The 60986-nt window shown below is 37.5% G+C and overlaps 3 protein-coding genes across 3 annotated transcripts in view; 1 reads left to right on the forward strand and 2 right to left on the reverse strand.

Moving 5' to 3' along the window:
* The window catches only part of pqlc3 (PQ loop repeat containing 3), a 16149-nt gene extending 15705 nt beyond the window's left edge, over positions 1-444 (reverse strand). The window contains exon 1 of the mRNA XM_015390534.1: positions 196-444. Coding sequence (XP_015246020.1) covers positions 196-341 — 146 coding nt within the window. The 5' untranslated portion in view covers positions 342-444. The remainder of the gene's footprint in view (positions 1-195) is intronic.
* Positions 445-3111: 2667 nt separating this feature from the next.
* LOC107094589 (chromosome unknown open reading frame, human C2orf50) lies at positions 3112-3944 on the reverse strand. The gene is made up of 3 exons (XM_015390303.1): positions 3613-3944; positions 3472-3511; positions 3112-3369 (listed from the first exon to the last, which is right to left on the reverse strand). The coding sequence occupies exons 1-3, from the start codon at positions 3822-3824 to the stop codon at positions 3169-3171; spliced, it is 453 nt and encodes a 150-aa protein (XP_015245789.1). The 5' UTR covers positions 3825-3944; the 3' UTR covers positions 3112-3168.
* Positions 3945-4444: 500 nt separating this feature from the next.
* On the forward strand, positions 4445-47688 carry clip4 (CAP-Gly domain containing linker protein family member 4). Its single transcript, XM_015389961.1, has 15 exons — positions 4445-4542; positions 8588-8728; positions 9925-10064; positions 11692-11785; positions 11931-12092; positions 15993-16111; positions 25154-25399; positions 28379-28514; positions 28608-28733; positions 37907-38098; positions 38193-38324; positions 41468-41591; positions 43885-43949; positions 44699-44777; positions 45043-47688. Exons 2-15 carry the CDS (start codon positions 8602-8604, stop codon positions 45407-45409), a joined length of 2109 nt encoding a protein of 702 aa, XP_015245447.1. The 5' UTR covers positions 4445-4542; positions 8588-8601; the 3' UTR covers positions 45410-47688.
* The last annotated feature ends 13298 nt before the right edge of the window (positions 47689-60986 follow it).

Genomic DNA, 60986 nt, shown 5'->3' on the forward strand with positions numbered 1-60986 from the left:
AACAGTGTTTGTATGACTCCTGATAAAGTTGCATCAGCTTATAAACTACCTGGAAGATTATAAAACAACCTTTGTGCGCAGTTAGAAACAGAAAGACTTTCCTCACATCTGTCAAAGTTCCTCTTTTCTCCGCCTGCAATCAAGTCTCCAGCCCCACTAGAAGTGGACCAGAGCCTCCTACAGAGCAGCACCTACCCGATGAGCTCCAGCAGCAGACTGTTGAGGCTGACCCCCGTTGAGCTCTTCGCTCTCATCAGCACGAAGATCTGCGGAAACTTCAGCACCATGCACATAAACAGCGTGCTGAAGTTGGCGATGTGCAGCAACAGGTCGGACTCCATGCTTCCGAAATATAGGAACTTTCTATCTCTTTTAAATCTTTCTTTATTCTGCTTTAACTACTGTAATACTAGCTTCCAGATGCTGCCGTGATGCAAACACTGTGAAGGTACTTATGCTGTAACAGGAAGTTAGGTGTAAATGTTTCAAAATAAAGTTGGTAATTAACCTTCTATGCTCGCTAAGATGCTGTTATCAGGAATTGTATGACTCTCTAAATAAAATAGAAGTTTTCAAAATATTTAATTAACCACAAAAACAGTGTTATTCGTAATATAATAAAATAATCAAAGAAAATATGCTTTTAATGTGAAATAAATGTGGCTTACTTCCGGTGATGTAATGTAAAATTGACAGCTTCCTGTCGACACCGGCATCATTTTTTCATTTCCGCGTATATCCTCTGAAAGCTGATTGGTTCTGGGTCAACCATAGGGTTTGAAACCTGGTTTGGAAAAGTAACGCAGCTTTACTTTCGATTCTACTGAAGAGTTTATGATGGAAGAGAAAAAAAAAAGATTTCCTGGATTATGTTTGCACTTATAGGTTAAAAATAAATTTAAAGCTAAGTCTGCTAAAACTCAGAAATATATATATATTTTTGATATTTGCTCTAGTTATGATGTTAACTAATTTCATTTAGGGTTTAAAACATATTTTCTTCACTGTCTTATTTTTTATTTTACTTTGAGAAATATTTTTTTTTCACAATAGTTAAGCAGTATTGTACTTTTATTTATTATTAATTTTGTTGTAGATACAACTCCAGGAAGAAATATAAGCAATTAATACACCTTCCCTAATGTTTTAATTGTTTTGATACAGCTTTTAATTACGTTTCTGCACAGTACCTTACTATTTGTTTGTTTTTCTGTTTGATTTAAAGAACAAATTATTATGATTTTTAAGTTTCCTAATTAATGATCTTTTAGCATTTTCTGTACAGATTCAATATTTTATTTATTTCTATCTGATCTTGTATTAAAACGTATTGCCTTTTACATCTTGGTAACAAGTTTGATTCCAACCAATCATTATAAGAGTCCTCTTTTCAGCATTGGATGGGATCAAACTGGAATATGAAACATAAACCCAACAAAAAGTTTCCCAAACAGCTTTAGGTTTAAAACGTGGCATGCAGCGAATGATCAATGAACAGTGATGCCAATCCAGTTACAGGTCTTTGGAGAGACTTCCAATTTTCTTTAAATGATTGTCTTTTAAATGTTGTTTTCACTACTTTTACACCCTCCCTCCAACTTTTAAAACCATGGTGCAGGAACATCCAAATAAGTCAGAAATGTAGGAGTTTGCTTTACCTAAATATTCACAGACCATGTCAAATAAAATAATATTTTTCATAATATGAGGTATATTAGAGAGTTATATAGAGAGAATATGATACAGGGCTCAAGGTTTTTAAAAAACACCCTTTGATGTCTCTAGTTGAACCAGTTTACCAGGTAAATTATACCCATATGCATGTAGTTGAGAAGAAGGACTAAAGAGGCTTAGTTTATTAAACTACATCCTGGTTTTCATACGGAACTCTGTTCTAATTTGGAAAAGGTTTAGTATGCTAAAACTACAAAACCATAAAGCTGTGGCAGGCCAAGTAAACCGAGGATGGTGCAGATGGAGTAATAGATCAGCAAAGCAGCCAAAATGCCCATAGGAAGTGCATGGATCCACATTTAAGTTGAAGTATCTGTTAATAGAACGCTGATTAGTTTTTTGCTTCCTAATTCTGAAATTTACGGAAGAGTGATGGAAGGAAATTCATTTTTTAAATGAGGCATTTGGAGAGGCTCTAGCTTTTATTTGGCTACATTCCAGAGGATATGTAGATATTTAGAGGAAGACAAAATATCTGGTCTGATGAAACTAAAAATCCAATTTTCTGAGAAAGGCTACATACAAAATCCCCCAGAGTGTCCAATCCCTACAAGTAGAAGCAAAAGCTTTCATGTCAGTATCAGCATTGCAGTGGAAATGTTATTTAAACAAAGACAAGCTGGTGAGAGCTAATGGGAATAGGGATGGAGCTAATCACTCCTTTGAAGCTAAAAATTTAAAGCGAAATTGAACATTCTAATAAGACAACCAAAAATATTCACCTAAAGTCATAATGGAATAACTTAAAATATTATTAACAATTGGTGATAATAATTGAAACATGAAATCCAAAGCTGATCTCTTTACGTTATCATTTAATTAAAATTATTCTGGTCAGAAGAAAATGTTGATCAAGGTTTAGATAGACTTTCAGATGGATTGCAAGTTTTTTTTCTCTAGTAATGACTCTGGGGATGGATCCACACCCACACTGCAGTTTTTAAAAATAAAAAAATTTGAAAATTTGTACCATTTTTTCTTCAGTTTCAAGTTTACCTTTTGATTCCTGCCGGTTTATCACATAATCGTTCAATAAAAACTGTTAAAGATAGTTTCTGTGTTGTTAAAATGTGCAACAGCAAAGTTTTATTTGCCTTACAGTTATACAGCTACCTTGCAGTTAATGTTTGCTAATTTTCTTGCATTCCTATGAATCTGCATACTTTCAACAGTGAGCGGATGAGGTGATACAACCTTTCAGTTGTCCAAATAAGCTCAGGTGTCTGTTTAACCACTCGACAGAGCTCAGATTACATGAAACTGATCTGTCTGGATCCTATTTTCTGAGGATGCAGTGGCATACTTTTTTAAATTCCTGTGGTTAATGTCAAATGATAATCAAGAAATAATAGAATGCAAAAATGATTTTGGACCATTTATTGGCTTTATAAGATATCCAGGTGCAGACCCCTGCTTTGGTGACACATCCTGGCTTTAACAAGGCTGCAGCTCCAGGTCTGGCTTCATCCTGCGTCTGTGGCTTCCAGACCAGAGAATCAACCTGTCCCGTCTGACCATCTCCCTCCCCAGAGGTGTGAACTGTCTGTTCCCGTAAATCTGATTGGTGGTGTTGGGTGAGCTATCAGAGAAGACTGAGATGTTGTTGGGTAAAGATATCTCTTCCCTTGGCCCACCCTGCAAACATCCATATGGGGAGTGGAAAAGATAGTCATGCATTAATAGAAAACATCATTGTGGATTTAAGTGTTGAGGAAAGCAATATTTGTTTTTGCTTACCAGAGTATCAGATTTTAAAAGAAAGTCCCAGGTCTTCTCCCTGTGGACCACAGCTTCTTGATTAAAGTGATAACTTGTTTTTTAAAATAGAGTGATCTAAGTTGGTTAATCTTTTTTTTGCCTTTCCACACATCAGCTCACCATTGCTGTGCTTGTCTCCTCTCTCTGCACACTAAATCTTTCCACAGTTCGTCCTGTTTTACCGCATTTTTCCTGGACCTATCATGTTCCGCTGGATCCTGCTGCGTCCTGCGGTCTCCTGCTGCGGGGCTCGATGCGGGCCTGATCTCCTTTGGTCGCTGCGAGACCCGGCGGCCTGCTGAGGACACCTGTCTGACGCCGGTCAGGTCCATTGCTACGGACACGCGACTGTTTAGAATGGAAGTGGACACAAATCACGGACGGGTTTTTGTTTACGTTTCCATGGAAACCTTTGAAAAAAGAAGCTGACGTAGGCTACTTCATCAGACGTAGCTGGCAGATGCGTTACCAGCCTATGTAGGAGGCCTGTTTGTTTGTTGATTCTTCATTAGCTCTAATAGAACTACTACTACTACTATTACTACTACTAATAACAAATACTTTTGTGTAGGCTTAAAAATGTAACTTATCGATTTTAGGGCGTCAGTGACTACAGTAAAATATGCAGACAATAAAATAACTTTTTTGAATTATTATTATACTGTGCTTACATTTCAAAAAAACATAAATATTAGGGGGTTATTTCACAATTTTTTAAATACCGTAACTCGATTAACTGATTAATTTAGTAAATGGATGGAAGTACCTGTATGTATTTAATCCAATTAGTTTTTTTTTTTTGTTTTATTTGGTGTAATTATAGAGTTAAATTAAACTTGTAGGATCTTTGTGCTTGTCTTTAGTTAAGTCTGTATTTATTATTTTCGGAATTCTGTGCTTTTATTTCGGCACCGGAAGTCATCAATGCGAGCTTTTATTCTGAAGGGTAAATGCCAAAACAGGAAGCATTGGGAGTGAGGGAAACATAATCCGCTAGTCCTAGCTCTGTGGGCATTTTACTGATGAACTGAAACCAACCACTGAAACCAGGTAAGGTTAATATTTATCCACTATATTTGTTCTACACATATCCGTTATTTACCCCACATTTGAATTAGCTGCTGCTCGAGCTGGGAGTTAGTATTTTCCAGGGTAAAAGACCATCCTTGGTTCGCTGTGTGTTCCTCTAATTTAAGGATACAACTGAGGAGTGTGGAAAAGGACTTGACCAACTTCTTTCCTGCATATTTTCAGTAGAAGCACAGAGTCCTGAATGCTAACTCTAACTAGGTATATATGATGCAGCATTAGCATAAAGTTCAGCTTTTATAGTTGAAGGTGAGCAGCTAACCTAACGGCTAACCGGCTAACCTACAGAGAAACTTGAATCCTTGACCTGCAGGAGAACAGGCAATGAGAGGCCACTTTTAATTCAATTAGAGACAGAGACAGACAGACAGATTTGTCATTTTGTTACACAAGTGTAACACAAAAAGAAATTTCGTTTGGAAATAGCTCACTGGACAATTTCATTTTTTTAAAAGTGCAGCCTTGAAAAATGGTAAAAATGACTGTAAATTTACAGTTCTAACATTTTTCAATTTATTTCTATAGCACCATTTCACAACACATGTCATCTCAATGCCCTTTACAGTTCACCAGATCATCCAATCAAATTGATTTAAAGTTTTCTATCTAAGGAAAACCAGTTAATTGCATCTAGTCATTGACTTGAATGCAATCCCTCACACTAAGCATGCATGTTGTGACAGTGGAGAGGAAAAACTCCCTCTTAACAGCAAGAAACCTCCAGCAGAACCAGACTAAGTGTAAGCAGCCATCTGCCGAGGCCGACTGGGGTTCAAGGAGACAGAAGCAGAGATACTAATGAGGCAACACCTTCAGTTCCTGCTGCTGTGTTGGCAACTTCGAGTTCATGAAAAAGAATAATATAAAAATGAGATAATAATCTCAATCCAATGCCTTATTCTAAGCTGATTGAGTATAGCATGAATTATTTTGACCAATGTTTTTTTTTTACAGGTGTTGTCAATTATCCCTGTTAGAGCAGATAGTATTATGATGGGGGAGTAAAAATAGGGGTGCACCGTGCAGGTTTCTGGCCAATCACCATTTCCCAATCTTTTTTAATATGAGAATCAGAAGTTTATTGCCAAGTAAGTTTGCACTTACAAGAAATTTGACTTGTGTTGGTGCAGACAAATTAGATATATATAAAGAATACAGAATCCATAACTATATCCAATATAAAACATACAATATACTATATGCAATATATAGTATATAGCTTTATACTATATACACAGTAGGCTCTGCCTTAATTTAAAGCAGAAGATCTGGAGATGCCACGATGGTGTAGCTCCTAGGTCCTGAATGGGGAGGGAGAGAGGCAGTGTCAGGTGTCACCGGGGTCTCTGGGCCTTGTTGGTTTTGGTCCTGCCAGAGTGAAGTGTCTGAAATAGTTTGTTGCTGGGGTGGCGAGGGATCAGCCATAATCTTCCATGCACACCTCAGAGTCCTGCAGGCATACAGGTCCTGGAGAGATGGAAGATTGCAGCCAATCACCTTCTCTGCAGACCGGATGACATGCTGCAGTCTGCCTCTGTCATTGCTGGTGGCATCAGCTTAGCGGATTGTGATGGAGGAGGTGAGGACGGACTCAGTGATGGAGGAGTAGAAGTGCACCATCATTGTTCTTGGCAGGTTGAATTTTTTCGCCACTGTCAGTTTTTATAAGATTACAAAACTTACCATCTTACTGTGGGACACTAATCAGTTCCTGTAAAACAATAAAAACGTCTAAAATAACTGCTCTCAAATATAAATAAATGTTTAGAGCATTGATTTTCAGACCTTTGCAGAGGTAGATAAGATCTGTGGAAATTGTTGGTTTCAAACCTAAATATCGGCCTATCACCGATAACCGAAAATTACGGAAATCTAGGTGGATAAATCGGCTGTCCGATCAATCAGTGCACCCCTACAAAAAAACCACCCGCATCAAACCTGTCTTATCGCATGTTCATTTATACTAAAGGTGACCTGAATGAAATTGAAGCTTTATTACCAGGCCTGTACAGATCCTGTGGAATATGTTATTCAGACGTGTCGGAGCGGTGATTAGCTTAAAACTTACAAATCAGAGTCTAGGTTCACCTCACACATTCCTGAAGGGGTCAAGCTGATGTGTTTAAGAATGATTTAAAGACATCAGAGATGTTCACCCATCATGCTGTTCAGTACACGTTGTCCGTTTTAGATGAACACACTTATGTGTAAATGTGCATTTTAATCCTAAAAGCCTCAAAAATGGGATCATGTAAATATAACCTTTTAAACTGTTGTTCCTTAATACCAGGAAATGGCAGATTTCTATTCTACAGATGGAGACCCTGTTGGACACCAAAACCTGGTCAGAGGTCATAGTTCAGCTAGCTTTAGCTAACTGGTACCCCAGTGACTCTGTTCTAGATATTCTGTTGACAAAAGTTAGAGATGCACTGATTGGAATACATCCATTTGTTCTCTTTACTGCTCTTGTTAGTGATTAAAAAAAATAAAAAAATACCACAATCTTATGGCTATAAATGCAACAACTAAGAGTTTATACTTTTTATCAAGTTTGAGTTAATGTAATTCAGTAAATTTCATTTATAGAAATACCATTTTAAGATGAGAGTTTTCTTTAAAAATGGTTTTCCCAGTCCGATATTGATATTGGAAATAATCCGTATTGAAATATATCGAACTTCATCTAAAATCTCTGCTATAAAGCTGATAGAAAAACTCTGTTAATTAAGGTTGGTTAATGAGAAAGGAATCATGACTATTGTTTACTGTTGTTTTCAGAGTAAAAACACTCGATCAAGCCTTTTATAACATTCTTTCTACAAAATGAGTAATAAAAGTATTTAAAATATCATGTCAGATTCATATTGGTCAATAGTCATAGCTGTAATAGCTGAATGGTGTTAGAAATATTTTATCAGGAGACCTAATATTTAACTTATCTGGTCAAATAAATATGATATAAAGGTGTTGAATATTTTATTAATATTATGATAATTATTATTAATTCAAACCCAGCATGCTAAAAGCTGCATTAACTCTGATTTAAAAAGAAAACATTTGGGGTTTGGTTCAGAAGGCAAGCAGATGCAACACAAGACATAGAAAAAATGTATTCAAGAAAAAAAACATGTAAAAGATCACAAAGGGACAGACGCTGAGTATATATAGATGGGGAGGCTGACAATAAAATACTGGAAACAAATTTAATAGAACCTATCATTGATTCCCCAATGTTGACAATAGACTGGTTTGAAAATGTGCTAATCTGATTATTTTTCTTGTGGATTTACCAACTAAAAAAAAAACCCTTCAGCATTCTGCTTACAGCCTCTAACTAGAAAGGGCGGTATTGTGAAAGACAACCCTAACCGCGTCCCGTGCCCTTCTGCACGGTGTTTATTTGCACTGTCACCCTACAGTCAAATTCTCTGCATTGTGGATCCTATGTCTGGTAAATCAGATGAGTTGGCAGCGAGGTCAGTGGTTCACATGTGAGAGTGAAACTCCATCCTGGGAGATCAGAGCTGAGACCACCGTGGCTTTAAAGTCTGCAGACCATAAATAGAAACTGGATCGACCTCATAGTCAGAGGATAAACGGGGTGTAAAAGGAAAGGGTGAGTTTGGAGACTGAAGTAATAGAAGTCAGTTTACCTGTGAGGTTATTTTGGATGTTTTCCTCATCTATTGGACCCAGTCTGTGTCTTTTGATTGTTTTTTTCATAGCTTAGATCAGCTGAAGGTTTCTAATGGAGTTCATCAAGAAAGGGGCTAATGGAGAGGAAAACAGTAAGTGTCAGGCTGTGTGTGAATCTGTGCTTATAGTTGATTTATAGTCTTCAGTGCTCCTTCTGCAGCCCATGTGTTTGAACCTTAGGCCACTATAGTTTAAAAATCTTCAAGTGGATCAGGTGAAGTCTTCAATGTGCTAAAGCTGCTTTTATTGAGAGTGAAGACCTACTTGTGTTCTCAGAATAGACTTTCTAATATTGTTTCTGCCGCAGGCCCTGAAGGGGAGATGACAAAAGAGGATATTTCAGAGCCCGCTGAAGGAGACAGAGTCCTCGGCTGCTACGCCAGAAATGCTCCCCATCAGCGGGCGGTTATCCACCAGGTGGCCTCTGCACCCATGCCCAGTGACAGTGGTGAGGATCTAACTCTGCACGTGATTGAAGGGGGAAATGTTGAGGTGTTAACTTAGGTCACATTTTAAGTCTGGGTGGTTTAACGGGTAAGTTTAGATGAATTATGAGAAAAGTCTTTCAAAGCAAAAACAAGCAAAGGAGTAGTTTTTAAAGTACATAACTAGTTATTGCTTCCAGTGGCTCTTAAAAGTATGGAAGAGGATTAGGGTCAATGGGGGAAAAAAAACAAAATAGCAACAAAAAAAAAAGGCCATTCAATAAAACTCAATGGCTAGTAATTCTGACATTAATCTCAGATTTATGACTTTATTCTTCAGATTCTACTTGAATCTATATTCCAACTTTGTCAAAGTGATAATCTTGAGCTTTGGTGATAGAGGCCTAAATAACTATACTTTATTTTTAAGTTTAAAATTTTGAATTCTGAGATTAAAGTCAGAATTCAAAAGCATTTGTTTCTTTTATCCTCTTTTTTTTGTAAAAATTTGAATATTTCTTGTAAAAGAGAAAAGGGATTGACACATTGTTCTCCTCAGTTTGAATAGATGTGAAAACTTATAGGTTAATGTTTTGTTGAAGCATCATCAGTTTGAGCATTTCCTTCTTGTGATCAGAGTCTGTCCTGATCACCCCAGAGCACTGTGCTTCTACAGCACGTTAGAAAGGGGGATTGCTGTGCTTTTGAACCTACCTTTTTGTTTTAAGATCGGTTTCATCAGATAATGACAACATTGCCCATGAACTTTGAGATTAAATTCAGGCCAGAATGTTTTTCATTGGAAGAAAATGTTTCTGTGAAATATTGCATTTATTGTAGCGTATTATTGAAATATTGCGATTAGGTTTGTGCATCCTTCTCCTGTCTCATAACTTTTTAGAAATCTCTTTGCTCTGTTGTAACCTCTGTGCAAGCTTTTCCCTTAGCTGAAGCCCTTTAATTGTCAGTAAATCTAAGCTGGAAAGCCATTTTCTAGTTCTTTTTTTGGATTAATAAAGTTTTTTTCTTTTTTACTCAACTGAAGTTGAGTTTAGATCAGTTGTAACTGAAGGCTGTTCACACTTATTCAATCATCTTAGACTTAGACTCAGTTTAGATGTCAGATATTCTGGTTTTGGGACATCTGGGGATTATTTGTTTTATGGTTTAGTTAAAACTGCTGATAATCTCATTTCTGTTTTCTCTCTCTCTCTACCAGAGTTTTCCTTCTTTGATCCTTCTGAGCCGCAGTGTAGAGAAATTCTTCAGGATCCAAACACCACCATCCCTGAGCTGTTTGCTGTTCTCAGGCAGTGGGTTCCACAGGTCCAGAAAAACATTGACGTCATTGGAATTGAGGTGACGGTTGTTGTTTTTTTTTTTTTGTTTTTTTTAAGCTGTCTTTCTCTGTTACTGCTTTAGCTGCTGTTACAACCAACATCTAAACAAAAACTCTTAAAAAGATTGAGGTTAAACTCAGATCCTACGGCCGGAGCGATCTGCATCTGGTCCTTTAAACTGGTTTTGCTGGAAAGCCTGTTCAGTGTTATCTGCTTTGAAAGCACTTCAGTTATCCCTTGCAGTGAATGCTTAATCCTCTCTGTGGTGCCTTTGACTTTCTGTGTATTATAACGTTACAGGAAGGAAGATGGTTAAACTACAGAAACCAAACTTTAGACTTATCAAGAAAATATAAAAATGTAAAAGAAATAGAGATAGGCTTAGCTGCTGGTTTAAACACTGGTTTTATTGTTGATTCCACGAGGTTCTGTTGAATGCAATTATTGCATCCTGTTTATACATGCAACAAAACTATTTAAAGGGAGTGGTGTGTGAAATAAGCCATTTGATCATGGATCACTTCCATTTAGACCAGTTTTTGTGTCTCTGGGCTTTAAACAAATGCAGTGGTAGTTTAATAAACTAAAATACTTTAAAATCTTTTTATATCATCACTTTAACTGTTAGCATGATAAATGCATGGAAATTCTGTAATATTCCTCATCTTTAGTTCAGCTTCACGAAATACTGAAGTGACTGGGTTTCTTTCTGGTTGTAATACACCAAAAATAGCTGTGCACTGCCGGCCAGCTGGCTGACAGAGGGCTACAACGCATTTCCTTCTCTTACTTGAATGTTTGTTATTTCTAGACATTGAATAGAAGCTAACAGAAACCCGTCCTTTCTATGTTTATGAGGTACATCTAACTGAAGCAGCTATCTGCTCAGGCAGCCAACCTAAGGGTACCTGAGCAGATAACCTGATTATTGAAAGATACTAGCTAAGTATGTTGTTTTGTTTAATCTTTTAAGAGCAGAAGTGCTAATGAGGTATTCATAAGTATGTTTACCTAGCAACAGTGTTATTTAGCAGGTGGTTTTCCTGATTTTTGCTAAAAGTTTGTATTTAAAAAAATGCATATAAAATGTTAAAGGAAATTTATTAATATATTTTTTTGTGTTGAACCATGAATTTTTGCAGCAGTGACAATAGTTATCAGTTTTATTGAAGGCAGTACAGTCATTCAAATAAGCCAATCAGGTTTGATCTTATATTAATATATGTAATGGTCCCGATATTAAAGAAATTAGTATATTATCAGTAAAAATTGCCCTTTGGGAAACAGGTCTCAGTTTTCACTTGATTTGGTTTAATAAAATATTCCAGTTGTTTTTAGAGAGTGAGGACTCATCATCAGTAATAAGCTCTCTGAGGTGAGTGATGTTTCTGGTTCCTCTGTGGATTTCTCCCTCAGTCACCCACAAACATTTTCTATAACTTGTTTTCCTGTTGGGGATTTAATTAAACAGTTTTTCCTGTGTACCTTCTTTTTTTCTGTCTCTGGAGAAACAAATATCTATTTTTTTATGCTCCTGTTGCTTGAATATAAAAAAAAATTGTCCCATTATTCTTCAGTTCAGCCTGAGTTCCACTGTTATTTTACAGTGAGAAGGCCTCTCTGTGACTCATTGTGTCTTTGCACAGATCCTGAAGAGAGGTTGCGGTGTGAATGATCGAGATGGTTTGACAGATATGAGCCTTCTGCACTACTGCTGTAAGGCCGGGGCCCCTGGAATCGGTTAGTACTTCCTTTCAGCTGTTTAAACATGATTTCTTTGATTAATCTGGCTGGTGGAAAAAAAACTCTAGAGCTTAAAAGTACTCTTGTCCATCAACATATTGTTTAAAAAAAAAAAAAAAGTGTATAAATGGTCTCTCCTCAGGCGATGCAGAAATTGCAGCCGGTTTTGCACGGCAGCTGCTAGCCTTGGGTGCCGACCCCAACCTTCGCTCACGATGGACCAACATGAGGGCGCTGCATTATGCTGCCTACTTCGACGTGCCCCAGCTCCTTGGTGTGGTGCTACAGGCGTCTCAGCCTGGAGGTAAGAGGAGAGAGATGCTGCCATGCAATAGAGGGGAGGGCCGTGGCAACAGTCGGTGCAGGTCAGGCGTTTCTATTTTAAGCACCAACTGCCACTGGGATTAAAACCGTAGCAGTGAGTTTATCTTCTTGCTGTGGTAAACATTCTGGGTGGTACGTTTATTAGCTGCTTCCACGGATGAACGGAGGCAGCAGATGGTGGTGCTGTTGTATTTAATGGAAAAGCTTTTTTCTGTTTACTGAAGTTTTTTTTTTTCTGGTTTGATTGATTGAAAAACCAATTATCTGACATTTGCTACAAGCTATGCAGGAGGAAAAGCAAAACAGTGTACAAAGGTTCCTTTTTCAAGTTGGAGCAAAATGCAAGTTTTTAGCCTACATGCATACCTGCCGTGTGTGAGTAAAATTACTGTACCACATTCAGTGAAAAACATCTATCATCTGTGAAACATGGTAGAGATGGCATCATGCTGTGGGAATGCTTTTCATCAGCAGGGGAAGCTGGACAGAACTTTTGATGAGATATGCTTCTTTTTTACCAGCTCCATTGTTTGGTAAATGTATTGGGTTTTTTTGTTTTGTTTTTTTACCATCCCCACTCTTTTTGTTTGAACAGAGCATCTATGTGACAGGACAGACTGCCATTTACTGGTTGGCCATGAGCGTAATCAGCTGCATGCTGGCAGTGGGATGGGGAGAACTAAAAGAAGGAAGAAAAGAGAATAACCACAGGGTTTTCCCTACATTGGTTGAATTTTGCACAACGTCACGCCAAAATAAAAGCTCCCAGCATTAGGAAAAAAAAGTTAAAATAATTTAAAAACATGATGTATCTTTCTATTTGCACACGTATTCTAATCATAATCAGAGTTTGAAATCATTGAAATCTCATTAAAAATTTTTTTTCTGTTTGGAGAAAGCAACACTGTCTGTCTGGCTGTCTAAAAAGCCATCATTGGTGGCTGCAGTGCACTGCACTGCTATCAGTAATGAATAAACAAGGTTTAAATACTTTAGACATTTTCATTGGTCTTTATTTTTAGTTTTCGACATGTCAGTACCTTGTGAAGGTGATGCTTGGTGACTTTGTCGCAGTCGTTGGGGACTTCCAAATCCTCTAAGAATTAAAAAATTTTTGGGGGGAATTGGAGACAAATGTAGTGATTTTTCTGTGTTTTTGGTGAGTTTAGAAACTTCACTTCTGTTGCTGCTTCAGCACAGCAGTAAAAGCTTCTGTTAATCTCTCCCTGAGCGCTGTCTCACAGGCACAGGCCGCTGCAACGTCCTGAAAGCCCTGCATGCAGGAAGAACAGAGAGGAAACCTGCTCTGTTTTCCCACAGCTAATGTATAACACATGCGAAAAGCTACTAGTTATTTCAGCCTAGATTAAAAAGTAGGATAAAAGTATAATATATGTTTTTTAATCCCGTCTCTCTTTTTTCCCCCTTGAAACAGTTGCACTAAAACAATTACCACACAACTTAAATCCCTTATTCACCTCACAAAGCATTTGCCACTGGCACTGATTCAGGCAATGTATAAAAATTAAAGCACCGTTCCATACATTAAGGTTAACGTATGTTGCTTTTCAGTGATACTTTAATTAATCCATTTACTTTTTATAATGATAAAACGTGCCTCACGGTTAAAGGAAAAATGATTTCAGCTTTCTGAGTTACTGTACACACAAACTTGGCGCAGTTCATCACAACTTAAATCAACCAGTCACAGACGTACACATGTTATCCCTAAAACACCATGAAATGGCAAATGGAATAATTTAAATCAGGGGTGCTCAAATCCAGTCAACAGCTACAACTTTTTGATGCACCCTATTTTTAACACACCTGAATCAAATAAGTGGCTCGTTACCATGCCTCTGCTGAGCTAAATGAGGGGATCGAGCCTTTAGATTCAGGTGTGTTGGAGAAGAGATGCATCTAAAAGTTACAGGACGGTAGCTCTTAAGGACTGGATTGAACACCCCTGATCTAAATGGAAATAGAAAGTGTGTGTGAATTCAGGAGAACAGGGAACACCAACAGGTTCTGTACGGAGTGGAGTCGTGTGGACCTGGATCCTTCAAAGGAAAAGGGGAAGAAGAGAGGGAGAGGTTTAAGGAGAAAACTATGGAAGTAAATCTGTGTCGCTGGGATTCGAATTAAAAAATGCCACCGAAATTTAAATGTTGTATGTTTGTACTTACTGTTTCAGTGTTAAAATATATTCAGAACACATTTTGACCTAAAAAAAAATTCATTGTCATTATCTCTACACAGTTGAAATTTCATTTGTTATTTTCTCTTCCGGCTAAAAATTCACTTTATTATTTCAAAGTGATTACATTTTCAATACTTATTTTTCAGTTTAATTTTTGAGTGTTAAAAATCTGCATGTAAAAAAAATTCAACCTTTCAAAATTCAAACTCAATATTTTCAGCCTCCTGAGATTCAATTGGGTGGCTCAACGGTGAGTTTATTACTTTCATTTTTCTGTAGTTGAGTTAGCGTTAGCTTGCATGACCGGCTCCGTGATGCTGGTTTTCCTTCAGTATGGGCGCACAAGCGTCACGTGACTAAGAAAACGTAACGGGATTGGCTGGGTGTTGGACACCACAATCCATTGCTAATGTCTGTGACCTGAAGTAACCCTTCCCTTTTTACACTGAATTTAGACGCCGAATTTAAGACAGTGAAATAGAGTTGAATCTCAGGAGGTTGAAAATATTGAGTTTGAATTTCGAAAGGTTGATTATTTATTTTTTTTTTTTTTTTAAATGCAGATTTTTTTAACACTCAAAAATTTAACTGAAAAATAAGTATTGAAAATGTAATCACTTTGAAAAAGTAATGTGAATTTTTAGCCTGAAGAGAAAATAACAAATGAAATTTCAACTGTGTAGAAATAATGACAATGAACTTCTTTTTAGGTCAAAAATGTGTTCTGAATATATTTTAACACTGAAACAGTAAGTACAAACATGCAACATTTAAATTTCCGTGCCATTTTTTTATTCGAATCCCAGCGACACAGATTTACTTCCATAGGAAACATGTTGGTAGCCTTGTTTCCATTAAAATGAAATTCAAATTTTAAACAAACTTTTAGAAAAAAAGGAAATACGAATTTGTGGCGTTTCCATTTGGTTTGAAGCAAATTAGTTAAGGACTGCAAAGGCATGGTACGTCGTCGTCCATATTACGTCGTCACGCTGATGTAGTAAACAGGAAGTAGAGACTGTAATCTGACCACAGATCAGTAATAAAGGACAGTTTTAATGAATGTGTTGCTATCAGTTAAGTTTGCTGACATTAACATGTCAGTTAGTAATGGCGATGCTGTTTCCAGTCATGTCTAGGAGCATTATAGGAACATCCAGGAAGACGGCGACGGCTGAAAGATCTGATCAGTCATGTGAGAAAAGTTTTCCGCGTCAGATCAGGATTTTGCGCATCAACCCTTTTTCGCAAAAGCCAAAAACTAACGTAAGCAGGCGCAAAAAACTTTTTTGCAAATTCTAGGGAGTTTATTGGAATTCTGCTGTTTCCATCAAACCTTGCTGATGCATTAGAAGAAGCTGAAGAAATCTGTAAAGACTTAGCTGCTCGATTTTGTTTATTTTTCTTCAGGAATATCAGCCTAGAGGCTTCTGATCATAAATACATCCCCATGTTTCACATTTCTTTTTGTAAAAATCAAATCACATATCTTTTTCCTAACCCTTTAGTTGATCCATCAGAGAGAAAGTTTGAACAGGTTTTATTAATGTCCGTGATGCGACACATTGTAAAAAGGTTTAAGAGGTAAAAACACTTTTGCAATGTAATTGAAAACACAGAGCTCTCTGTAGTTTATGCCTGAAATTAAATTAGATTTCCTCTGCCTTTTTTTTCCTGCAGAGGTTGATGCCACCTGCAGTGACTTTGACTTTGGCACAGCTCTTCACATCGCTGCATCCAACCTGTGCACGTCGGCTGTCAAATGTCTGCTGGAGTTTGGAGCTAATCCAGCTTTCAGGGTGAGCTTCTTATGTTTCTCTTCAATCACACGCCACCCAACTTTACTTCTGAGTTCAGGAATTTTTTCAGCACACCATTGCGACTGTTTATTTTTGACAGAGTTTGTTTTGTGGCATCGATCTGCCTATTTTCTCTTGAATCAGAAAGTGAATCCATTATTTACAGTTCTTTATAACGAGATCAGCTTGTTGGAAGTACATTTCGAAAAACACAATATTGGAGAACCGGTTTAGAAATAATTTGCTACTCTTTTTACTTGAGCAGCTGTTTTCTTTGAGCAGACAGTAAACAGACTTTTTTTTTTTTATATATAGGATACTTAAAAAGAAATGGAATCCAATCTATAAATGGAGTGAGTAAGACGTCATGCCATGGAGGCAAATCAGATGCTACCGGCTGGTTAGATGGAACAAATAAGAGTTTATGAAGATTAAGCAAATCACATTAATGAGTTAACTAAAACTTTGCTCTTGCTTTGATTTTTGTAAGGAGATGTTTGTCCAGAGTTCAGACAATAAACCTTTTACACTTTGTCTGCGTGAGGAGTCATTGACCCCAAGTGCAGAGTCAAGTTCAAAGTTTAGACTGATGTGTCATAGTAATAATTTAGTATAGTAATACTATATTTACACTGATCATGTATGCCAAGGAAATTGCTGAAAAAAGGGCTAAACATTTATAAATCATAATAAAAATTTATCCATTGTATTTTGCATTTTTTAACTATTTTCTATAAGATTATATTAAAAACACAGTAAGTGAACATAAAAAATGAATGGGTAATGAATAAACAAGATAAAGAGTGCAGTGGAAACATTATTTTCAATATAAATAGAAGACATAATGATTAGATGGGATGAAGGAGGGAATGCTCTTTATAGGTGGGTTTAAAAAAAAAAAAAAAAATTTTAGGATTAGTATTCGTCCTCGTCATGTAGCCTTCAGAGTTGACCCCTCCCCCTCTCTGCTGCACTCTGCCCGGCTTCCCGTCTCCCCGGTTAGCCTTCGGGGCTAAACGCAGCCAGGTGTCTGACTCAGATCTACCGCTGTCTTCCTCCAAACCACCGGCAGAGAGTGAGCCAGAACGGGGCAGAGTTGGTGGGACCGTACCTGTTCTAGTGCATTCTGTCCAACGCCTGATCCCCCATGGAGCTTAGTCAGGAACAGCAAGAGATCAGTGTAAGAACCCCCGGCAACGAGTGAGCCACAGCGGGGGAAAGTTGGCGGACCGTGCTCCACGAGCTAACAGCAGGAGATTGAAGTACTTGATCATTTTTTCCCGAGCTGGCACGTTGTTAGACACTTCATCTTCACTGGTTGTCCTGCAGTTTGATTTGATGGATGCTGTCGGATCAAAACAGCGTGGATCTAATTTGATCAGATGTTGTGCTGACAGAAAAAAAACACACAGATGCACACATACACACAATAAGAGACACATAGCGCTCTGTTGACGTCCTTTTTTTGTGTTTGGGTTTTGAGGAAAGCAGCAAGTCTTGTCAAGTCAAAAGAATCAAATCCAAGGGAAGTCACAAGTTAATGATGTGAAAGTCCGAGTCAAGTTTCAAGTCTCCTCATATTTATTCAAGTTGAGTCGAAATTGATTGATTTCATGATTGGAGTCCAAAACAGCCATGTATGCGTGCAGCAGTGGTTAGGGCACACCACCCATGTACGGAGGCCTTAGTCCTCGACGCGGCCAACCCGGGTTCGAATTTGGCCTGTGGTCCTTTGCCGCATGTCACTGCCCCTTTTCCGCTCGGCCTACTTTCCAAAAAAATGAGCCACTAGTGCCGTTAAAACCCCCCCGAAAAAAACAAAAAACAGCCATTTATACTCATTCACCAGCATAAAGGGACTGCCTGCAGCCTGAGGAAGATGTAAGTAGGCTCCTTTGAGTCAGAGAACCAGGAAATAACCAGAAGCCTGATAGTTTCCTCCTCTACATGAAAGCAGGCAGTTAAAACACTGGCCCCATCTTAACTCAGATCTTCACAAAGCTGCAGGAGGCTCACTGTGGCTTCAAGCATTCCACTGTCATTCTCGTCCCCAAGGTGCTGTAAACTAGCCTTTGTTTGCTGCTTCAGCTCCCTATGGCTGATAAAGTTTTACTGCACCTTTGAAAATGCATCATCATGGTGTAAAATGATTACAGATCTGTAGCTTTGACGTTTCTGGCCTTAAAATCCTTTAAGTGACTGGTTTCTAACCAGTCAAACTCCAATAGACATAAGGAGAATAGAGATAAATCCTAACGTCTAAATATTGTAATGAAAGACAGTAATAATATATATCTAATTTATTTGTCAGGTATTTACTAAAGTGTTTGTTGTCTTTAATGACATGATTCAGTAAAGGTATTTATTGTGTTATGCAATTTATTTATCAAACTGTTTATTAATTTCTAGTCCTCCATGCTGCTGTGGCCTCATTAAATATTCATAAAAAGGCTGAGTTGCACTCTTGAATATGTTTTAAACTGACCCTGAAGAGGGATTTAAAATGAAATATATCTTTAATTTTTAATCAACATCCCTTCAACAAACAGATTAAACAAAAACTGAAATCTATAATACCTGCCATCTTGGTTCTCTTCAGTGTCTGTTGACTGCTATAAAGATTTCCAGGTAGATTTTAATGCATCATATGTATTTTGGTTGTATCTTTGATAGAAAGCCTCTTGATTTTAATGTTTTAGCACTAACTACCACTGGAGGTCACCAAAGCACTGTGAACAATTACACTATCATTTACTCACTCAGACGTGAATCCATAAGTTCTCTCTGTTCATTATTCAGTTTCTTATAGGCTGTGAAGGCGAAACTCTGAGCAGACTCACTCGGATGTTTTCAGCCGTTCTGCCTTTAAATTTAGATTTGATTAAAATGGTAACATAAATGTTGCCTCTTTTAGCCTGTAGCTTTCTTTATAGTATAAAACTAAGTAAGATGAGGGTTTATTAATGCTAAAATTGCTACCCTTGTTTTTTATCTTTTACCAATATCAGTTTCTTTACACGGACCTGCTTTATTTATTACTGAACATATAGAAGTCCTCTTCTTAGTTTTCTTTAGGTTGTATTTTTTAATTTGGAAATAATAATTTTTACATAAACCATCATTTTTTTTATTTTAAATGTTTGTGTAATTCTTTTTTTTCTTCCCAGCATAACACGTCCAAAAGTGTAGCAGCTGTTTAATTATTTCACCAGTTTAAAAGTTCAATGATTTATTTATTTCAGCCATTATGTCAAAAGGGAGTTTTGTGTTATTGTTTTAATAACACAGTGATGTGTTAGTGTTTATCTTTTGATTTTAATGTTTTATTAGAAAATACAATGTTAGATCTTATTAAGAACACTGATTTAGTTTTGGAAATTAAGTAGGGATGCGCATTAACATCAGTATTGGGTTATATAATTTTTAGCATATTGGTATCGTTCTAAAAAAGTAAAAGTGGGCCAGTTTGAACCATTTTTATTTTTATTTCCATCCTATTGTTTGTTTTTTTAGGGAGGGTAGGGGTTGGTCATGTTATTCCTTTGGTCATGTAACAGTGAGGCAGCATTGTGGAGTGTTTAACTGAAGCAGAGGAGCTATGTCAGTGGTGAGGTCAGAGGGGTAATGTGGTATGGTTAGATATTGGTTTTTGGACGTATGGCTGCAGGCCGCAATGGTCTAACCCCTTTAGACTTAAAGGCCTGTGTAGAGCAGTGATGTGGAGTTCTGTGGGACCTTTTTAACCTCAGCTTTACCCAGGAGGTGCTTAAAGTGTTGTGGAGGATCGCCTGCCTTGTGTCGGTACCAAAGAAAACTCAGCTGTCTGTTTTTAATGACCACAGATCTGTTCGTCTAAAATCCCAATTCAGGAAGGTCCTGGAGAGACTCCTGATGGGCACGAGGTTCAAAGCCCCTGCTCTGTGATCGCCGTATAATCTACTAATAAATGCCTCATTTTGAATATGGAAATCCTTTTATTATATCATTTAACTAGATATAAGTCTACATCGTAGCTTTTTAGAAACTGTATTTTCATGAAGTATCAGATTACATCACATTTTGTCCTAATTTTTCATTTTTTTAAATTCCATTTTAGACCGGCTAGTAGGGCTGGGCGATATGACCTCAAATAAATATCATAATAAATTTGGCAGTTTGACCTCGATAACGATAAATGCACGATAAATGCTCCAGCCCCTCTGTCTGAAAATAATAGCCTGTGCAGCAAATGTAACAGACCTATATTTTATTTATTTATTGAATAAATAACATTACATAATAATTTCGATTAAATATTATACTCTTATACCTATTCAAGAACATTCAACAATGTCTTACTGAACAGGAGAATAATGTTTCCTCTCTTGCAAACGTTTTTGCGCATAGGTAATAGAGCTTTTTGCACATCTTTAAACTCAACATGATGGCTGTGCTGTAAGTGGTGGAGGCTGGATGTGTTACTTTGGGTGGTGCCAATAATTTTCAGGCAAACTTTGCATTTCATGTTCATTTGCTCAACATCTATGGCGTAATTTGGGTGCAAAAGAACTCTTGGTGCTTGGAGAACAATGTGCATTGTTAAAACCTGCACACCCTTACTCAAAACCAGTTGGCTGGGCGCTCAACTCCTATAACGCTTGCTCAGCTTCATGTCTGCACCCCTTTTCGCTCACCTGCCATTCTCTTAGTTTACGCTTCTGACTGGATGGATGGAGTCACGTGATTGCACAAACCTTGCCGTGTCTTAAAGAGTAAAAACCAGCCACCATTGCATGCAGGCAAAACAAGAACAGCCATAGTGGACCAAAAAAAGCAAAAAGCAAACATGTTTGGAGCTGCAAAGATGTAAAAGTCTTGTATAAGTTTTTATATGGACATTGGGATCCATCCAACGCTTTGTTTCCAACAGCCACCTGCCTGGCACCACGCAAATTTTTGCAGCATTGGAAAACATAATAAATGAATGTTTGTTTGACCTCCTGTACACCATATTAAAAAAAAAAAAAAAAATCCATCTTTTTACATTTTCATAAAGTTTTGAAAAAGCACCAGGGAACCACACGGGGGACGCTAAAGAGCCGCGGGTTCTAAAAAATCTGCAATATTTTTGATCACCATATTGAGGTTCCTCAGGTTTAAAATCTGCCAACAATTTTAAAACCTGCTTTTTGAACCAGGCATTAAATGGAGCCAAATGTTTACAAATTACCAACAAACAGGGAGGATTTATATTTTTTACTGATAATTGATAAACTAGCTCACTGTCTATATGACGCAAGGAAAAAAGGGCTAAACCATATTTGTTTATAGGAATCAGTTAAAGGGACTTTATCACCATATTTTGTGTTGTTTTTTTTTTGTGAGAGCAGCACAACTTAAAAGAACTTGCAGACTTTATGGCGATCGATTTTCTGGGAACGCAAATCACTGAAGACAAAGAAAGAAATGACTGTTCTTAGAAATTAAAGAATAACTGAAAAGGCTACTTTAGAACACTGCAGAAATTATTCAGTTCAGCTTTATCACCGAAGGTGACACGACTACTGGATTTAATCATATATTTTTTTTAAAGTATTAATATTTATTTCTATGTTCACGAATTTCTGTGTAGAAAATAAAAGATCTAAAATTGACCGAAAGGTGCACACACCGATACAAAACTTAAAATGTAGATGAGCAAACACAAAAATAAGAGAAACACACAAATGAAAGGGATAAAAGCTGCAAGTTGCAAAAACAACTGCATGTTGAGAAAAGCTTCTAACTGGCTTCGCCTTATAGAGGTGCCCTAGACCACTAGGGGGAGACGATCATTGAATTATATGGTATCAGGAAATAGTCCTATTGCCCCTTGCAGAATAACGACCATCAACTCTTCCCTAAGATATGCAGCGTTGACTTCCTACCTTTTAGTCGCCTCCAGTCATAGATGTGATCACACCTTCAGTTGGTCTGCTCCCTTGGATTAGTAACACCCTGCCGCTGCAGTGTTTTTACACCTTGCTTCCAATTTTACTTTCTGTTTGTACAATAAAGAGTATTGGATCTGTTGTTTATTTTTTCCCAATTTTAATATCGACTGAAAATATGGTATAGTCTGTCAAAGACTAGATTTCTATTGGTTGCTCGAAAGTGAATCTCGAGAAACACTACAGACGGCTCTGTTTCTCCTAAATTTTCTGATATTTCTTGCACAAAAAACTCTTTTTCTATTCAGTTGTTCTATGAGCTGTTGTGGATAGAAATGTGAAACCCTTTTTAGTAATTGGGCTCTTCGTCTCTGCTGTAAATGCCTCTGCAGCATGCTTGTTGACGACCCCTGAACGTTATAATTTAACTGTTGTAGACACAATAGGGCGGCTGTGTGGGAGAGGGAGTCATCAGCGGCTCGTCGATGTCAGAGTGTGGGAAAGAGTTTAAAGGACGTCTGTCCTGCTGCGAGGCAAGGCTCGGGATTAAATTTGATTACGAACGGTGATTAACACAACTGATCATGTGAAAATGACTTGGCTAGAGTTTTTTTTCTTTATAAAGACAAAAAGTATTGAGTAAAAGCATAAGCAGCATTTTATTTCTTTCTCCAGTGTCTCACCTTCCCACGCCAATTTGAACATTAAAAAAAGCAACTGGTCTTTTGTGAGGATTATAAATCACATGAAATGATGACATGGAACAATCCTGCTCAGGTTTCTCCTCTGCCGGTCCTCTACAACAACCTCCCTCTGCAGCATCCTCTCATAAATTTAGCCTGCTGACTCAAAGATGTCTATCTTCGCTGTCATTGAGTCACCTGGGGAAACCTTCATCCCGCCTTCTGCTGATAAGCCTCTTTGAAACAAAACTGATGGGGATTTCATGCTGAGAGTTGCAGTATAATTAAAGAATCAAAGACCCAAAAAGCCTGTCTCTTTAGAGAGGTAAACCCAAGTTTAGAAGTTTCCTCGTGATCCAGAAGCTGTTTTTGTTTGTTAAACCGATAAATTGCAAAAGGAAGTGGCAGCTATCATAGTTACAGTACCTTCAGACCTTTTTTAAAAAATAACCTCAACCCTTCTTTCTTTTTGACTCACAAGCTAGCATTATGTAGCATTAACATTGCACACATCATCCATAATATGGACACTAAGTTGGTATCAGAATCTGATCAATACTGATGTTCGATACATACTTTGGTCTAAGATTCAATCCTTTACTCACTAATCAGTAATAGGTAGACTCACTGTTATACTTTATTTTAGAAAGAGCAAGAAAACAGCTCCGCTCATTACATTTATTTCATTAATGTAGTTTCTCAACTCTCTTCATAAAAGAGATTTACTTTATTTTTCAGACTATAGAGCGTACCTCACTATAAGGCTCGCCCGCTAAGTTCTTTGAAAAAACTGGGAACCTATATATATATATATATATATATATATATATATATATAAAGCCGCACCAGACTATAAGCCACTGATGTCTACTGAACTGTTCTCCACCAAACCTGGAGGGAAAGCTCTACATATAGCCCCTAGAGTAGGGAAGAAGAAGAATGCTGGCTTCCGTGTTAGCACAGGGTTTCGTCAGCTCTTTAGCTCTGCAGGAGTTGAGCCCAGTCGCTACATCGGTTTGGCAGCTTTAATGCACCAAATAAATGTCAAAATGTGTGAATTTGGGACATTTGTTCTCCTTCATGTCTACTACTATCATATTCTTGTGCTAAATTAAAATTCGCCCCTTATTCTTTAATTTCAGACTTTGTCTTCCCCTTTTAGCGGTTAGGAAAAATTCACAGAAAAGCCACACCTTCTTATAAGCTGCATGGTTCAAAGTAAAATACAGTAGTTTTTTATTTTATTTATTTTAATTGAATTATGTTTTGTGCTTCCTTTCTCCAAAGAAAAAAATGCACAAGTTATTTCAGTGTTTTTTCTGTTGATAATGTTAATATCATGATAATAAAGTAGTCACCTTTAAACTTGTCCTGTCCTGTGTTTTAACAAAATAATAAGAGAAAACCACAAGAAACAAGCAAATAATTCAAAAGTTTGACACACATCTCAAATTTTCTTGTTATCAGTCTTTATTATCATGAACTAATCAACGAATTGAAAGTTCCAGAGAATGATAGAGAACAAGAAGAGGAGCGTTATAGCCTGTATGAATCAGGTTTTGTTTATTCAATGAAAATAGAAAATAAGTATCAAGAAATATCATTTTTATTTTGTTTTGAATAAGTTAAAAGACAAAAAGTCAGCAGAAATTCAGTCCTAATTGTACCTTGCAATGAGCTTATATGTTCTTAGTTTCCCAGTCAAAGCTACAATATAATAGGATTAGTGGAAATAAGCATTTTTTTGGACACATTAAGAGGTGAAATCAAAATACTTTTAAACTGAGTGGATTAAAATGATCTAAGTGCATTAACATAAAACAGAAGAATGGTTTCAAATAGAAGGTTTTATTAAATGTTATCTCTCTCTTTATTGATATTGTTACTATTTAGGATCAATATAAAACAAAATAAAGTTAAAAATGACATTACGTGATTCAAGGTAGGTTCCCTAAAAAAAACAAATTTCAGCATTAACGTAAATAAAAACTGATCCATGCAAAAATTTTCTTTTCCAGCCTTATAACTGAAGGGTGATGAGGGCTACAGGCTATCCAAATAAGAAAAATGTCAAAAAAGCAAAATACAAAAAAGATCCAATCAAAAAGGGACTTGTTGAAATAATTAATTTTATGTTTTTGAATTAACTATTATTGTTATAAATAATGCTCGTATTGGTTTATTATGCCTATCTCTACCATAATATTCCTTTTTTATTGAAATAAAACCCAGTTTTCTACGAACAATATATAGACCTGCAAAGAAGACAGATGGATATAACGAAGCAAAACAGCCTTCATATAACAGCAGTGCTGCACAATATGAAAGTTGGGAACCACCAGCTATCAAATGCATCTATTTTGGAAAGTGCTTATTTTTCCCCCTTGCATCTTATGGGTTTTTTGTATGGAAGTATTAAACTCTTGAATAACCGTCCGCTGTTATTTCAGAATGAAAAAGGACAGTGTCCAGCAGATGTTGTACCTGACCCACTGGAAATGCCCCTGGAGATGGCTGATGCAGCCACCATGGCCAAAGAGCTCCGTACTCTGCTGAGGCAGGCTTTACCCAGACCCAGCTCACCTCTGCCCCTCACACCGCAAGGCCAGGTCTCTGCTCTCTCTGATAAGGCAAGGAAACAGCTGGCTTCCATGGGAATCCGACTCGGGGCTCGTGTGTTGATAGCCGGACAGAAGGTGCGTTTAATGTTGCTGTGAAAGGAGAAAGCGACATAATCCTCCCTGCTTATTTTGTCTGGTGCAGCAGCTTAAGTCTTTCATTAAACTGAGCCAAGTTTTATCAAGATGAGATGAATTCTCATATCTACAATAAAGCAAATAGTCATAAATCTCACAACACGATACAAATATTTGCAAAAATAATCCAAAAAAGTATTGAAAATTACCATTTCCTACACGCAGTGAGTGAAAATGTGGTATTTTTAGTGTCACATAGGAGTGCTTGGTCTAATTTAGCATTTAGCAAACCTATATGTCATGCAACTGATGTAAAACTAAACCTCAATCTAATGACTATTCAGTACTTTTTCTACATCTTCTTAAATGTCTTCACAACCTCATAGTGATTATGCATCTTCTTCATCTGTCAGTAATCTGCTTTCACACCTTTCTTTGATCTTTACCACCAACGGCGTCAACCAGACTTTGACTGTTGTTCATACTTCTCACTTGAGCTCATTACACATGTTTATTTCCTCAAAAGTGGCACACATGTTATCAGCACAAACCAGCACTCTAATGAGCATTACTACAAAGTCTTCAGACAAGTCAGTGTGTAATTACAGGTTACATTTCAGGAATATCCTCAGTAGTAGACCATTTATTCCCTTGGCTGTCACATCTTTGCAGCGTCACAACAGAAAACTCTAATTTATTTAAGATAAAAATTGTATCAGAATATATTTTCAGAAAATCTCTTTATACCTGAAAGAGATCTTTAGTCTTTCTGATTAGCGATCATTGCCTGTAGGCTGGAAACCACTGTAATCTCTTTGACGTAAACCAGGAAAGCTCTGTGGGAGGAAATATGTTCCCCATTAAGCTTGTGGAGTAGTGTTGAAGTGTTTAGTTTTCTGCTTCAAAATTCAGTTTGGATTGATTGATTTGATTCAGGTTCAGATAACAAGTAACCAACCTACTCATCTTGGATGGGTTACTGCGTTAGAATTGACTATTTTGTAAGTAATAGGAAAAACAGTAAAATCAATCTTTTCACTAATAACCTGACGTGGCTAAGATCGATTATCTTCCTGTTACACAGGAATCACTTCTGCTGCAGTGCTGTTAGGAACCACTTTTACTCTTTTTTTATATTAGTTTTCCTCCTTGATTAATTTGAAAAAAATAATCTCTAAATCTGAAATACCCCCAGAAACAGAGTTTATAGCATCAGGGACTGCTTCTTCCACACTGTACTCAGGAGTTTATTAAATTTAAATGAGGCCTTAAAAATTTTCTGTTTTATGGAAGCAAGAGAGAACATGGTCTAAGGGTCTGTAGTCAGTTTTCAATGATTCAAATAGAAAGTTTCTCTTTGTAAGAAGTTTCAAAGTTCAAATGAGGTCAGCGACGCTATAAAGTGTTGGAGGTTGTTAAATTCGTAAGTTGTGGTGCTAAACTTGAAGGTTTTAGGATTTATTATGCAAATCAAAGTAAATGATTTTCAACAATATGTAAGATTTTATCTACTTTAGTTAAATAATATTTATGATCCAACAGGGTGTGTCAGTTTAACAGATATCAGTTCTAAATGTTGCCCCCTCTGAGACTTGGAGTTCATAATTGTAAACTAAAGCACAGAGACTAATTAAACAGACTACATCAACATCCTTAACGAAGAGTTTTAGGATTAAATTTGCAAAAAGAAAATAAGAACTTATCTTATTTTTAACTGCATAATATTTTATTAATATTGAAGTCTAAAAAAAAACAACCACTGATGTTTTAATGCTATTGTGGTTAATTGAAAAATTAAACAATGCCTGAAAAGACATTTGGATCCATCTGTTCAGAGCGTTGCTAATTATGACTCTTAACCTGTTTTCTTATTGTACATTTTATTTTCTTCTCCTTCAATATAGATGAAGGAACTATAGATGCGCCGATCAGAGTTTTGTGTTTTCTTTTAAATCTTTGTTTTTTTATTAACTCCTGATGGGCCCAGAGTTAGTATTATAACCTTGTGGATTTCCTGACTGCAAAAAGCAGCTGTAAAAGGCGCCCATTCAGATGAGCTCAGAGACGGCTCCAATGTCAGAGGATGAAGAGAGCACATCCAGCCAGTCACAGCAGGACTGCCTAGATGTGCCACTTGCAAAGTAGAGATGAAATAAGATATTATAACAGATGAGCAATAGAAAAACAGATGCCTGTGTTAAAAAGGAATTTGTAACCACTGGAGCGAGTTTGACTGGAAAACAAAAGTTACTTTTAAATGTTGGAGAGGGGTGGGCATGGTTGGAGACCGTACACATATTTTCTGGGACCGGCCAAGGATAAACAGATTCTGGAAGATTGTCTAGAAGATTGAAGACATCATTGATCACCAATATATTTTACAAGTACTTCAACTGGTAGCAAAAACCTAACCCTAACCATTGCGCAATGGCTACAGCATCTAAAGCAGGTATTTTAGATTGTGTCTAACCACTCAGCTATGCCTTAAAATTGAGATATTTACATGTGCCATCTTTTTTTGAGGGACCCTAGTTGTTTTTCTCCTTTCTTTCTCTTTTTATTCTATCTTTTGATTAAAATAGAAAATAGGGAAAACAAATTTTAACAGTATAATAAGCCTTTTTAATGTATGATGTACTTTAATACATCTAGCGCCGAATTTATGAGCTAATCCTCAACACTTTTTTTTATCAGATTGTAAATTATATATTATATTTTTACTTTTAGCAATAAATAAAAAGAAAAGAAAATATAGATAAAGCAGAGAAGATGAACAAAACAAAGAAAAAGAGCTTCATAAATAAAATCCTGTTCCTGCTTTCATCCTAATATATAATCAGCCGTGGCTCATCAAACACATAAATGGTTTGTCTGTGTTGAATATTTATATTACTTTGGCATTTAGCTGCATTTATAGTAAATTTTAATAGACATCCTGTTACATAGTGTTATTCTATGCGTGTTATTTGGTGTTTACAGGTTGGGACGTTACGATTCTGTGGCAGCACCGAGTTCTCTGGAGGCCTGTGGGCCGGAGTGGAGCTGGATAAACCAGAGGGGAAGAATGATGGCTCCGTAGCAGGGGTTCAGTATTTCACCTGTCGATTCAAACACGGTAGGAAACGTCACGCCGCTCTGCTTGATGATCAAACACACCGACTCACCCACTCGTTAATCTGAGTCATGAATCCCATTTTGTTTTCCGTAGGAATTTTTGCTCCCCTGTCCAAGATAAGTAAACCCTTGGAGAAACATAAATCGAGCTCTGCAAAGACTCCTCTACGCCCCCCTCGTCGCATTGACGTGTCGCGTGTTACTGCCAAGATTAACACAGGTAAAAGATAAGAGCTGCTTATCAAGTCTTTGTTGTTTAGACTCATTGGAAACGGGGATGTGTCGAATTTGATGCAGCAGCTCCTGCTGGTTGAGCAGTGATTTCCCTGGTTCTGCTTTTGGGATTAAGCTGTATTCTGTCCCTGTCAGGTTCACTGAACAATGCAACAAGGTGAGCAATGAAGGCTTTTAGGAAAATATGTTTCCCTGAGGAGTTCTGCCACTATGTGCATTAATAAAAAGACATGTCATAACCTCGACCACAGAGTCGAGGAGCTTGAAAAGCAATGAATTCCTGAATATTTGTGAATGTGAGTGAAAAAAAATCTTGTCAAAAGGCAGCAGATGAATGTCATGACACCGAATGGTTCTCGTACCATTCCCAGGAGATGGCCATGGATACAATGTTGAGGAAGAAAAAAAAGGAAAACCTGTTGAGACCTGCAACAACAGCAGGTCGGGGAAGAGCTTCCTTCCTTTGTAATGCCTCTTCAGAGAGTTCAGGTTCAAAACGTATTCTCATTAGAAAAGACTAATTATATTAAAAGGTGTTGATTGTGGCAGGATTAAACTTTGTAAAATGAGATCAAGGTTATAAACTAGTCAGTCTCACAATCAATACCAACTGAAGGATGAACTAAGCTACCTTTGTTATAAAGTGAGGAGCATTAGGGGATGTCTGTGTTTTTCTCAGGATTCACATTTTATTTGGATACAATATTATTAAAAATAGAAATAAAAAAGGAAATAAATCAACAATTAAATTAGCATCCAAGCAAAATAATTGCTTTTGATTTGATTAAGAGAAAGAAACATGCAAAAACAAGTCAAATTATATTACTGCTTGACTGCTACTAATTAAAAATATGGTTTATTAACATTTTATGAACAGGAGATAAAAAAAAAAACTGTTTTTACACCTTAATCTTAATTATAATCTCTAAAGTTAATTCTAAGAAAATAGAAAAACAATTTCAGTCTCTGAAAGCCAGAATGCAAAACGCTTTCAGCACAAAGTCTAACAGCAGCTGTTATCTCATCCTGGGAAGTGATATTTCATCTGGAAGCTCATTTTAAGACTGCCCGCCTGTCTGTTCTGGAAGAGTTACTGAATTTTTCAGCGGTTCCTTACATTAGATGTAAATGCAAGTGCTCCTAAAGAAGCTTAGGGTGCAGTGAACCCTGTAATGTGTGATGTACACAGAATCAGTCTTTGAATGATGATATTTCCCTGATCCAGTTAGCGAAGGCTTCTTTTTTACTGCTTTTGTTTAACTGAACCTAAATTCCACTCAAGAATAAAAAGGAGGATCTGTCACCAGGCTGTTTGCCAATCAGAAGTGGAGAGTTTTGTCATTTTAGATAGAATTACTGCAGAAATATATTTTTCTATGAACAGCTCTTCATACTGAGAAGCAAAAAATGCACAAGCAGTAACTATAAACATAACCTGTATCTGATCAAGGTATTTGACTTTATAGTGTTTTTATAATAAATGTATACTTTGTATGAGACTTGTTTATATCTAGATATATAATTTACACATTGATCCAAATTCAACTTCGTCTTAAATTATTTCAAATTGTTTGCCGGTTTTCCTCTATTAAAAAACTTTTTTGGCTTTTTGATTATGGAATCTTATTTGTTTGGTTTGATTAATATTGAAATCACAAATCATTAAAATGACTAACTTGCCTGACAAAATATTTATTCCAGTGTTGGATATAAACAAAATAAACACAGCGGAAATCAACAAACTCAGATATGCACAATTGAAGGTATTAAAGAGGATTTTCGCAAATTTTTTAAAAGACCTGCCCTCTCCACTCTAAATAAACTGTGCGTGCGAGAGCAGAAACGAGCCCATTTCTCCTCGTGCACGCTCTGTTTAAAAGTTGTTTTTCTTATTGCTTATACAAGCTTATTGAGTTCAAACATCTTCCCCAAACACTAAATGCCTCAATCACTGTATTGAAAGGTGGACTATATAGTGGACTTTATAGCGAACTCAGTCAACTGACTATTTGGATAGATGATCACTGCTTTTTGCTCCGTTGGTCACTTAACTCCTCCTCCACTGCGCGGTGCCTGCGCCATCTTTGTTATTAGTCGCCACTGTTGGGTAGCGACAGCCTATGGCGACAGCAGGCCGCTGTCACAGCAAATCCCATAATGCTTTGCATGGAGAGCTCTCCTTGCGAAGCATTTTGGGATATATCTTTCTTTTTTTGCTCATACACTTTAGACAGTTTTTCTCTTACGACCCTCGGCCATTTTCAAAGAACCACAGTGAGAAAAGTGAGCTTCAATGACTGTCTGAGGCCCCGTCCACACGAAGTCAAAACGAACACGAAACGCTAATATTTTCCAGAACGTTTGTTGTAAAGACGGAGACGTAAAATAAATGTGATCGACCACACGAATGCATGAAAACGCTGCAAAATGTATGCCAGGCCTGTAAGTGGCGCTGTGGTGCCAAAGCAAAAACAGGCAACGAAATGTTGGGCATGCGCACTAATATTTATACAACAACCAAACTGGAAAACCCCTGCGGGTCCATTTTCGTGGTTCAGTCAAATTGAGGTGATGAACTATGTCGTCTATATTGCTCTGTTCTTCCTGGAGATATTCCAGAAGAAGAAGATTCTGTTGTAAGCCCAACAGCAGGGTGAGTAGCATGAGCAGCAACCATTCAACACAGTACGGTGCCATTGTTGTGATACTGTATCGCGCATGCGTGTTTAGAGGCGACGCTATGACGCATGCGTGTAAGAAAAAAAATGCGGTTAGAGCTTAAAGATGGAACCGTGAAAATGGCGTTTCAAAATCTTTCCACTCTGAAGGCCTAATGAAAAAAAGATCGTTTACAGACCCCGAAACGCCGGCTTCGTATGGATGAGAGGCTGGTTTGGTGAAAAATGTGTGCGTTTAGGCCAGGGTTTGACTTCCTGTGGACGGGGCCTGAAACCGTAGCTCACCACAGATATACGCCTGAAAGTGTGCATGCACAGAAAAAGATAGCTAACGGGACGAGCACGTAGAACGGCCTTATGTAAACATATCTCCAGAATGATTGACAATTAGGAGGACCACTTATTTAGATGATCCACCTGAAAATAAAAAAATCGTCCGTTATACCTTTAATGAGAAGATATATGAGGGGATTGTGTGGAATAGAAATGAAGAAAATCTTCTGTGAAGATTCTCAGTCATCCAGGTCATGGCCAAGCTTGGAAAAGTTCTGTTTAAGCAACTGGACGTTACATTTTTTTTAGACGACATTTAATGTCTCATTCAAGAGGCCTCTTCAGTTCTAACTAAGGGTGTGGAACGCTGAGATTAATATACTCTTGCTCTTACAAAGAATGAGGGGAATAAACAAAATGGATTAGCTAAGGAGGTCACATGGGGGGTGTTAATGGTTGTCGTTGACTCCCTCATCAGAGTAGTTTCACCCACATGCCTCATTAAAATTGTAGTTTTTTAGAAAAGCCCATCTGGAATAACCACATTTCTTCAGGTATGTCCTAATATGATTCTGTTCTTTCCTCCTGCCTCTGTTGGTGGTGGCAGTGGTTTCTGCTCATGTCTGAAGGGTTCTGATGACGCCTAGTTTGTGGTCCAGTGGTTGGTGTGAGCTTCAAAACGGAAGTACTGGTCGGTGTGGGTGGGTCTCCTGTAGACTTCTGTGTTGTCTGTCTTCCATGATGTTAACCGCGCAGTCCATGAAGGCAAGGCTGCCATCTTTCATGTCTTCCTGGGTGAACTTGATGTTTCTGTCCACTGCGTTGATGTGTTCCGTGTACATGTTGATATCCTTGGTCTTTATTTTGACACATGTGTCATCTGCATCAATGACTGGGTTTTGATCCCATGTATGAGTGTAGAGCTCTGCTTTCCACTTCTTCCATAGGTTCACCACTATGGGAGACACAGGAAACATTTATCCAGGTGGTTTGGTGGTTACTTGCAGAGTTAACATTTCAATGCAGTAAAGATCCACTACTGCCAAGTGCTTTTTCAGGAGAAGGGATTGCTGAAAAGCTGTGCTTTGGTGTGATTGGATTACCGTCTATATTTCGGAATACGAAATGGGGGCATCTGTCTTTTGAAGTACCTAGAGATGCCATTTACTGTGAATTGGTGCTGTGTAGATAAATTGTATTGAATGTCCTGCCAGTGTTCATTCCTACAGTGGAGGTTTGGGCCTCCTGTAGGGGGGACTGTGGGCCAAGGGGAGCAGCAATCAACTGAAAATGGTTAAGTCATATATAGATGTGATTTTATGCTCATTTTTATCCCGTTGAATATTGATCCTGTTTTATCTTGCCTACCCTGAGTGAACTTTGTTACTGCATGCCTGGATTTATTGCATCTCAACTTTGATATTAATCTTTCATGAAAGTGGGCTCTGAACCACAGCCAAAGGACAATGCATATATTAGACTGATGACGGGAGCCTGCTCTCTCAGTCCTTGAATGCTTGTTTCCACCAACTTCAGACAAATGACTCCAGTTGGTAATTTCCATCAAAAACCTTGTCTTGCGTTTTTTCGTTATTCCTGCCACTCCTCAGGTTTACAGCTATATTGTGTTTTTTTAATTGTCAGAGTTCCGAGGGCCCATTGATTGGGATGTGACTAGAATACCGGACCTCAGAGAGGCCTATGCAGTTTAGTGATTGATAGTCCAATTAAGCCTAGTTTAATAACTAGGGCATAGACAGGCTGAGTGGCCTGGCAGCCATTAATCACAAGGTGTGTGAGTGAGTGTTTACGGACGGCGTGCAATGCATCTGAGGGCAAACGTGTCTGCACCGCCGTGCAACTTAAACTAGGCTAATTTATGAGCGCACACTTCTCAGGGCTTTTGTCAGCACAAACTTTCAGAGCCACCTGCTTTTTACTGTCCCACTGAATCACTGCTGGAGACAGCCTGCTCGTGTTTATCGATGGATTGCTTCGGTCATTGTTGAACTGTCAGTGAGGGAGACGGACGGAGGAGAATGCCAGGCTAGTCTCTATTGTGTCTCAGAGGGCAGGAGAGGCAGATGTGGAATCACAAAGGGGCTCTGCTTTGACTTGTAAAGCCTTGCTCTGCCACCTGAAGTGACCATCAGGGCGAAGCAGGGAATGGACGGCACCAGGGGCGCTCCGCAAGCTAAAGGTCAGGTGACAAGAAACGTTTGCTAAGTTGGAATGCAGTCAAGTGAGGACAAGAGCGTTCCCAGGTGCCTCCAAAGTCAACTTTTTTAAGCACATGCCTGCCGTATGACTTTCTCATGAATCCTCATAAGGGATTTTTTTTTTATTCCCTTACATTTGCTGCACAGATGTTAACTCAGTTATTGCCAATTAAAAAACATTTTTTTCTTATTTGAATAGATTTAATTTACAGCTATAAGCTGGAGAACAACCTTGAAGTTAAATACTTTATAAGAACGTGAAAAGAGGCACATTTGTACTTCAACTTCGGTTACCTTCAGCCCATTGCCATATGAAATTCTGTTCTAAATGCTTTTTGTTTGCTGATATTTTAGATTTTGTTTGGATTTAATTGCTTTTTAGTATTTAAGAATAATTCTTTGCTTGTTTTGTTTTTAACACTAGGGATTTTTGTGTATTGTTGAGTTGTTCTTTTATTTACTGTATAAATACAATTCAGTCAATAGCTTTAGCAACAGAGGGAATTATGCCTGTTTAATGAATGTGTAGCTTTTGTTGTGATTAGCTGCAACCTGACCAACCAACCCTTCTGCATTAGTTAACCATACTGTCTCCTTTTGATGCTCAGAATGGTGTTTTATCTAGACAGTAGAAAGTGTTGGATATGTCCTGGAGCTTCATGGCTTAGTTATTCATGATCTAATTTATAATTACAGACAGATCACCCTCTTGGAAGTGAACAGCATCACATATCATTATATAACAATTATCTGGTCTTTATTGGAATCAGTTATTTAAATCAGTTCAAACTAGGAGACTAAGTAATGTTTTTTAAAGGATGTGTTTAAATGATTAAGTACACTCATGATTATTGTTTAAAGAGCCAAAATTATGTGTGAATTAATTTGTTTCATGTCATTGCTTCATTCTTATCTGCCTTGAACCATTTTAATGACGACTAAGCAGCTATTTAAATGTTTTCACTGATATTTTCGGGTCATTCCTTGCTGATAAGCTACATTTACATTCAAGTTGAATTGCATCCCTGCCATCTCCACTATCTTAATCTCTCTAAGCATTTTCTGTCAGTTTTAAGTGCTCACTCTTGCTAGAGTTTCAAGAATTTTAATCAAATTAAACTCTTACTTTAAACTTATGTCAGGATTATTAATAAATTTAGGGTGAATATTTTTTTTTTTTTTGCGCAAAATTCTTCCTGGAAAGAAAAATCATCATGGTGAAGCTATAGTCTGCACCTACATCGCAACAATAATCAACATGTTCAGATCCAGAACTTTTAAGTTACTGTTGCAGTCATGCTCACACTGCCCTCTACAGGCAACTAAACAAAGCCGAAACAAATACCTAAAATGTTTTTTCTATAAACCATTTTAAACAGAGGTGGGTAGAGAAAGTAGAAACTTAAGTCAAGTAAGGGTATAATTATTATTAATATGTATTTATTAATTAATTTGATGGGGGCCGTGCATGTTAATGGACACACATGAATGTAAACATGCCACATTGTAGCCAAAGGCTAATTTCCATCCGTTGTCCCACAGGCAGGGGTTACTGAGGGTACATAGTTATAAAACAATAACATTAACAAACATTTATATATTTAGAAAGGGGTAACTTATTCATCACTTTCACAGCTCAACATACTTTATAATTCATGTCTGTATTTGGATAGATGTATAATCAACTCTTTTACTTAATTATTAACAGTAGGAAAATATTTGTTAAGTTCTGCAGAAGTACTATGTCCTTATTTGATCAAAATCTGTAATTTAACTTATATAAATATATGATTACACTAATGGAAATATGACATCCTTTGCAAATTCTGCTATTCTGGAGAAGGGATGACAAAAACAAAAAAGTGAATCCTCCCTTTATTTTAAAAACAGAAAAAGGAAAATGCTAATAGCATAGTTTTTAAAATATTTTTTTTATGACAAAAGTTTGTGAGACTGAAACTAATACTTCACAGTATCTGGTGACAAAGACAATACTGGTAAAAATAACATTTAAACACAACAGAATAGAACTAGTTGGTCTGAAGTAGGACTCTTTGTTTTTATTACGGTTTCTCTAAGCATTTTTTCTCCGAGCTTCTCATAGCTCTTTTCTTTCTTTACTTGGCATCATGTTAACACACTTCGTCTAAGCTCCAGAGCAGACATCTGGTTAAACCCCGGCTCTAATGGACGTCGTCACACTAATGGTCCGGTTCGTTTAATTAGCAGCCCTCTGCCGCACTCCTCCTTAAATGCAATAAAACATCAAGGATGTTCCTGATTCTTTGCGTATATCATTTTCCTTGATAGCTTTGTGTTTAAATTAATGAATAATAATCATATTGATTCAGCTTATTATTCATGAACTTGAGGTAAAATTTGATCAGATGATTTGATGTCCTGGTCAGTGCAGTATTTGCTTTTGTTTGCATCTGTATGCGTTGTTAAGAGGGCACTGTCTGTCTGTGTGGAAAGGTTTATCCCCCTGCAATAAAAAAACCCCGGACAGTGAAAAGCGCCCACCGAGTCCCAGTCAAAGCACAGAGGACGACAGCTCAGTCAGGAAGACAGGTAGTGTGGTGTGTACTGACTCCTGAATTGGTTCTGTCTGGTTTAGAGCTTATGGTTTCTGTTTGTGTTTGCATTAATTGTAAGTGTTGTACTAAAGCCTCTGTTACCACTCGATCTTCATGGACTTTAAAACAAGAATCCAGCATCTAAAGTCTGTCTGTAGGGAGCTAAATGATGATCCCAAACATCATTTAGATGCTGAGAACGTGTTGTAAATTGTTATGAAACTGCTATAAAACCCCGAGGCTTTTTACAGGTTTCATGTCCATTACTGTCTCTTTTTTCACAGTTTGTTTGGGGCCTAATCTTCCTCTTAAAGCACTTTGGCACAGATCAGATCAATTACCCTCAAAGCAGTGGCTATTTAATGAACTTACAACCCGGGAAGGTCTGTTGAAGGTAAAAGCCTAATGAGGTCCGGCGTCCAAATGGCCTCTAAGGAGGGAATTGCAGCCCTCTGCCCCGTGTTCCCCCCCCATGTTGGAGGAGAGCATTAACACGTTGGATCCCGCTAATCGCTCACTAGAAACAAAAGCAATAAAGGCCTTTGTTTGTACTGCTGGAGGTTTCTAAAAAAAAAAAAAAAAAACACCTGCTTTAATTGTCTGAATTTCTTTAATATGTCACTAATATATAAGGAATCATCATTAAATCCTAGTTTGAGTCCGACCTGAATGGAGAGATGGTGGATTTATTCATTCAGTGTCTTCAGACAGCTGCTGGGTTTCTACACAGTCTGAGAACGTTTGGTTTCTCTGTTTTCCAAGGAACAGATAGCTTGATTTATTTAGATTCCCTTACTTTTTCTATTCCATCCTACTAAGTTCTCCTTTTTTTCTAAAAAATGTTTTCCCTCCATTATTGCCTCACCCTCGATCCTGCTTTAACTTCCTTCTGTCCATCCTTTTTCCTAATATAAGTCCTCCTTCCTCTCTTTTTTCCTTTCTTTTTCTCTGTACCAATTTTGTCTCCCTCATTTCCTTCCTTTGTTTTCCTTGTATCCTACCTCATTTTCTTCTTTATGTCCTTTCTTTTCTTCCTAGGTTTTACCTCAATTTTTGGGGTGTATTCTCTCATCTTTACTTTCTTCTTCAGTTTTGCATCCTTCCTCCCCTTTCCTGGTTGCTACCTTCTTTTTTCCATTCTTTTTTTTAATTTCCTTTTGCCCTTTTCTCATTGTTCTGTCCGTTTTCTCAATCTGCTACTTTTTTCTTCACTTTGTTCTTCCCTCTTTCCTACCTTTCCTTACTAGTGCCCTTCCTCTTTTTTTTCTTGACTTGCTTTCCTTCTTCCCTTTTTCTGTGTATAAACCCTGATGTAATGTTGGCTTTCTGGATGCTTTATCCTGCTAATATAATAACAGGAATGTCTGCATGTTTTTGTTTTCCACTGAACTTCTGCTTGGATTTTCTGCACAGGGATACTTTCCCGCTCCCTGTCGTCTTCTTCATCTTCGTTGGACTCTCGTCACGGAACGGGTGGCCGTCCTCGTCCTCTGCCAAGGCAGCGCCTCCCTCCTAGGCAGAGAAAGGAGAACATCTCCCCAAGTCTCCGGATGACTCCACCACCCGCACTCCACTCATCGCGCTCCTCAGCTCCTCCAGCTGTCGGTATGAAACACTGACCCAGTGAAGGTTTCAGAAGGTTCCTTTTTTAAAGAAAGTCCGCTCGCCTCAAAAAGATGAACTGTCCGCTGTGTTTCAGGTTTCAGGAGTAGGACCCCCTCAGCCAGCAGCTCTCTGTACGACTCTGAGGTGCGACAGGGGGAGAGGGTGCTGGTGGCGGGACAGAGGACCGGCATTGTTCAGTTCTGTGGGAAAACCAGCTTTGCTCCTGGTTAGTAAATCACATTTTTTCTTTAGTTCTACTTCTCAATATTTAGTGTTTCACTTTATTTTCTAACTCTTAATCTAAAACTAAAAGTTCAGAAATTGTTAAAACATGCGAGGTTTTCTCTTGATTTTATGTGTGTAGAGTTACTAAATCACAATCTTCTGAGTGTAATAGGTTTAGAAAACAAGTTCACCAAACATTTTCAAGATAAAAACAGAAACAGGGTAATAACCCTTTAATATAAGTCAGAATCACAACCAAACTTCAGGGTTATCAGTTTAATAGTTTTAGGAGCCCATCAGCTGTAAAACTAAAGAGTAATAAAAGCCTATATGGCTCTTTGAAGATTTGAATGACATTTTATGTTCCTAATTTGAAATTACAGATAAACCGCACAGAATACAGAAACTTGTAGCTTTTATGGAAATCATTGTTTTGCTGACACACAAAATAAATTTCATTGTTGGTGTTGCGCCGATGCCATTTTTTGGCCCTGATACTCGGCTGTGCAGTATTGGCCGATACATACAAATACCATCTGTTTGAAATTGATGTGTGTGTATATATATGAAGAACTGCATGCTACTTGGATGTAAAATAATTGCCATCATGGCTTTGTCAAGCTGCTGCCTACCTTTGTGAAGCAGGAAAAAGACTAATACAAAGTGAATCCAGTAGGACTTTTTATTGCCTACCTGGAATGGGTGACAATAGTTGAATAAACATTTGGCTCACCAAATGGTATCGGTGCCCTATTTGTTGGTACTCGCCGCTACAGATACCATCATTTGAGTGCTGAATTGGGGCCCCGCCCAATACTGGTATCGTGGCAACACTAGTAGTTGTAGTAAAAGTAATGGCCCTGAACGCACCCTAATATGGCTTTTTGTTTTTTACGCCTCCCTCATGATGCTCAAGGTAAATCAAGTATAATAGATAAATTAGTTTAAAATCAGATTTTATTATTATTATTTTTTTCTATGATGATATATCTTTCAACATTTTTCGTTATCGCAGACATATTATATTTGTTTTTAGTTGTGTTCCAAAGCTCTTTCCTTCAACATACAAAAAAATCCTTTATTTAAACCCTTTAAGCCATTTGGAGGAAAAGAAAGTCAGCTACAAGAGTTTTTCTTGATTTAATGTTTAATGGATGCAGCTTATTAAATTTGTCTACTGAACCATTTGCCCAGAGCTCGGCTGTTTTGGCATATCAGTATTTTCTATAGATCATTCCTCTTTATACTTTCAGAAGAAATATGTATTAAAAACCTTTTACAACATTTCTGTTATTCAGAGTATTTATTTGCCTCAATTTCTATCATAATTTCCAGTCAAATATAATCTGTCCCTTTACTCAGGTTTTAACCTGTTACCATAGCAATCGATACTTAATATACTTAAGATGATCTGAATAACAATCTAAGATTACAAGAATTTCAACTGTTGTCCTTCTCATAATTAAATAAGTTAATTCAGGCAAATGTCAATGTTAGTAAAGAGGAACATGTGAAACTTAAAAAATGTCAGTAAGTTATATTTAAAAAGTCAACATTTTCATTTAATTAAATCAGTGCTCAAATAAAATATAACTTCCTAGATTCAAGTATCTAGGATTTTTTTTTCTAATATATATATTTTTTAATTCAGTTAATCGTGTGCCTGATAATGCCTCATCAAAAGTGTGCAGTTGATGGTTGAGCTGAAACATATTGTAATAGTTTGTGTTTTTCATGTAAGCCTGATAAAACACCCACAAAAACAAATGATCCACTTCTCAAAAATATGGGACCCTACATTTTCCTTAAATCCTGCAATAACTCATATTCTCCCCGAATATGTACTACTTTTTTTATTAAAGAAAAGAAAATCTATGAGGCTTGAAATCTTTGAAATGAAAAACAAATGAATCTTTTTCTATTCACTTGATTCTTCCTTCAAGAACAGTTAATTTCTTTAGGCCGTGGAGCAATTTACTTGTGCTGCTGAAGTTAAATGATCATAATTATTGTTTTCTGAATGTTGTTTTATACTTTCACTATGAAACTGATTCAGTGATAATCAGGAAATCTGGAAACATTCCTGAGAGACAACCTGCTTCAGACCAAATCAGCATCAAACAAAATCACAGCAGCTCACATGACTCATGGCTGAAGAGAACGGCTTCCTAAATATTAATGGATACACACTATGTCTGCCACCATGGTGGGGTCTCAGTCCTTTGATTCTCTTTTGTTCTTAATTGCAGAAAACAAAAACACTTTTTGACAACATGCTTCTTAATAAGACCTTAGTTCTAATATTTGCTCAGTTGTTTTTTAGAGTAAGGAGTTCAGACATTTGTCTGTGTAGAAAGCTTGTTCATAAAATGTAGCTACAGAACTGTTGTTTGTGATCCAGGTCATAAATGGTCAAAGGGAATATTGTGTGGAAGTCATGCTGGCTTGTAGTTACTGCTGTTTACTTATTAAGATAATAACAGAGCTGTGTTTTATAGATGATTTAGACGGACACAATAACACATCATTTAAGTTGAGCTTCACTCTGTAAAAACCTGGAAGTGTAAATTAAGGTTCACATAAAAAAAGGAAAAAAGACCCCATATCTATACGTTCTCTTGTATCCATCCATCTGCTTGTGTTGCTTCAGCTATCAGAGGGAGGCATCCATGGATTTCTGTGTCCATCCACCCACTCACTCAGTGGTCCTTCCTTCCATTTGTCCGTTCACCCAGTGGTCCGCCTGTTTTTCCAAGATGTGCCGCTATTTATCTCTTCTTTCCTCCATCCATCCCTCTGTTGAATTAATCTCTAGTTTTTGCTGGTGCATTATTTTTAAGCAGACAATTTTAAAAATATATGCTATTATGTTTAACTCAACCTTTTTCTCTTTGTTCTTCTAAAATTATCTTAAGAGAAGAGAAGATTTAGGCATGAAAAAAATGTTTTGAAAATGACGCACCCTGTAGTTTAACAATTTTAAGATTTCGTTTTTGATTTATTCATATATTTTTTTTATTTATTATTGTTGGTTTTGTTTTTGAGCATCGGAACTTTAGGAGCGTCCATTTATCTTTCTTTGCAACATTTCCACTATTTGAAGTGATTCCTCTAATGTTCGCTTTAATCTCTGTTTCTCCTCAGGTATCTGGTTGGGCATTGAACTGGACAAGCCTAGTGGCAAAAATGACGGCTCAGTTGGAGGAGTCAGATACTTCAGCTGTCCTCCCAAACATGGAGTATTTGCTCCTCCCTCCCGTGTTCAAAGGTGAGAACTCAAGATTTTAATGTAGCCTGGATCTTGTCCTTACAGTCACTGTTTAATTGTCTTTAGTGGTCATTTGTAGAGAGAGAAAAAAACAGACTTAACCACTAAAAAAAATAAAATGATTTAACATTCACGGCAGATTCAACAATAAATCCCCAAGGCTGCCTTTGATTGCCCTCATATATAAGTCTGATGGCACTAATGAGTTCCTTTGACAGTGCCATTTGCGTGACTGCTGACACATTTGATTTCGCCCTCTGTGCGGTAAACGCTTCTCTGTTCTGGTGATTAACTAGAGTCAGAGTTATCCAATGTGAAGCCCGGGGCCTTCACTCAGCAAGACTTTTCAGTTTAATATGACACCTTGTAATGAGCCAGATGCCGTAACGTCTGCGTTTAAATGAAGATAACGAATATCTAAAGGAAGACGTATTCACACAAGCTGGCTGTCAGCAACGCTGCATGTTAAAATGGGGGTTGTGTGATGCATCTGTTTGGGATCACAAAGTAGAAGATGATTAAACTGCAGATTAGTTTTAAGGCTTTTAGGTTTTGTTAGAGTGCAGCAATAAGAGAGTCTGTATACATGAAGGAACAGCCGGACGTTCAAACAGAAAATCAGTCAGTCACCATCTTTTTTCAACCAGCCAGTCCCCCTTCCTATCTCCTGTGTAAAACATGCAGAGTGTCTCCAAAAGCTTTCAACATTTGCTGCCGATAAACGAGCTGCTGAATATGAAACACAAACCGAATGCACTTTTATTATTTAAACATTTCCTTGGTTTGCTGTTTTTGACCATTTCCGCTCCTGCCAGAGATTAGAATCTATCATTTATCTATCATTTATCTTTAATCTATCATTTATCTTTAATAGCACTAATTATCATGGAAAACAATGGAAACAATATTTGGTTTTATTTATTTTATTAACTCAAAACGTTCCACTTTTTTCAGCCAATTAACAGACCAGCCAATCAGATGGAGGTTGGGAGCTGGAATGTTTTTATGCCAACATGAACAGGATAAACACTATTATCTTTAAGAGGAATTATTGTCATTTTTTTTTTAAGTTTTTTTGCAGATGAAGAAAATATAAAAAAAACAAATTAGATCTAGAATGCAAAAATTGCATTTGAAGCTTTCTGTTGTGCCTATTATGTCAAATTACAGCGATTTTACTTCCTGTCTGGTTGAAATCCAAATCAGACAGAAAGTGAAATTTTTGTAAACCGTTATCATTGGATCTCTGCTGACAAACGCGTGAAAGCTCGATACCTGCAACACGTTTTTATACCCTTGACTCAAAATATGTCTTTTCTCTTTTATAAACAAATTAAATCTTATCATGCAAACTTTTTTTTTTTTTTTTTTTGTAAAATCAACATGAATTGAGGAAGAGTTTGCTTTTTGCACTTAATGCTAACACAAAATGGCTCGGCACGTAACAGGACACCTGTTATTCTGCATTTGATCTCATCCTTATGCTCTGTTTTCATACCAGACTGGTTACATCTCTCTTTTCTTTCCCTTGGTTTGTTTGGATTATTGTATTGCAGATACAGATGTGTTGCCTTAATTGTTGGGACTTCCAGGACGGCTGTTTTACTGAAATAATTTCATCCTGGGGAAATTCTCCCTGACAGTAATATTCATGGAGTCACTGAGTTATCGGATGGCACATTAGCAGCCCGATGCCTCAAGTGTATAATGGTCATAACTGAATAAAAGCCATTAAAAGGCAGTTGACATCTATAACAATGTGTGCGTCTGTGAAAGGCTTTATCAGAACTGATGGACTGTTGCACTTTCATTTCTTCGGATAATTTGTCTCTGTTCATGATGTCCTCTCAGGGTTTTTCCTTCCCTTTTTATATGTATATTTTTTCCTCTACTGTTTGTGTCTTTCTTTAGACAAAAGCAGCTTTTAAGAAAGTCGACTTTAATTCTTTCTTTTTCCTTCTTTACTTCCTAATTAATCTCAAGACTCAAAGTGTGCATCCTTTCCAACTGTCTAATGAAGGATTTAACATTATTCTCCTTCTGTATTCTTCTGCTGTCAGCAGCCAAACCACTTATTAGAAAGTAAAAGCTCTTCTTTCTGTTCTTATATATCTTTGGATTTGTGCTTGGAGCTCCTACGGCTCTTGTGAGGAGACTGACTCTAGTTGCCTTTTAAAACTATTTAAAATGTTCTGTATTTTGTAATAAAATCTAAAAGGTTATTAATTCCTATGCAATGCTGAAATCTCTTTAAAACACCAGCGAAGAGACTAATACTTCTTCCCTTTACCAGGATCCATGGCTCAGTCGATTGCCTTTCAGAGCTCACCTCCTCACGTCTCCGTCATCCAGTCAGTGGTAAGGATTAGTTATTTGAAAAGTATTGCTTTAGTCAGAGGTGTGTCATGCACTAATCAAGTCATTAATTTAGGGTTTGAGCATTGCTAAATGATCATGATGATTGAAGAGTCTACAATATATCTAACTGCAGGGTTAAAAAAGGAAACATTTAATTTCATTCTTTATATACATAAAAGCTTAATTATATACAGTACAGACCAAAAGTTTGGACAGACCTTCTCATTCAAAGAGTTTTCTTTAACACATGTGGAATTATATACTTGACAAAAAAGTGTGAAACAACTGAAAATATGTCTTATATTCTAGGTTTTTAAAAGTAGCCACCTTTTGATTACTGCTTTGTACACTCTTGGTATTCTCTTGATGAGCTTCAAAAGAATTAGACACTACTTCTACATCAATCTGTCAAATGGAAATAGACAGGTTGAAGTAGAAATTCCAATTTCTGCTTCAACTTGCACAAACTTCTTAGACTTTTCCTCTAGTCTCATTAAGTATAGGTCAGTCCAACGACTTCAGTCTTTATTAGACATTGCTTTGTCTTGTTACCACGTTGAAGATGTATGGCGTTGTGTGGCTTTGATTGGAATACAGCAAAATAATGGTGTAGTACCTTAGTAAAAGTAGCTTTGATGACATTCATATCCATGATGAGTGGATTGAAGCTTCCTTCTTTAGCTCAGTTTGTATTTCGTAGTGTGACGTCAGCTCTTTGCATCTCTGTGACTCTCCTGATATCCATCCAGGGACGATTCGTCGCAGTTTGAGCACATCAACAGCCATCGCCACACCAAAGGAGCTGAGCAGGAGAAGCCCCGTCACCAGGTGAGAAGCTTTCCTCAACAGTTTTAAACCTCTTTCTCTCCTGAGGTTTTCAGCTTCATCTGAATCCTTTGCTGCAGTGACAGATTTAGCAGGTTTTAAAATGGCCGCTAGATGCTTCTGCTGAGGAGAATCAGTTGAGGATTAAACTATGGAAGATGACGCTCCGGTTTGTCACCTGGTGTTTATTTACCTCTATGCATATTTTCTCATAAACCTTTCTTTCTGTTTTTGTTTCCTGTACATTCACAAACAAAAACACATGAAGGAGCCGTTCTACTCCTCACCGTCGCCGCTGGAGCACCCTGAGCGGCAGCAGTGGAGGAATTCCCGGAAGCACGGCAGGGTCCAGTCCTTCCGCCTGCTCAGACAGCCAGGTGCGTCTCCAGGTGGGCATGCAGGTCTTCCTGACCAGCGCCAACGAGATGGCCTTTATACGCTTCCTGGGAGCAGCGGACTTTGCGCCAGGGCTCTGGCTTGGTTTGGAGCTCCGAAGTCCAAAGGGCAAGAACGACGGCTCCGTAGACGGCCGCCGCTACTTCACGTGTCGACCTGGCTACGGCGTCCTGGTCCGTCCCAGCCGGGTCACCTATCGTGGCATCAACGGTTCCCACTTGGCGAATGAAAAAAGCTGAAGACTTTGAATATGGGTTGGATCTCACGCTGATTAAACTTTTTGCATTTCTAACTTTTTGCATTCTGATTCTCTGCACTGCGGAGCTTTGAGCTAAAGACATAACTGCTTTAAAGTTTGTAGGAGGCAAAAAGCACTTTATAAAGTTAACAGGAAATCTATTTTGCATAAAACTCTGCACTACTTTATTCTGATTGCACTGACAAGCCTGTCACTATAAGATCAGACTGACAATATCAGTGCTTTCTGGGATTTTATCAATTTATTAGGATCTAATTAAAGGTGTCCTTGTGTTTTTGTTGGTGCATGTTGATCAGAAGCACTTTAGAAAAGGAGACCAGGATTTTTTATAAACAGGGTTTATAATTGAAGTCGTGTTGGACTTATTAGTAAATAAGATTAAAGAAAATGATGCTCTGTTTGGTGGCAATAAAAGTATTTAACCAGTTAGGAATGGTTTGTAATGCTGTCTATAAATCACTTTTTATTAGGTCTCTTTTTTAATATTTTGATTATTAGGCCAGATTAAACATTAAAAGACGAAATAATTGCCAAAGAGAATTAATGTTAGGCCGTCTGACATAAAAAAACCCCTCAAACCATCACACAGCTGAGATGGTTTGTCCTTTTTTTGGAAGAAAAAGCAAAAGCAGAGCTGACTGCTTTTACATGGATGTGTTCCCTAACCTTTATTCCTGATGCACATTGTCCTGCATGCTTTAGATGTTTCCCTGCTGGGAAAAACCTAATTTAAAGGAGGCAGAAAGCTGATATTTCTCTCATCAGATTTGAGCTAAAGCTTCCATATTATTCATCAATCTGCAGAACAATCCATAGCAATTAGCACAGCTGGCAAACATGTCAAAAGCTTCAAAATAAATCCATCTTTAATGAAGTCCCTGATGCTTCAAGTCCTGTAAAATTTAATCATATTGATAATTATAGGCAAGGATCTGTGAACCTGTAGGCTTTTTATTTTTCATAGGTCAGGGAATTACCTAAACCCATCTTTAACTACAGTATCATAATTTCATCCTTTTTAACCCTTGATCTTAATTGTCAAAGGCTCTAAGAAGGCTTTCAGAAAGGTTTTGTCACCGATGGAGGAGGGTGGGCATTTATGCGGAATAACAGATAAGGTCAGTTATTCAATTGCAGCGTTATTTATAAAGCACTTTTAAAACGAGGTTAACCAAAATGCTGGACATGACAATAAAAGACAAAGACAGACTCATACAATAAAGAGTCACCATCAGGTTGTGTTAAAAGCATAAAAGTAGAGGTGAGCTATGAGGCAAGATTTGAAAATAAAGAGATTTAATTTATTTAAAATAAAAATCTACTGAAAGTTGTCATAATGTCAAGATAATGACAGAAGCCACAGATAAAGCTGCTCTGAGCTGTGTTAAACTATAAAGCGATATTAAAAATTGTGCTATTGCTTACAAGAATGATGATCTAAAATGCTATAATAATGCCCATTGTCCTTTATAATGGCTGCTGTTTGGGTTAATCCAAAGAGTAACAGTTTGAATGGTTCCTACCAAACATTTGTAATAGTCTGTGGTGAAAGAGCCATTTTTTTCCTGGGCAAACTGCATAATTCTAGTTCAGTCCAGAGAGCAATGGGCTGCTACGACTCATTGGGAAGGACTGCAGGTCCAGCAAGCCCATGCAGAACATTAGAGATCGTAGTTCCAAGCTTCAGGATATTCACCTACAGATCAGGGCTGGTCACATCTCTGAAGTGGACATTTTATTAGTCTGTTTAATTTGCTGTTTTTTCAGACTTTATCTCTATTTATCAGGGCCTCAGTGGGCTCCTTTAGATGGTTGACCATATGATGAGGAATCAAAAGTTATGCACAAATGTTGTCAAACTGTATTAATCAGGCAACGAAGTGACAAATGACAAAAATTAACCATTTTTAGTTTTCTTGCAGGTAGGGTTGTCACGATACTAAAGTTTTCAACTCGATACCGATACTAAGGAAAATATTCGATGCTCGATACCATTTTCGATACCACAAGGATAAAATTTCAACAGAAATATTTTGATTAATAATTAAAATACAATAAATAAATAAATACAATAAACAATAAGAACAACATTTTGAGGTTGTTTTCTGTGCAAAGTATTTAGCAAGCTTGATAACAAACTTACAAAATTAAAATTAAGTTTTCCTTACTTGGCTATGCTTTGCACACATAACAATGACACTAGCCAAACCGGTTAAGAAACAAAAATAATTCTCAGCAGCTGCAAATGTTACAAAAAAAGTCTGAAACTGAAAAGTGCGTAGAATTATTCGATCACACAGTGTTCAGAAAGTGCATTTTCCTCTATTCTGCACTTTAGATGACTGATGACTGTTTAGGTGCGACTGGTACTCAATACTTTTGAAAATGAGTATTGTATCCGGATACAACGTTTCAGTATCGATACTTTTGACAACCCTACTTGCAGGGGAACCAAACTAGCAAAGTATGGTATTTAACAATTCTCAGGAAAACAGGCTGATTCCAACTCTGCTTTTCCAAACATTGCAATTTTAGTCTGGATCTTTTCATTATATTGCTTTGTGCTTACATCCAAACTGATTTGAAAAAAAAACCCCAAACACTACCAGGGTCAAAGTGATCATGCCCTTGATGCTAATGGTAATAACTATGGGTTCCTTTTTGATAAATATAGGAATATAGGAGTCCCAGCCAATTCTTTTGAATGCTTATTTTAATTCATCTGAGTACAAAGCAAAAACCCTGTCAATTTTCCAGCTAAAAACTGAGGATATTACAAAATATACACGTATCCCTCTTTCTTTATCATTCTTAATAACCTTAATGAGATTCCCAGTGCTTGACACACTGAGGCATCCCCACAGCATGATTCTCTCAGCACCGTGTTTTGCTGTGGGGATGGTGCTCTTTAGGTTATCTTCTTCTTTCTAGTAGAATAATTAAGTTTCTGGGTGGACAGTAAATTAATGGAAGCCTCCAAAATATTAGGTAAGATGTTTGGAAAAGCTGTGGTAAGAATAGATCTGTTTTGAGAACATTTGGTCAAAAGTGTGGAAACTTGCAGTTGCGTACGAGGGCTAATAGTTTTGTCCTAAACTCTATGCATACTCTGGGAAAACAGGAGATGATGTTATTTGAATGAAGCTGTAATAAGTAAGCAGATCACTTGAACATAAAACATTCAGTTTAATTTACCTTATTTAGAACAAAGTAAAGAACATAAAGTATTTTTTAGTATTATGTTTAGGGTTTAAAACAATTTATTGGATTAATCATGATTAATCAATTATTCTTGAAATAATTGTCAACTAATTTAATCGATTAATCATTAACTGGGCAGTAGAGACTCTTAAATATGTCTAACTGACAGAGCAACCCATCTTGAGCAGCAATTATATGAAAATTGTAAAAAATAAATAAATGTGTAAACATTTTGCATTTAAGATAAAAATATTTTTCATCTGTCAATATGCTCTACCCAGAACTCCTCAAGTGGAAAAGCTTTATTTCCAATTGGTTTAATTTAGCAAAAAGTCTTCTTTAAGCAACCTTTTCGATTAATCGAAAAAAATCAACAGATCAATCGATTTGAAAAATGATTGTTAGTTGCAGCCCTAATTATGTTACCCTGTTTAATAATTGTACCCAAATTAATCATAAAAAAAAAAAAACATTTTAAAGGACAACTATTTATCCTATTAAAAAGTAAGATAAACATTATTGTCCCCGGAGGGCCAACAAACACAAGAAAGAAAACAAAGAACCATGACATTATTTATAGTAGAGCAAGAGTGCCAACAAAGGCCACTACAGTTTCTATAAGGACTCATCAGGTCGAATGATTGAGGATGACATCAACAGGGACAGATGAACATTTCTAACTATCTGTATTACACTAATCATGCATCTGCAAACAGGTGGCAGCAGCCTGTAATTACAGGAAAGTGAGTGACTGGTGGGCAAAGATAGCCTTAGTCTTCCATATGATGCTGCAAGAGCTTAGACCTGTGGCTTTACTGGACATCTTTAGCATGCTGTTGACTCTGAGATTTTGGTTTGATTTAAATACTTTATCCACATTTCTACCTGTGGTGCCAAGAAGCTTGATTCAGACAGGGAAAGGCTTAAAGTACACAACGCTGTTTGCTTTAAGGAACCAGGTTGTAGAAATAATTTCTTAGCGTGATTCTCATCCTGATTAGAATCTGTTCTATTAATCTATTTCTACAGTCAGTCTCAAATTTGACTCAGATTTGTAAGCAGTCTACACTGGAAAAACCATCTAGAAATAAGTAAAAATATCTTAAATCAAGTGTATTTACCCTTAATTTGAGTAGTTAAATGAGAATGGAATGAGTGTTTTTACTCTTAAAATAAGATAATTAGATAATATGCACTTGAAATAAGAAAATGCAATAGTTTTTTTCTTATTTTAAATGTAAACTGTCTTGTTCAATTGGCAAAATGTCTCTTTTGCCTCCTCAATCCAAGAACAAATACATTTATTTTAAGAAAAAATGATATCTAGATTTCAAATGTTTCCAGTGTATACCCCTTTGTTCATTACACGCAATATCTGGTTAAGCAGATTTCTTTTGGCTGCGGGTTTGAGCAGACAGAGCAGACACAAAAAGGAAGATAGAAGCACTGATCTGGTAATAATTTCTATGTTGGAGAAGGTGATTCTGCTCTGACTGCCTAATAGCCTTTAGGAAACAAAGTAAAGCTGGGCACAGCAAGTATACTGACCTTTAATCCTCAAACTTGTCTCCCCCAACATGACGCCCATGTTTAAGAGTCTTGGATAGCCACAAAAGAATCTAACTCTAAAGCCGGAGCCATGATGAAGCCTGAGGAAACCATAGTTAGCTCTCTTAGAACACAGGGAACCAAAACAGCTAAAAAAAACTCAGCTTTTTGAGCAATAAACCCTTGAAGTGCAGCTGGTTGACAGCGAGAACCAAGAGAATGTAGCCTCCAGGTGCCAATGCCCTGTTAGGCATTAGCACCTCATTTACTAGACTTTGTTTACATCAAATCTTCAGCAGTTTGAAGCATCAAATCCACTTTGTTTACTGGCAGCTGGGAAGTAATGAAGCAGAACTGATGTCAACCATTCTTTCTTTGTACTATGGGTTTGAAAAAAAAATCATTAGAGTCCCAAAATAAGTAAGAAATGAAGTTTAAAAGCCGTTAAAAACACATGCACATAAGATTATAAAATGTGGAGTTTGAAGTTTAGCCTTAAGTTCATACAGTGAGAGCAGTCACCTAATTACACCATTTCTACAGATGTATCCAACTTAATAATCGTAGCTTTGTTGAGTGAATTATATATTTGTTGAATAGCATTCAGTGGGCCAAGCTGGTAAGAGATGCCTGATTAAAATAGCTTGACACTTGGAACTATATAACTATCCACACATATCAAGGATATAAGCTGCAGTCTGATAAGGTTTGTGCAGCTCAGGTGAGAACAAGTCATTGATTGTGCATGTGGAAAACAAGGCGTCTGTTCAGTAAAACACTCATGGTCCGTCCAATTAGAGCATGCCGGCCACAGCGGCAGCAGCAGATCTCCAGTGGCCCTCCCTCATTGATCTGTTTTGGTCAGGCCCCATGTGATTGAAAAGCTGCAGCCAGTGTTTGCTGAAATGTCTGCAACAGATGAATGAGGGGAAAACAATAACTGTTCTTCTGAAGTGGAAACATTTCCATCTACACTCTTCTTCTTTACATAAAAGCCATCTTTGATGTATTTTTTTCACGTTATCCTTGTTTATAGCTTGTTGTTTCTACACTAATAAATTGTTTTTCGTGGATATGTGACAGAAGGGGTTCAGTCTTATACATTTACATGCTAAATCTCTTTAAGAAATAAAATGCTTTATCATGTGTTATGTTGTTTTTTTTTTCACAACACAAAACCTTTTTAGTTCATCTACTCTTCAATCCCTGCAGGTTTCACCTCATCCAGTGCTGGTAAAACCTGCTATTCAAGCAGCATTATTCACTCATCATAAGCCTGCGTTCACAAATTCAACGTTGGAATAGGAGAGACATGCCTTATTATACCATGATTGTGGAGCAAATTGATGTTTGATTGCTTGCTGTAAATTGTTTTCTACGCTTATCGTTGTTTATTTTTATAGTCCCAGACAGGAGAGGGTTCCACTGAAGCGGAGTTTACTTCTACTCTGGTGGGTTTAAAGTGACACTGGGAAAAAGAAACTTAGTCTGGCTCATCAATAAAGACCTTATAGAAACATTTAGGTGCAAATATCTGAACCCAGTTTGGTCCAAGATTTAGCTACCAGATAGAGTCCGTCACATTTAACTCCAATTCTGTATTATGCAGAGGAGTCCATGGAAGGAACTCATGTATTCTATTTGCAAAACAAAACTTTTTTGCAAAACTTTTCTCCATACATCATAAATACATTACATTTGTTTATGAATACTTGTATTTTTGTTATGAATTCTTTTGTCTCATCTGTCCAAAAGTCTTCTAATATAATTTTGCGAACATGCATTGCATTTTACTTTATTACAAATCAAGCAAATGATACTTGTTAATTCTTGTTTCAATAGACCTTTCATCTCAAACCACCCTTTCATCATTAGAATTATTGAAAAAGTTGTGCTTTATGCCATCTTAACAATGAAAAGCTGCTTGTCATCTTGTCAGGTTTCCATGCCAACCACAGTACAGAGACTGCCCTGATTAAGGTGTTCAATGACATCCTTATAAATTCATACTCTGGAAGAACTACAGTTCTGTTATTATTGGACCTCAGTGCAGCGTTTCATAATGTTGATCACTTGATTTTATTAGAGAATCTGGAAAACTTGGTCTGCCCTTCTGGCACAGCACTGGGCTGGTTTAAATCCTACCTGAAGGATGGGGATTTTATGTACAGAACTTAAAATCAGAGACCAGAGAAATCATATGCAGGGTTCCTTAAAGCTCCGTTCTATGGCCCCTCCTATTCAATATCTTGATACTCCCGTTGACTCTGATTATAGTAAACCACAAGATCAGTTACCATAACTATGCAGACGACACACAGCTTTACATCACAATCTAACCAGGTGACTATGGACCCATCAGAGTGTTGGTTAGATGCTTAGAACAGATCAATATGTGGTTGGACTATAACCTTATACAAATTTATAAAGATAAACTGAGGTAATAATCTTCAGACCAAAGGAGGAGAAATCCAGAGTTAGCTCACAGATTTAGCTACCGGTACTAAGCTAGAAACCACCGATTATGGCAGAAATCTGGGTGTCACGATGGACTCGGACCTGAACCTTCAGAGGCACATAAAGACACAAAGTCAGCCTTTTATCATGTGAAGAACATTTACAGGACTAAAGGAATAATGTCCATGCAGGATCTAAACACTGATTGGTGCATTTATCTTTAGTAGAATTGATAAATGCACGTGTCTTCATAGGTTTGCCTAAAAAGTCCATCAGACAGCTGCAGCTCCCTGTAGCTCAGAGAATAGACTTTAAAAACCTTCTGTTAGTCTATAAATCACGGAATTGATCAGCACCTCATAACAGATTTGTTGTCATTGTATCAACCTCCCAGACCACCCAGGTCTTCTAGTTTAAGCCTTTTCTACACCCAGAACTAGAACCAAACACAGAGAAGCAGCATTTAGTTCCTGTGCTCCACTTATATGGAACAAACTCCCAGAAGACTTTAAAAGTGCTGAAAGCCTGATTTCAAGTCAAACATTTTTTTTCTCTGTAGATTTTATATGCTTGAGTTATCTCATCATACTAAGGCATAGTGACAACTGGTTCTATTGATGTCTTTCAATTCTGGCCTTGTGTCTTCTAGCTTGTAAGGCTGTTCCTTATATATGATATTTGTTTCATATAGTTGAATGTATATTTCTTGCTTCTGTCACTGCAGTTATTGCACTAGTACTTAACCAGCTTATTTTAAATCCCTGTAAGCAACACATCATTTTTAATAGTGCCACCTTTAGGAAGCATTATTACTTTATTTACTTCCCTTAAAATAAAGTTTCTGTTATTTCTAGTTGGTTTTCACAAGTATTTTTATTCCAGCTTTTCCTGTTCTGCCGTCTTTATGCCTATGAAGGTTTTACTAACTAGCAGCCATTTATTGTGTATCTCAACAAGCTGATTATTGCTAGAATGGCCTCTTAAATCAAATGACATCTTTATGTTTAGGGTTTGTCTAAATTACAGCAGAATTACCTTTATAAACATAAACAGTCATCTTCCTGTGTGTTTTACTATAAGTTGTCCTTTGGATTGCCTGTCCAACCTTTTGCTTTGTTCTGTGGAGAGGCCGTTCTGAAAAGAAAATGGGAAAACGTGTTCATGCTGTGTGGCGTTATTACTTTTAGCATAAGGGCCAATGAAAAGGACTTCTCAGCATTATAACAGGCAGGAGGCAGGTAACCTGCAGCCGATGAGAAATACAGCCAGGTTTCAGACGGCAAATCATTTTCAAAGAGAGAAGCTGCAGGCAGGACAAGAAGCTTTTTGAAATCATGGAATAGCTTCCTGTCGCCTTCCTAATCTGTACTCTAGTACAGTTTGTGCTTATTCACATCCGTTCTTCCCTTATTGTTGTTTTATTAAGTCAAGCTCTATTCCTCTCTCAAGCTCTAACCCTCTCTGGGTTTTTAATGAAGACTTGGTTAGCTTTGAATGGTTGTAGCATTCAAGCTTTTCATGCAGATTCATGCTTTGCTTTATTCGACTTTAGATATCTTAGCTGAACTTGTATCTGCAACAGCCATCATGTTTTTTCTTTGCAAGTCAGTTTGCATTCTCTTTTGATTCCAATAATTTATTTTTCTCATCTGCTGGATGTTTTGGTTTAAGCTCTTAGAGCCAAAAGTGCTCCTTTTAAAAATCGTTGCCTGTCTTCAGCGGTCATTTGTGAGGACCTGAAGGACATATTTCTCCTCATTCCTTGGGTGAAATGCTTACTGCTGGTTAGAAAGCTGATTGACGGCACCCTCCACCACTATTAACACTTCTTGCAAATAGGTGCAAAAGGCCTTGAATAAAGTCTTGTTATTGTAGAAGTCTAATCTCACAATGGTTATTTTTAGGACATTTATTTGCTGAGGTGAAAAAAGTTTCTTTTAAGAGATAGTTGCTGGTAAAGTTACTGATATATTTAAACTCTAAGAGCGAGTCGCTCTTCCATATATTCATACCGTGCTGGAAACCATGGACATGAATCTGCAGTAAAGTGTCCTTTATGAAAAACAGTCTTAATTTCTGGTAGTTAACAGCTCCTTGGTGACTCAACAAATATGGCGGACATGCGGTTATGTCTCAGTAGACGGCCAACCCACTTAATGAAGCCTTTACGCATTCATCCATATGCTGAAAACAGCCAGTCTTCTTCACTCTTCTGATCAAAACATACATTTCAAGATAGAAAACCCAAGTAGGTCCAAATCAACAGCTTGGTGTTTTATTTGTTATGGAGACCCAACATGGCACATTTTAGCTATTCTCAGTGCAGTTTTATTTGTCCCAGTTTTCGTGCCTGGAAATCTTTTTATGGCTCTTACTGATAAACAAAACTCTGCATTATTTGAAAGTCTTGTTTCCTCATACTATACACCGTGTGCAGAATTATTAGGCAAGTTGTATTTTTGAGGATTATTTTTATAATTGGGCCAAAATTGTGTTCTCAATTAACCCAAAAGACTGCTTAATATCATAGTTTCATATTTTTGGAAGTTGATGTGGGTTTTTTTTTTTTTTTTTTTTTTTAGATTTGGCCATTTTATGAGGATGTCTGTGTGTGCAGGTAAATATTACTTTGCAGAATTATTAGGCAACGTAATAAAAACAAATATATATCCATCCAGGTAAACCAATATAACAGCTTAAAATTCAGAAGTAAACATTTGCCACATTCAAAAGCAAACAAAGAAAACAAATCAGTGACCAATATAGCCACCTTTCTTCACACTCAAATTCTGTCAGTGTCTTGATCTGTTTGCGATCCACATTGCGTGCAGCAGCCACCACAGCCTCCCAGACACTGTTCAGAGAGGCGTACTGTTTTTCCTCCCTGTAGATCTCACATTTCTTGAAGGACCACAGGTTCTCGATGGGGTTCAGATCAGGTGAACAAGTGGGCCATGTCATTATTTTTTTCTCCTTTTAGACTTTTCCTGACCAGCCACTCGGTGGTGTATTTTGATGCGTTTGGCGGAGCATTGTTTTTCTTGTACTGCTGTTTGAAGAAGGTGTCTTCCAGAAACTGGCAGTAGATCTGGGAGTTGGTCTTGACTCCATCATCAACCCGAAAAGGTCCCACAAGCTCATCTTTGATGATACCAGCCCATACCAGTACCCCACCTCCACCTTGCTGGCGTCTGAGTCGATAAGGAACTTGCTGCCCTTTACTGATCCAGCCTGGTGCCCATTCATCTGGCCCATCAAGACTCACTCTCATTTCATCAGACCAAAACACCTTGGAGAAATCAGTCTTCAGATATTTCTTGGCCCAATCTTCACGTTTTGTCTTGTGTGTCTTGTTCAAAGGTGGCCTTTTTTTCGGTTTTCCTTACCTTGGCCAGGTTCCCGAGTATTGAGCACCTTGTGCTTCTCGGCACCCCAGACATGTTGCAGCTCTGAAATATGGCAAGACTATTGGCCAATGGCTTCCTGGCAGCTTCATGCTTGATCCTTCTCAATTCATGGGGAGTTATTTTACGTGTTCTTTTTTCAACATGCTTCTTGCACCCCTGTTGGCTATTTTGCCATGAACCACTTCAAAAGCTTGGCAATTTCCAAACTGCTGCAGCCCTCTGAAAGACATCTGACAATTTTTGACTGTCTGTCAAATCTCTTTTCTGACCCATTTTGCCAAAGGAAAGGAAGTTGCCTAATAATTAAGCACACCTTATATAGGGTGTTGATGTCATTAGGCCACACCCCTTCTCATTACAGAGACAAACACCACCTGATGTACTTAATTGGTAGTTGGCTTTCAAGCCTATACAGCTTGGAGTAGGACAACATGTATGAAAAGGATGATATGGTCGAATTAGTAATTTGCCTAAAAAATTCTGCACACATTGTATAAGGAACCAATTGGGCTGTATGCTCTGGTTAAATTGTCTCTGTAAAGTGCCTTGAGATGACATGTGTTTTGAATTGTCGCTACAGAAATAAACTGAATAAAAGAGAAATTTTCCTCAATAAGTTAATACCTCAAAAATAGATAACTAATTAAACTAGAAAAGGTAACATTTCCAGTGAAAAGCAATATGAATGCTGTACACTAAACTGTAAGCATGCAAAAATCAGCTGTACTTGAAAGCAATAGCCTGAAATGGTTAGAATTAGCAGAAAGCAGAAATGCCTATTTGCTTTTCTGAAACACAGCGGAAGCCTTAGAAAATGCAGTAAATTAATCAGAAAAGTATAATATCTCTCCTAAAGTATAGTGCCATCAATCCAACGTTGACAACATCAAGGGCGCTGAGATCTACTGAATTGGCAATAATAAAACAAGATATCAAAAAGCTGAATGATACCATAATAGCTGAAGGTTGTGAAAATGTTTTACAAGTTGAATGGTGTTTGTAGCTAAAATGTATGAGGAAGTAGTTTAATGGCAAAACAGGGACGTTTTGAGGTTTTCTACGTTAATGGGAGCAAAAAAAAAAAGCCGAAAAGGTTATGATTTTAAAAAGTAAAAAGTTTTGAAATTTCAAAAGCTGGAAGGTGAATATTGCAAAAGTTGAACAGCAGAAGTAGTTGCCAATCAAAAGGTGTCACATTGGAGAAATGTACCTCTGCATTTAACCCATCCCTTTGGCGCTGCCATTGTGTGGCACCTGAGGAGCAGTGTGGGGTTAAGGGTTGTGCTCAGGGACCCAGAGTGCAGGCTAGGGGATCAAACCGGCTACTTGCAACCTTCTCAAGGCACATGCACACTGCTCTAACCCACTAGGCCAACACTCTCCAGTTGCTTCCTGTATGGAAGTAACCAGAATATTAAAGCGGAATAAAGAGAAACAGGTTTACAGCATTCACACAAGATCAGCCTTTAAATTATTTTAAAAGTGTCTTAGTTGAATGGCACTAGCTCATGAAAACGATAGCTGATTTTAAGGGTTTTAAAACATCCCTATCAGGCTGACAAAAAAATAGCATTTTGTGAAAGTCTATTTAACGTACATATACAGTAGTAAAACATTTCCTGTATGTTGTAAAACTGATCCAATGCCACACGTTTTGCTTTAGTATTTATTAGTAGTGTTTGCTTGTTAAGTGGCTGCATAAATGTTGTTAAACATCAGAATTTTGTGAAATAAATCATCTTGTCTGGAGGGAAGCTCTTCTTATCGTTTAGTAAAAAGAATCCCCAGCGAGAGCCAAATGAGCCGAGTGATGCCCCTGCTTGTTGGTGTGATGGAGGGAAAATGGAGCTTAGCTCAGGAATTCAGTTTTCTTTTTGAGATAAATACAAACCGCCGGCTACACAACCTTTTGTTCATGTTTACAGTGCAGGGATAATCCTGTTGGGTCTCCATTCACCTCGTCAGGGTTTATGTACTATAATGACCAGCTCACTGTTCGTAATCCTGTTTATTACACATTTCAATGACATAAATGAGCTTCTGTACTTTCCTTTATTAGTTAAATCAATTATTCCTTGAGCTTTCTCCGGCATCGGTTTCTAATCTAACCTGGAGATCAGAGCCGAATTTTCCCTTCCTGATAATTGTAACTGTTTCACCTTCATCACTGCTGCTCCTCCTCTCCAGCAGCACTGCAGTGCTTTGCATGTTTATTACACAAATGCTGCTTGAGGCCTGAGCTCAGGAGAGCAGCAGCAGCTCTGTCTGTTTCTGTAGGATCATCAAACCAAAACGCTGTGGTTTCAGAGCCACGAGGAGGTTCTTTCTTTTAAGAATTCCTTCTCTTTATGTCCCGATGCCTTAGAAAGAGAGATATCTTAGAAAGTCCCCAGTTTTGTTCTCGTGAGACGTTTTTCTTGAGTTTCAGCTCACTCTCTAGAAACTAAGGTCAGAATGAATGTCAGTGAAAACCAGTCTGGCATCTTTATTAGATGCTTTCTCCTGAGTGTCCATGCTCTAAGAGACTTCTGGACTGCTTCTGCTGCTCTGTAAGAAGAAATTGTCATATTGAATTAAATGCACATCGCTGCAGAAGACAGCTAAAGGCGACCAATAATGATTTAATCACTTACGGCTGGCTCCAAATTGAAGAGGGACATTGTGAGCAGAGGTGAGGCATCAGTCAGAGTTATTTATCGGATTATTGAATCAGACAGAAAAACAATGTTCTTGAATCAGAGCAGTAACAAGTCTTGGCACTTCAATAATAAAATATATAGCTGAGACAAAATGTTTATACCTAAAGCTGTTACTTAACTCTTGTTGAATCGAAATAGGATTTTAATGTACAGTTAGGGGATAAAAATAACCGCCATTCGTAGAAGAGTTGCTAATTAACTTCTCTCAACTAACTGATTATCATCAATTTGACTTCTTTTATAGAAGCCTTCAGTGATTTAGCTGTCTGGGCTTCGGTTTCCAATGAGTCAAGGTGGAAAGACTTTAGCAATGACCAGTGAAGCTCAGTAGCTGCTGCTCATTAGAGTGGAGTTAAACAAAAGTCCATAGTTCTACAGAAAGGTGGATTATTCATGACTTGGAAAACATTTTGGTAAACTGCCCTGATGTCAGACTTTATGCCCAGGAAAATACAAAAACTGCAAAATAACAAGCTCAAGCTCCTCAGATACATTTCATAACATGTATGAAATGTATGTTTAAGAAACATCAGAGCAGACTCTTCCTGCTGAGGAGGCTGAGGTCTGTTGGAGTGCAGGGGGAGCTCCTAAAGACCTCCTATGACTCTGATGTGGCATCATCTTCTAGGGAGCTATTGGAGCAGTAGCTTATCTGTAGCTGAGAGAAAGTGGCTGGATAAGCTGATCAGGAAGGCCAGCTCTGTGATTGGATGCCATCTGGACTCAGTGCAGGAGGTGGGAAACAAAAGGATCCTAACTATAATAACATCTCTGTTGGATAATGTCTTCCACCCCATGCATGAAGCTGTTGCAGAACCGGAGAGATCCTTGAGTGACAGACTGCTGCGTCCTAAATGCACTTAAATGATCCTTCCTCCCAGCAGACTCTATAACCATCTCTGCTCCAAACAATCCCAATAAGTTGTTAAATTTATAACGATTTTGCACAGTTTCTACCTTATTCAGTTTAATAATGCTGCTGTCATTTTGCACATCTCTGATGACATTGATATTTTCAAATAACCATTAATCTGAAAATGTCCATAGCTGTATATTGGTTATATGTTCTACAGGCGCATAGTTTTGATATTGTTAAAACACTTTACAGTAAAGTATTTTATTGTTTTCTTAAAAACAGTATGACCTTACACAGCTTCATTGAAAATACTTTGTGCCATGTGTTAAGTAGAGGATGAATTATTTTCTGGGCCATATCACATGGGCATTATACAGTCATTCAGTAAACCACACATTCTTTTGTAGACTAAAACATTTTAATCATCCTCTAAATGAGCCCAAACACAAGAAATCTTTAGCAAAATGGACAAAAAATGAAATAAAACTGAGGTGCTTCAAAGCCCTAGTTAAAGTACAGACCCCACCCTAGTGGACATGAATGTTTTTCGATGTACCGGTATCTCTGCTCCAACCCTGCTGAATGAAATGACAGAAGCACATTCTCAGCTAACTGCAGCCTGTCAGCTGTTTGACAGCAGGATAATAGAACCAAAGCGCTGAGATTATAAAGAAAAGTGACATTAAAGCTACAGAATGATGTTAGACTAAGAGCGATGAAAACATTCTTCGTAACTGAATCATTAATATAATTTCAAGCAGAATTAGAACATGGGGTTCCATAATGAACTGGATCTGTCTAGCAAAGCATTTTGGGAAAACACTAAGCCGATTGGTAAGTTAGTTCTCAAGTTATCCTCTGTGTCTGGCTGCTAGGGTTGCCAACCGTCCCTCTAAAAACGTAATCGTTTGGTATTAAGAAATAGAAGTGCTGCACCTGTCCCGTATTTAGTGGAAAAGGAACGCACTTTGTCACATATCAATGTGAGAGTAGAAATAAAATAGTCAATAAAAAGCTAATGGAACATCAAGAACAAGGGCACATTCCCGGGCCCTGTCCTGCGTTGTCACAGATGAGCTGACAGCATATATGCAACAATCCAGAATACCCTCATCCCATTGGTGAAACCAAGTGTTGCTCACCGAGAAGATAGCGGGAGACAACAGAGCAGCAGCATTCGTGGAAAAAACAGACTATACATAAAGCGGCATTGAGCTGTATGAGATGAGAGGAACAGAAAACGAAGGGCATAACAGCAAAAAGAAGACAACATATAACCAAAGTAAACTTCAAGAGCAGCGGGAATCCTTTCCATGTGTGTTAGAGTCAGAACCTATGGTTACAACACAATATTAATCTTTAGCTGCAGGATAGTGTTAAGGATTAATG

The sequence above is a fragment of the Cyprinodon variegatus genome, unplaced genomic scaffold (genome assembly GCF_000732505.1).
Source record: "Cyprinodon variegatus isolate N-32 unplaced genomic scaffold, C_variegatus-1.0 Scaffold21, whole genome shotgun sequence".
Classification (NCBI taxonomy): Eukaryota; Metazoa; Chordata; class Actinopteri; order Cyprinodontiformes; family Cyprinodontidae; genus Cyprinodon; species Cyprinodon variegatus.

Coding starts and splice junctions, on each gene's coding strand:
- LOC107094589 (XM_015390303.1), bottom strand. CDS start 3,824: ATGGACCTGACCGGCGTCAGACAGGTGTCCTCAGCAGGCCGCCGGGTC. Junction 3,512..3,612: donor AGGAGACAAGCACAGCAATG/GTGAGCTGATGT, acceptor TGTGGTCCACAG/GGAGAAGACCTGGGACTTTC. Junction 3,370..3,471: donor TTTTAAAATCTGATACTCTG/GTAAGCAAAAAC, acceptor GGATGTTTGCAG/GGTGGGCCAAGGGAAGAGAT.
- clip4 (XM_015389961.1), top strand. CDS start 8,602: ATGACAAAAGAGGATATTTCAGAGCCCGCTGAAGGAGACAGAGTCCTC. Junction 16,112..25,153: donor GAGCTAATCCAGCTTTCAGG/GTGAGCTTCTTA, acceptor CTGTTATTTCAG/AATGAAAAAGGACAGTGTCC. Junction 43,950..44,698: donor TCTCCGTCATCCAGTCAGTG/GTAAGGATTAGT, acceptor ATATCCATCCAG/GGACGATTCGTCGCAGTTTG.